Consider the following 61837-nt stretch of genomic DNA (forward strand, 5'->3'; position numbering starts at 1 on the left):
GAACCAATACAGCTGTGCAGGGTAGTAGGAGTAGGGTAGAGTATCTCATGGGGTGGGGGGCTCTGGGCTTGTGGGCCAGCCAGAGTGGGGCACAGGGTAAGTGGGGGCTACAATAGGTGGAGGCTGGGGTAGAGTGAGGGCCAGAGAGTGGGGGCTGTCAGTGTGGAAGCTACAATGCGGGCCATAGGGGTGGTGAGGGCCATGATAGTGGTGGAGGCTATAGTGTGGGCTCAAGGGAGGGGGGGGGGGGGGGGGTAGGATGGTGGGGGAAAGGATTGTGGAGGCTACGGTGGGACTTGTAGGGAAAGGGGTAGTGTGGGGGCTGTAGGGGTTGGGCTGGTTGCCGCTTTGGCCCTGGGGGTCCCTGCATCCCTGACTTCAAAATAGACTTGATTGCTAGCAGCTGGCAGCTCTAACTCACCCCGTGTCAGGTCTCTCCTCTGATGTCAACCTTGTCAGTATCAAGGCTGTTGTGCTGCATGGCCTGGACAATGGAGTGGCAAGAAGAAGCGCTGAGCTGGAGAAACGTACTGAGGGAGAGAGAGGGAGCGTGGGGGTGGGGGGGGGGGGGAGGCCTGGACAATGGAGAGGCAGGAGGCAAGGTGGAGAGAGGGAGAAAGAGAGAGAGAGATAGAGAGAAAGAGAGCGATAGGGAACAGTTGGAGAGAGAGAGGGGGGAGGGGGGCAGACTTCACATTGTGTCCATGTGCAATGTGATTTAAGTTTTTGTAAGCTTGTTGTGAGGCCTTATTGTGACTCTCCTCTCCCCCTTGTCCTCCCTTCTTCTCCTTCTCCTTCTCCCCCTTCGCCTCCCCTCCCTTCTCCACTCCTCTCCTCCCTTCCTTCTCCTCTCTTCTCCTCTCCTCTGTCAGTATTATGAGTAAATATGATGGTGGATCATTAGCATATTTTATTATCTCATTATAAACTCTACTCGCCTAATTACTTCCAATTAACAACACTGACAGGAAGATGATTGACTTCCTGCTTCTTGTTGGCCGAGAACCAATCAGAAGACAACAACAACATTTCATTAGCAGAGTATGGGAGTATAGCTATTTAAGAGTATCTTTGCAAATTAGCTAGTAGTTATCACGATAACGCTTTGCACCAAGGTATAGAGTATTTGAAATGATTTAATAAAAGTTTAGAATTAGTTTAGCAACTGTACAGTTGAAGTCGGAAGTTTTACATACCACTCCACAATTTTTTTTGTTAACAAATTATAGTTTGGTTAGGGCATCTACTTTGTGCGTGACACAAGTCATTTTTCCAACAATTGTTTACAGACAGATTATTTCAATTATAATTCACTGTATCACAATTCCAGTGGGTCAGAAGTTTACATACACTAAGTAGACTGTGCCTTTAAACAGCTTGGAAAATTCCAGAAATTATGTCATGGCTTTTCTTCTGATAGGCTAATGGACATAATTTGAGTCAATTGGAGGTGTACCTGTGGATGTATTTCAAGGCCTTACCTTCAAACTCAGTGCCTCTTTGCTTGACATCATGGGAAAATGAAAAGAAATCAGCCAATACCTCAAAATAATTTTTTTGTAGACCTCCACAAGTCTGGTTCATCCTTGGGAACAATTTCCAAACGCTTGAAGGTACCACGTTCATCTGTACAAACAATAGTACACAAGTATAAACACCATGGGACCACACAGCCGTCATACCACTCAGGAAGGAGACACGCTCGTTCTGTCTCCTAGAGATGAACGTACTTTGTTGCGAAAAGTGCAAATCAATCCCAGAACAACAGCAAAGGACCTTGTGAAGATGCTGGAGGAAACAGATACAAAAGTGTCTATATCCACAGTAATACGAGTCCTATATCGACATAACCTGAAAGGCCGCTCAGCAAGGAAGAAGCCACTGCTCCAAAAAAAAAGCCAGACTACGGTTTGCAACTGCACATGGGGACAAAGAAAGAGAAATTGAGAAATGTCCTCTGGTCTGATTTAACAAAAATTGAACTGTTTGGTCATAATGTTTGGAGGAAAATAATGTTTGGTCATTATGTTTGGAGGAAAATTATGTTTGGTCATTATGTTTGGAGGAAAAAGGGGGAGGCTTGCAAGCCAAAGAACACCATCCCAACCGTGAAGCACGGGGGTGGCAGCATCATGTTGTGGGGGTGCTTTGCTGCAGGAGGGACTGGTGCACTTCACAAAATAGATGGCATCATGAGGGAGGAAAATTATGTGGAAATAAATGAAGCAACATCTCAAGACATCAGTCAGGAAGTTAAAGCTTGGTCGCAAATGGGTCTTCCAAATGGACAATGACCCCAAGCATACTTTCAAAGTTGTGACAAAATGGCTTAAGGACAACAAAGTCAAGGTATTGGAGTGGCCATCACAAAGCCCTGACCTCAAACCTATAGAACATTTGTGGGCAAAACTGAAAAAGCGTGTGCAAGCAAGGATGCCTTCAAACCTGACTCAGTTACACCAGCTCTGTCAGGAGGAATGGGCCAAAATTCACCCAATTTATTGTGGGATGCTTGTGGAAAGCTACTCGAAACATTTGACCCAAGTTAAACCATTGACTTCAATGCTACCAAATACTAATTGAGTGTATGTAAACTTCTGACCAACTGGGAATGTGATGAAAGAAATAAAAGCTGAAAGAAATAATTATCTCCATTATTATTCTGACATTTCACATTCTTAAAATAAAGTGGTGATCCTAAATGACCTAAGACCGGGAATTTTTACTTGGATTAAATGTCAGGAATTGTGAAAAACTGAGTTTAAATCTATTTGGCTAAGGTGTATGTAAACCTCCGACTTCAACTGTATATTAACACCGTCACCGTGGCCAGATTGCAGGGACAACAGACAGTGTTTCTGGGCGTTGTCTGTTGTGCCCATCAGACCTCCACCAACACAACAGATCTCCTCTGATCCTCGAACACATCCTATTATACATCACCAGACATAGGCCTGTTGCCTCCATGGACTAATAGTAATAAGTGGATAAAGGGTAGATTAGTAAGTGATGTCTTATGCATTCTTGGTATGCTTTGGTATTCCTTGATCGGATGAAGAAAACCACATGTTAAAGCAAGGATCAACCAGGCCTATAGGCTCTATGGTACAATTAGATAAAGGGGTAGATTAGCTTGAGCTGGCTTATACATTCTTGGTATTCTTTGGTGTTTGTTAGTACTCCTTTCTGAGCTATTCACTCCAGTCTTCTACAGGAAAAGGAACAGTCGGTCGCTGCCTCGCTCTCCACCCAAGGTGCTATTGCTGCCTTGCTCGCTAACCAAGGTGCCATTGCTGCCTCGCTCTCCAACCAAGGTGCCATTGTTGCTTCACTCTCCAACCCAGGTGCCATTGCTGCCTCGCTCTCCAACCAAGGTGCTGTTGCTGCCTCGCTCTCCAACCAAGGTGGTATTGCTGCCTCGCTCTCCAACCAAGGTGACATTATATAGAAGGGAACTTCATAAAAAGGAAGAAAAAACAAATCTAAAAGATTATTTAAAAATGAAACGCCCTCATCCAAAACCTGATTCAATACAAGAGGAGGAAAATGGGAAGTATAATAAAAATGGTTTTACAAATTATTATTATTAAAACCCACATGCTCTGTGTTTTACCTTCAGCACTCTTTCTCCCACTCCCAACCTCTCACTGCCTTTCCAAGGTTATGTTTCGGTCTGTTGTTTGTAAGTGTGTTCATGATGATAATAAAAAAAGAAGGATAAAACTCATTTTCTAACAGCTGGGGAAACAATTATCCTTGATAATGGGCTGAAGGACAGCCACTAACCACAAGGATGTGGGAACAAAACAGCTATATGTCATTATTAGACTATTATTAATCACACAGTTAACACCCTCCCCACCCCCCCCCCCCCCCCCCCCCCCCCACAACACACTCACATGTGCATGCACGCACACACAACCACCACCACCATTGACCACCACCGCCGCCACACGCTACTCTACAGGGACTCACACGGACTTTATAGCTCAGTTAAGATGTTGACATTTATGCTATCCCTAACCCTAGCCCAAGCCTCAACCACAACCCTAACCCTAGCTTTAACCACAACCACAACCCTAGCCTCAACCACAACCCTAACCCTGAACCACAACCCTAAACCTAACCCTCAACCACAACTCTAACCCTCAAACACAACCCTAACCATCAACCACATCTAGTAACTGACTAATTTCAGAGTTAGTGCTTGATTCAATCAGTTCAGTGCTATAGCGCGATTGAAATTTAAAGGCAATGTTCCCAGGTTCTCACACTATAGCTCTGAACTTCAGCAAAACGGATTGAATCGAGCCCTTATACTATTATTGTTACCGATTGTTCCTCTATGGAAATTCTTACCATTCAATTTGGATTGCAGGTTCTTGAGAGATGGCTACCAGTAGCTTTAATTCACTTTTTCAGAGTTAACTGTAGTTGTCACTGACCGTCCCTATACATAATTTGTCATATATTCACATTCAGTCTGTGTTTTCTGAAAGGTGTCAAGGAAGCCCAGAAATAGCAAAGTTGAGACAGTATGGGGCACGGTGTTGTTTACATGGTATGACAGGGATGGAGGAGCTCAGTGCTCTGGTGCTGCTGCTCTGGGTCCTCTTGGGTACTGTGTAATTATTCAGCTGTCTCTGGCCTGGGTCAGCTACTGCCGCTGCTGCTGCTGGATCTTTGCACTAAAGGAGGTGAAAAATATCCAGCAGCTCTTTGGAGAACAGTGGAGGAAACTAAGGTTTATTTGAACAATAAATCATTATTTTTTAAGCAAACTTCCATTGACAGTTGCTGGATAGTTTTTTAAATGTTTATGCATCTTGGTTTGAAAGCAGTATTCTCTTTTTCCTTCTTTGCTGCCTCTGAACCCCGAGAGCACTGAGGATGACCACATTCCCAGAACACAAGCACCAACACAAAAAACAACCACCAAGACAATATACTTTATTTGAATCTACACTTGGTTCTGTGTACGTCATTCATGTGTAGGCTAATCTATTTCACCAGAGATGCCTGTGTGAGTCAGTTAAGGCTGCTGAGGGGAGGACGGCTCATAGTAATGGCTGGAACGAAGCTAATGGAATGGCATCAAACTCAGGTGTTTGATACCATTCCACCTATTCCCCTCCAGCCATTACCATAATAACGTTCTCCCCTCAGCAGCCTGTGGCGTGAATATATAGCACGGCGGCAATATAGCCTAACTATGCTGAACAAAAATATAAACTCAACATGCAACAATTTCAAAGATTTTACGGAGTTACAGTTCATACGAGGAAATCAGTCAACTGGAATAAATGAATTAAACCCTAGTCTATAGATTCGCATGACTGGGAATACAGATATGCATCTGTTGGTCACAGATACCTTAAAAAATGGGCCTCGCCATGGGCCTCAGGATTTCATCACGGTATTTCTGTGCATTCACACAGAAAAATGAAATTGTGTTTGTTGTCCATAGCTTATGCCTGCCAATACCATAACCCCAATACCACCACGGGGCACTCTGTTCACAATGCTGACATCAGCAAACTGCTCGCCCACACAACGCCATGGTCTGCGGTTGTGAGGCCGGTTGGACCTCCTGCCAAATTCTCTAAAACAGCATTGGAGGTAGCTTATGGTAGAGAAATTAACTAATTAAATTCTCTGACAACAGCTCTGGTGGACATTCCTGCAGTCAGAATGCCAATTGCATGCTCCCTCAAAACTAGAGACACTTGTGGCATTGTGTTGTGTGACAAAACTGCACATTTTAGAGTGACCTTTTATTGTCCCCAGCACAAGGTGCAGCTGTGTAATGATCATGCTGTTTAATCAGCTTCTTGATATGCCACACCTGTCAGGTAGATGGATTATCTTGGCAAAGGGTAAATGCTCACTACTAGGGATGTAAACAAATTTGCTCACAAAATTTGAACAAAATAATATTTTTGTGTGTATGGAAAATTCTGGGGATAATTTATTTCAGCTCATAAAACATGGTACCAACACTTTTATATTTTTGTTCAGTATATAAAGCCACGTTACTGCTAGCGCGACAAATCATTAGCATTTTGATTAATTAAATGATTTGCTAATCAATTGAAGTGACTTAACTGACCTTAACATTGGGGTCAGTCCAGGATATGGATGTGAGGTAAGATGAAACCATGTTGTCATTCCAGCACTCTCTGGAATTGGATTTTTTTAACAACCCAATTGGAATCCGAAATCAGAACTCCTCAACCAAAACCTTGAGCTTGATCAAAGCTGTGGTTGAGTGGCAAGACTTCTGGCACATACATCAAGCTCCCAAATGTAGACCGGGGTTCAATCGCCACATCTATTCTTCCCACCTATCTGTATCCTCTTCTCATTGTAGACCTGTCAAAATACTCACACAAAAAATCATACACTCTGATGTCATTAAAAAAAAGAATGACAGGGCCAACAGTCCAATATTGACATATTTCTGTTTAATATTGTGTAATAATCTTCTCTTAAAATACAGTCTTTTCTGAGGTAGACCATGATTACAGTTCAAGAACATTATTATCAGTTTGAAAACAGACATAAAAAAAGACATGAAATGAATACTTTCATGTACAACATGTTGCCAAATGAGGTAGAAATGGTTACAGAAGATATACAAGAAGCAAGAACAAAGTTACTGTAATATTAGATTCAAAACAGCTAACAAAAGCCTATTTTGTTGAACAAACTGTTGTATTTTTTTTTTGGTTTCCTCATTGGCTTCAAGAAGACACAACACTGGTTGAACAAAGGTGTGTTGTCGACATGATATCAAGAACATGCGTGAGTCAAACATTGTGAGGCTATTTGACTTTCCTTTAGGAAGTACTACCTCACCCAATCATCAATGCCTCTAATGATAAGAGCTATTCCCACTCATTATCTCTGGTTAATACATGAAGCAGTAACATGTGTAGAGTGAGGTAATGCATTAATGAGAAACAAAAACAACGGACAGAAGAATGAACAAAATGATTGTTTTTCTGAAATCTACATGTTTGACCAACACGGACGATTTTGTGAATCTGAGCTCTGGGAAATAGCGAAAATATTTTTAATCCATCAAATGAACTAATGATAGTATTGATATCGGCTGCCTTTCATGAACTAAACTCCCATGACTTCTGTTATAAACTACGACAATTTGCCTCAAGCCCCAGCCCCTGCCTGATATGTAACACCTCTATCTGAAAACAAATTATAACTGCCTCTAATGATCCTTATAAATTATGTATCTTAATGTTAAGGCTTATTTCTCCTGCTAAGTTTGAAGATGTATTTTCAGTTTCTTAGACCTACGATGTGTCCCAAATGGCACCCTATTCCCTTTATAGTGCACTACTTTTACAAAATGTGTATCAACCCTGGGGTCAGTGTGTTTGACCCGGCTCTATGGCATGACTGAAGCCACCAGCTGTACAGGGGAGACTGGAGAGAGGCCAGGGTTGTGATATTAGGTTCCCGGACATCAATCAGAGCAATGCCACTCCAAAAGGAGGAGGGAAAGACGGGGTAGGAGGAGGGGAGGGATGGATGGATGGAGGAGGGAGAGGGCAGAGGGGGGCCAGCCACATGGTCACTGGGGCCAGCAGCTAGGGCTAGGGCTAGGGACGACCCTACCGCTATAATAACTGCATTGGGTACAGAGAAAGAGAGATAACGAGAAGAGAGAGAGAGAGATGGGGAGAGATAAAGAGAGACAGGAGAAGAAGCAGAAGACGATTACATCATCCTCCAGTGTACCTCCGGTCTGCATACCATGGTAACGGTCCAATAATCATGACCTCACCTCGGTACCTGCAGCTCAACTGAATGACAAGATATTTCCAGGCTGTTGTTAAACAGAGTAGTAGCGATAGCACAACCCTGCACGTATGCTTTTCTCTGGATTGTCATGTTATATCTAGGATTGTATTGTATTGTACATAATGCATAATACTGATTAACAATATATGGTTATTGTTAGACATGATTAGCTGCCGACTGCATATAGCTGATTCATCTTTAGGTCCTTGCTCATTTTCTATTTTCTTTCTGCTGTATATGACAATGAAATGTATATGACACTTAAATGTATATGAGAATTAAATGTATATGACAATGGTTTTACTGCTTCTTGTCTGTGTCCAGGCTTGGGAAATAAATGTGCACCTTTTATTCATCGATTTCGATAAAGAGTTGCATCTATTACAATAAAATATGTATTTAACAGTAATGCATGAATATGACATGTTAACTCACAATGCCTTGGGTTGATTTGTAAACAGTTTGTCCAGCAAAAAAGGGATATTTTCTGTGTTCTACGTAACACTTCATAAAGACAAACATTATTCCACCAAAAACATCTACATTAAAAATAAAAGGATAAGATATTTTTTTGTATTTATATATTCATATATAATAATAAAAACATGGATTTTATGGGATCAAATATCCTTTGAAATACCTGAATTACATTCAATGTTACTCTTTGTATCATTTTCAAGTTTCTCCCTCGAGGCATATGCCCAGACAGCTGCAGTGTGTATACAACAGGACTGTGTGAGGTCTTTTCTCCTTTTGCTCGTCAGCTCTTCCTCCCCTCTTTTACTCTCTTCACTAAGACTGAAGACTACATACATTCTTTATTTCTTTTTTGAGGTAAAGAAATTCTTCCTGAGCATTTCAAACAAGACTACATACATACATACTAAGAAAACAAGCAGATAGGTGAAAGAGACAAACAGACATCAAAGATAGCGCCATCTTGCCTTGCTGTGCTTGTCTGTATTATAATGGTTGTAATTAAAGCAGCATTCTCAGGGAAAACTGCACTGAATGAGGAATGTGTGATAAACCACAGTTCAAATATATTGTATGTGTGGATGTTATACTCATGGCTTTGAATGATAGTGTTGTATATTCAATCACAACCTAGTCTCATGACCTTTATGTTCTATTTCAACGTTTTTTTAAAGTTGCATATTAACGGGGTTTTTTTTTAACGTTCATTCAGGATGTACACAATTGATGAGCTATTGTAGTGGTTTAGTCTCCAAAACAGCTGTGAATGATGTGATACTGTACTATAGGGGAAAGAGGGACTATTGATCCAAAGTGTCCACGATAAGACCAGATCAAATGATGATGATGCTTTTTGTTGAATTATTTCAGCACAATGACATGACTTTGGTGAGAAGCTAAAAGCTGTGTTTTAAGTTAATAACCCATAATGCTAAGAGACAATGAGGTATTGTTGATCATTTTTTTGTGGAAAAAAAACCCACTATAGTTGTTCAAATTGATTCTAAGCTGTTTTCACACACCAAATGACCAATGAAAACTAAAACACCACAGGAGTGGACTGGTAATAGATAGGGTCCTGAGAGTAGCAGTCAGACAACAGAGAGATCTCTCAAAAAATCCCTGGGTCGTGTTCATTAGGAAACAAATGTTTTAAAATGTTTTGCAACAAAAATTGCTTTTATTGAACGAGTCCAGGTAGTCCTGCCCCTTTTCAATCTGTTTTGCAACGGAAAGCAAAAAAAAAAAAGTGTTTCTTATTGGACAAGTCCAGGTTGTTCCTAAAGACCCTGGTGATCCATCACCTTGGACTACGTCACCTTGACAACACATCACTGACTTATGTCCTGGAGTACAAAAAAAGATAGATCTTTGGGTGGAATCCTAACTGTCTAGAGATGCACGTTGTACTCAACTCGGCTTTTGCGTGATTCATGCACTGATGTCGAGATTTGAGAGACAAGTTATGCACATGGATCTCAAGTTAGGATTTGAACCTTTGAGAAGTAATCTCCAATGATGCAGTTATCCCACCATATAGGTTCAACTACTACTGTAATACACTGCCCCGTCCACAAAGGCATCATCTATCTTTTTCTTTGGGAAAAATAAAGTATATGTATATTTAATAGAAACATCAGCATGCTAACCAGAGAAACCTATGTTAAATCTGCTTCTCATCTCTCCCAAACCTTCGATCTTAACAATCTAACACCTTTGGTTGCATAATAATAAGTAATTACAAAACAACTAAACAGTAAAACTTTCCCAAGACTTGTCATCATGTCAAAAGTGAAGACAGGGTTTACATTCACAGTCTCCTACATTATATTACATACAGTGGCTGTCTCCCTGCCTTCCTGCCTTCTCAGTGGCTGTACACCTTGCTCCACTCCATACAAGTGTCCAGTTCTTTCGGGGTGGCGTTCGACTGCGGACGCACCTTGCAGAAGGCGTTCTCAAAGTCTTTGAGGGCTGGGGGCCCCGTAGCCTGTCCTGAAAGGCTGTGTAAGGGCCCCTGAGGGCCCGAGGAGGATGCTGAGGATAGGGCCTGCTGGCAGAGCTGCAGCAGCTCCCACACAGAGAACCCCTCTGACCGCTGCAGTACAGCCCCCAGCTCCCTGTCACTGAGAGAACATCCCTGGGGCACTAGCGCCTGCAGCAGCACCTGTCTCCGCATCCCCGCATCTGGCAGACCCACGTGGTAGTGCTTGGCGAAGCTCCGATGCACCGTATCCTGGAGCAGGTCTGGCCTGCCAGTGGTACACACTACAATCACCAGCCCAGGGGCTCCCCCCGCCGACCCTAACCCCATCTGGGCCTTCTCCAGGGCGGATAGCAACACCTGCCTCAGCCCCTCCTCATCCTCCAGAGCCTCCACTTCACTGAGCAGCACAACAGAAGGCTGTCTCGCCCCCGCCACCTGCAGCGTGGCCCCCAGGATCCCCTCGGCATCCACCTTGCCTTTAGAAGCTAACATGGCCCCGCTGAGCCTATAGAAGGAGGCCCCCAGCTGGGCGGCCATGGAGCGGGCCAGAGTGGTCTTCCCGCTTCCCCGGGGGCCGAACAGCAGCACGGTGGCTGGTGGTAGGATGGCAGGGCTGGGCCTTAGACAGGGCCACAACAGCTCCTCCTCCAGGGCAGCCTTGACGTGGGTCAGCCCAGCCAGCTCCCCCCATAGCAGGGCCGGGCTGCAATCCAGCACTTCCCCGTTGACTAGATCCAGAACCATGGGGTCTGGACTTTTCAGGCTGGCTGTATCCCCTGGTCCAGACCCAGGCTGGCCCTGGCCGTGGAGGGAGGGGAGTTTCTGGTTGTGAGCCTGGGAGGAGCGGTGCTGCTGCTGTTGCTGCTGGGAGTGGGAGAAGACCTGGTTTTCTGACCCACCTCCTCCTCCGTTCTCTCCAGTCATCCCTGCTGCCGGGCTGTTCTCACCTGCTACAGCCACCATATAGGGAGGGGACACCAGGGGCTGGGAGGAGGGCTTACTGGGCTTAAATGCCAGGGGATCTGTGCTGCCTGTGGTGAATCTGATGTTTCCTTTATCCCCCATGCTGTAGGGAGAGAGAGAGTCCCCTCCTCCTCCGGACTTCATTGGGTCGTAGCCTGAATACTTCCTGTATCGAGAACCTTCCCCCTCCTCTTCCAATGACATGTCAAATGCCTTCCTCTTCACCCCACTTCCAGACTCCTGGTAGCTGTAGCTACCCCCGACTACGGTGGGACGGGAGGGGAGAGGAGTAGGGGCGGCCAGCCCGGAGTGTAAGTACCCTGCAGAGGGGTGGCTGTAAGCGGGGGCCAGGCTGGGCTGGTGGGGGTAGCTTGTTGGCGGGTAGTTGTAAACTTGGGTGGAGGGTGAGTAGCTGGGCACCAGGGTGGGCGTGGGCTGGAGGGGGTGGTGGAGGGAGGCGGGGGGAAGTGCTGAGCCAGGCAGGGGCCCGGGGCAGTACCCAGACGAGAGGTAGGTACCGTTGTAGCTGGGGGGGTTGTAGTCACCGGAGTGAGACCCAGAGCAGGAGCTGCTACCACTATATCCAGAGTCTGAGAGGTTACTGTTGACCACTGACACACTGCTGGCACCTGGGGGCCCTGCTGATGTGGCCCCAGCCTTGGGGCCTGACAGACCATCCAGAGACACGGGGTAGGGCCCCTCCGCACTGTGGCTCAGGGGCCAGGGCTCCAGCTCAGTCTTGAGGCCATTGAGGCCCACGAAGGCCCCTGGCTCTGGGTAGGCCCCTACAGCGGGCCCCGGTGGACGGTTGTAGGGCGAGTCTAGAACACCAGAGTACTTCTCTGCATAGCTCTTCAGCAGATTGGAGGCGGTTAGGGCACCAATGTCGTCATTGGCCCAGGCGTAGCCGTGGGTGGAGCCTCCTCGGCCGTGGGTGCGGCCAGCGGCGTACAGCTCGGACTTGTGGGCTGGCGAGGAGGTGGTGGAGGACACATCCAGGTGCTGCTCAGGCCACTGGCTGAGAGACTGGGCATGCTCCGGGTTCCAGTGCATCTTATACAGGCCTGGAGGAGAAGAAACAGAGAGAGAGAGAGAGACACCAGGTTGTCAGGTGCTATTTAGGACAGTGGTTCCAGTGCATTTTTTACAAGCCTGTAGGAGACAGAGGCAGACCTCAGGAAATATATACGAGACATCACAGAACAATAAATGTGTTGAAACCAGTGGCGGTCGGTGCCGTTTAAAATGAAGGGAGGACAATATAATTTTTTCATGAGCATGGCCTATTAAAGCATATGGGATGACTGTCAATCATATTCCATTCACCCATTTTAATGTAGCAGAGATAGGTTTAGGCTACTACATGATACTCAAATTTTTCCTTTACCCATCATGAGGTTGCTACAACCTCGCCTATGAAAAGTTTGTGAACAGAAGCTTCGGAATGAATATACCCCTAATCACACATGAACACAGTTCACTTTCATAGCAGCCACGATGCATTCCTTCTCGCATCTTTGCAATCTCCTCCGCTTACCTTTTCCCATCGCTTGTGGACTTCAATGCACAACACATCAGCTGTATGAGACCAGGTGAAAAAACCTTTCCAAGCCATATCATAACAGCTACACACATTCTACATCGGTGTCACCATATTAGCTAAAGTAACGTCGTAGTCAACATATTTAATAGAACTAACACGTTATTAAACCCCCTGCAATCATGCAGTAATGTTACGGTGTACAGTCAGTAAGCAGTTTAGCACTTACACCAGCGGGCCCTGGTGGCAATAAATGAGTAAAAACCCAAAGCTTACCTTGACCTGGAAGAGTTCCAGTGTTTTTAAACTTTGTTTCCATTGAACATGCCATACAAATAAAGGCATTTTAATTAATTATATGAAGAGTGCCTTCTTTTTGATGACCAATTTAACCCTTTTACCAAAGAGCACCTTCCGTCTACCAAAATCTGCTATTGTGTACCTTAGTAGTGTTTCCCTTCCTTCTTTTGTTCCAGTGTTGTGTTGAATAGTCATAGCCAGCGAGCTAACATAGCATCCCTCCGTTTGAGCAGGGTGTTTGAGTAGGCTAGACTACCTAGCTGCATTTGCTAGTTAAGTAAATATGTCTCGAACTCCCTCTTGCTACTCCTTCCTTTTGAAAAAAATGTATTTGTTCAAAACTGTTTTCTCTCTCTTTGAGTCTTACACATTTTATGCACTGCAGCGCTAGCTAGCTGTAGTTTATGCTTTCAGTACTAGATTCATTATCTGATCCTTTGATTGGGTGGACAACATGTCAGTTTATGCTGCAAGAGCTCTGATAGGTTGGAAGACATTCTCTGGAAGTTGTCATAATTACTGTGTAAGTCTATGGAAGGGGGTGAGAACCATGAGCCTCCTAGGTTTTTTATGGAAGTCAGTGTCCCCAGAGGAGGATGGAAGCTAGCTGTCCCCCGGCTACAACATGGTGCTGACCTACAGAGTGCTGGTGAGGCTACTATAGACCTTCATTGCAAACAATGTGTTTCAATCAAACATTTGGTGAGGTGAGTATATTGAGTATAGTTTTGTCTAAAAAGGCTAACTTTTTAAGTTTCACTGAGTAGGATGATCCCCCCCCCTTCCTCCTCTGAGGAGCCTCCACTGGTTGAAACACTATAAAAGCCTATTGTTTTTGTGTGCAACCTATTCTCTTCTTCTCACATATATTCATATTGGAAAACGTCTCTCAACCTCACTTGTCTTTTAACATTGTTTTAACACAGGCCTTTCAACACTCCTTTAATCAACACTCTCTTTTTCCTCAGCCTGTTTTCCTCTTTGCTACTACTGTGTCCACAGTGACACATGGCCAGAACACCTCTTATCAGAGAGGCTGTTAGTGGGAATGACTTTCTCCTGTTTCTCCTGCTGGTAGTGGATTGTGTTTTAGTGTTACCCTCATGCATGGCAACAGAAGGAGCTCATATTACCCAGAGAGAGAGGGGGGGGAGAGGGAAAGGGAGAGAGAGAGAGAGAGAGACTGGGGAGAGGAGGAGAATAAAGACAGAGGGAGGGAGAAAGAAAGTGAGAGAGAGATAAAGAGAGAACGCGAGAGAGCGGGAAGAGAGAGTGAGAGAGATGGAGAGAGAGAGGTAAGAGGCCAGGAGGAATTGGATGGAGCTGTTTCCCAGGTTGTGTTAGTAGTGTGGTGGTGATAGTATTGATAAGGTTATCCTACTTCTCCCTGCACCAGCAGCACTCCCAGATGACCTATTGTTATCTCCCTGCTGCATGCTGTCACCCCCTTCCCCTCCCCCCTCCCACCCCGAACCAACCCCTTTGCGCACACCATCGCTTCAAAAGAGACCACTGGCCGTCTCGACAGAGAAAGGGGGAGGTGAATGCTGGACAGTGGTTTGGAGAGAGGGGGAAGAGGGATGGAGGGAAGGGGAGAATGGACACTGGACAGTGTTGTGGAGAGAGGAGAAAGGAGGAGGGGGTTGGGTGGGTTTGGAATAACAGAATAGTGTGCTATTCATCTGCAGCCTCCCATGGAACATTGGGAGAGTGGAATGCCTGTTCCTGTCTGTTACTCTGTACTTTGGCTGACTAGCTGGTGCTGTTCCTCTATATGTGTGTGTGTGTGTGTGCTTTTGTTGGTGCACGTTTGTGTGTAGCACAACGCAGGGAGCCTCTGATTGATCATGCCTGTTCAATACACTGAGAAGACCAGCAGAAAGGGGAGAAGGGGAGCATATGGAAGAATGCAAAAGGTAAAAAACAACTGATGTTAGTAGAATCAGCCGTTTCATATAGACTCACACAGTCAGGCTGCTTCTTGCTGAGGCGTTAGCTTGACATTCCAGGAATAGTTTGGCATTATTGAACTGTCACGATTTGGCCTGGGGAGTGGAGGACTAGAACTATTGCCAGGCAGAACAGGCAGAGGAGAGGAGGAGTGGAGGACTTGAACTATAGCCAGGCAGAACAGGCAGAGGAGAGGAGGAGTGGAGGACTAGAACTATTGCCAGGCAGAACAGGCAGAGGAGAGGAGGAGTGGAGGACTTAAACTATAGCCAGGCAGAACAGGCAGAGGAGAGGAGGAGTGGAGGACTAGAACTATTGCCAGGCAGAACAGGCAGAGGAGAGGAGGAGTGGAGGACTTGAACTATAGCCAGGCAGACGGAGTGAAGAGGAGAGGAGGGGTAAAGTAAAGGAATAAAGAACAAGAAGCTGTCATTATTACTTGCCTGGCCTCTTCTAGTCTGCGCCCCAGATGGCACCCTCCCCATTCCCTTTCTAGTACACTACTTCTGGACCCATAGGACCCATAAGACTGGTGCACTTCGTAAGCTGCCATTTGGGATGCACACTAAGTATTTCCTTCAGCAATAGAGAGAGGCCTAGCTGCTTGATGATCCATGAGTCATTCCTCTGTCTGTATGACTGTGAGGCCGGAGCCTGGACTCTTATTGCCATTTAAATCAAACCGCTAATATCCACCGACCGGCAACTGCCAATCTCTCTCTCTCTGTCTCTCTCTCTCTCTCTCTCAAACCTCAACAACATCCACCAACCGCTGTGCCTTTCCTCACTCTTTCCTTTGCTTGTCTCACTCTGACTGTGCTGCTTTCCTCAACTACTAAACTTTGGCCTCCATCGCTTTCTCTCCGCCCAGTGGGAACCTCCAACCTCCAGCCCTCTCCATGTTTTTGTCTTCAAACGGCATCTTTTAAATCAATCATTTAAATCAAATCAACCTCAATATCCACCAACAGCGGTGGCTTTTTCTCTCTGACTGTGTTGCTTTCCTCAACCTAAACGTTGACCTTTTTCTCTCTGACTGTGTTGCTTTCCTCAACCTAAACCTTGACCTTTTTCTCTCTGACTGTGTTGCTTTCCTCAACCTAAACGTTGACCTTTTTCTCTCTGACTGTGTTGCTTTCCTCAACCTAAACCTTGACCTTTTTCTCTCTGACTGTGTTGCTTTCCTCAACCTAAACCTTGACCTTTTTCTCTCTGACTGTGTTGCTTTCCTCAACCTAAACCTTGACCTTTTTCTCTCTGACTGTGTTGCTTTCCTCAACCTAAACCTTGACCTTTTTCTCTCTCTCTTCCCCCCTGGAAACCTCCAACCTCTCTTCAGCTTCTCCGTGTGTTTTCTTCAGATTACAGCCTCCCTATTAATTCAGTCCCATCAGATCAGAGCAGCAGAGCAGATGGCTGTTGGATTATGAAGTCCTTCATATTCAAATCCGCAGACTGCCTTAAGTTCCCAACGTCCAAACCAGTTAAAGTAATCAGTCCCCTAAGCCTGCAACACACTGCGGTCCTTCCAGACACATTGACAACCTGTACTAGGACACCACAGTCTTTTTTAGGAAACATGCTTAAAGACATTTGGACATTCTCCACTCCACACCCAGCCAGCTGACCATATATTTCTGTGGTTTGACTTAGAAGTCATTGTCCGGCAGATTGGAGAGAGAAACGGAGAGAGAGAGAGCGAGAGAGAGAGCGAGAGAGCGAGCGAGAGAGAGAGAGAGAAAGAGAGAGAGAGAGAGAGAGAGAGAGAGAGAGAAAGAGAGTAGAGTAACTCCATGTCCAAGAGACAAAGAGAGAGAGAAACAGAGAGACAGAGCGAGAGAGAGAGAGAGAGAGAGAGAGTGTTGCTACAGACTTAGCTCCATGTCCTGCAGGCCAGTCCGTTCCCATCTGCGGCAGCAGGCAGTTTGTGAGCAGCGTAAAGCCCAATAACGGAGCCAGTGTGGGACAGAGACAGATGGAAGCCCAGGGGATCTCATAAAACCTGCAGCGGACAGAGGGAGGAAGGGGAAGGTGTAGAGGAGTGGGGGAGAGAGGGAGGGACTGGACAGCAGGCGTGTGGACCCAAAGAGGATGGAGGAGGGCGAACGTTAGGACATTAGGATGTTAGAGGACTCATTGAGAAATCCAGGGGGGTCTAACTGCTGGCCAATCCATCATCAGAGCAGCATGCCAAGAGCTATACAGATGGATCCTGTTCCAGGGAGACCTGGGGCATATGGTACAGGTTGGGTGAAAAAAAAATTGGTACAGGTTGGGTGATTTTTTTTCTTCTCATATTAGAAAAAACCTCACTCCCTCTTTTCTTAATTATGTGATCACTCGCGTAACGCAGTTTCTCTGGACCCCCAATAAGGTCGGAGTCCCCCAACATTTAAAAAATAAATACATTGAATGCGTCACCCAGACAGCCACTCACAAAGTATAGACTACCGATCGCTGTCCATGGTGCTGAAATTGAGACGTCTATTGGGGGTGCCTATCTAATCGATGATAGGCATTCTATGGTGCCTGTGCATGTAGCCAATATCTTTGCTTTCGCTAATGGATAAATGTTTATTGGTAGGCCTATTTTGTCGTAATTTTCTCATGTTAAGCCTAACAATTCAGAAAGCTATACACGGTGTTGCAAGGCTGCTATTAATGCAATTACTTGTTCAGTAATTAAAGTTGGAAATTCAAATTTTTGATTCAACAGCATACTAATCAGCAACCAACTGATTTTTACAAAAAGATACAACTGTCCTGTATAGTCCTATCTGAACCTGCATGACCTGAGCCGTCCTCACACTCTCTCCCAGCTGGGATAGAAAGTTGTTGTGGGCAAAACCAGTCTATTAATGTCAAATAATACAGTCAGCACCCTCAAAACATTTAGAATTCAAGACACACTTAACCAGCATGGCTACCACAGCATTCTGCAGCAATACACCATCCCATCTGGTTTGCGCTTAGTGGGGCTATTATATGTTTTTCAACAGGACAATGACCCAACACACCTCCAGGCTGTGTGAGGGCTATTTGACCAAGAAGGACAGTGATGGAGTGCTGCATCAGATGACCTGGCCTCCACAATCACCCGACCTCAACCCAATTGAGATGGTTTGGGATGAGTTAGAATGAAGGAAAAGCAGCCAACAATTTCTCAGCATATGTGGGAACTCCTTCAAGACTATTGGAAAAACATTCCAGGTGAAGCTGGTTAAGAGAATGCCAAGAGTGTGCAAAGCTGTCATCAAGGCAAAGGGTGGCCACTTTGAAGAATCTAAAATCTAAAATATATTTTGATTTGTTTAACACTTTTTTGTTTCCTATATGATTCCGTATGTGTTATTTCATAGTTTCGATATCTTCTCTGTTATTCTACAATGTCAAATAATACATTATAATACTGTATTTGTAATACATTGATACTGTATTTGTTTCTTAGAATTCAAGAATGTGACTGATCAAAGTGCCTCAAAGTACCTCAGGCTTTGAAAAATAAATGATTGAACTGATGAAAGTAAGGGGATATCGGTGAACAAATGCTGTGGTGAAGGCTACAAGGACGCCACTGTAATGAGTGGAGCTTCCTCGGGTGTTCAAAAGAGCATATGAGAACGAGAGCCTTGTGCTTCGTTCTTAGGTAGTTCTTCATTCGTTTTATTTTAGAAAATTATCTCTCCGCAGAAACGACAGTTACAGGGATGGTTAAAAACAACTTGATCGCCGTAGCAACATCAGGGAAACTGTACAGAATGGTGAGGTGCTTTAAATACAGCAGCTCTGCAACATCTTTATTTGAGCATCTCACATCCTCCTTAATTGCAACTCAATGTTAGGAAGGTGTCTTTAATGTTTTGTACACTCAGTGTGTAATGCACAATGTCTCAGGAAAGACTGTCTGGGTTGTCAATAGAAAGCAGTCAAGCCCAGAAACTGGACCTACAGGCCACGGTGAAAACATTTGTACACGAAAATGCAAGGTGACGCAGTCGCATATTGTAGCTACTATAGGCCTCTACATGAAAAAAAAGTGAGACAAGCACAGACATAGAGATAGGTTTTTCTAAGAAAAAGAAAGAATAAAAGAGACACAGAGAGAGAATCAGCAAGGAAGACATCAGGAGACAAGTTGGATATACTTGAATCTACCTTGATTGCAGCCCATTTGCGTAGGCTATTAGCCAGACAAAACCTGCTCAGTTCAGCAGAAATAGTGGCAAAATGTATCCTCATGCCGACAACTTATTTCCTCATTGTTTGGCTACTTGATGTATAATTTCTTTAAAGTGTATAAATAGCTGCTGAATAACAACTATATAGTGTGTATAGCTATACTGTAGGTCAGTGATCGCCAACCTTTTCAGTCCAAAAGCAAGCCGAGATCTATCGCTCAGATTTTTTTATTAAAAACAGTTTTGTAGCATGGATGTTTATACAGTAGGCTATAGGCTCATTACATTATCACTGCATATTGGCTATGCTTTAGTTTCCCTGCCAATGTTGTTCTTCTCAGACCATTTTGAAATTATACTTCAAAATTGTAGGTATATGAGCCCACTGGTAATAGATCATTTGTTGTATTACTTGTGATGCACAGCTGAGTGAACATAGTGCTCCGTTTTTTTTATTTTCATTGGACTAATGGCCTGCATCTGATTGTCAGTCAGTCTGTTGGGAGAGAGGGAGGGATGGAGGAAGGTAGTAGCGGTGAGGCCGGGTCTCACCAAACTCCATGAGCCATTCCTCTGCTGAGAAAAGGTGAAACAGTCTTCTCTCCAGCTTAGAGCTCTTCTACCCGACCCAAGCCCGACGGGCCCCGACGTTATACATAGGGTTAGGACCGGGTTGGGCCTGTTTTTTCATCAATAACTAGGGTACTGGTAGGGCTCGGGCATCACTAATTTGATCACAAAAATGTTGAAGCTGAGTCATATGCTTGTGGTCTGCTGATTAGTACAGTCATGTCTGATTAAGATCATAACAATGTCGGATGTGCTTCAACCTCATCAAATATAAGAGGAGAGATGATTAAAAAATATATATCATGTTCCATGAGTTTTGTTAAAGTTTAGAGTGATGAAAAGTAACTAACTACTCTCATTACTTGAGCAGAGGGAGCCAGAGATACTTTTGAGGAGAAGGGAGACTCCATCGGAGTTGTGTTAACGCCCTTTGTGTACGTTGCCAATGCTACGTCAATGGGCCGTGCGGTGCATTCTGGGCGATTCTGGGACAAGTAGAGCTCTCCTTCAAGGAGTGAATGAGAGTCAGTTGGGCTCAAAAACCCAACATTAGCACGAATTTCATCAACAAGAAGTACAACATTAGAAAACGTTCCTGAGACGTGAGATAATTAACTTGCTAACGATTAACTGTAATATTGTATAGCTTTAGAATCGTAACATTACGTACTTTGAGTGATGATTAGCTTAGCAACCGCATGACACAGCATGGCAATGTGAACGTGATTGTTCGACATTCTGCTTGGTGGGGCATTATGCGTTCCACCATTGATTTCCCAATGGGATTCCTATCTCCTCCTTTCTCGAATATATCTGTCAGCCCAACCCAACTGAAGCCATTGGTATGGATACACAGTGCCGCCATGAGCAGAGCACATGCAGAGGGAGCTGCGTGCAGGGAGAGATCAAGTGACAGAGAGGACAGAGACACCAGCAAAACACCCCCACACCATCACACCTCCTCCTCCATGGTGGGAATCACACATGCGGAGATCATCCGTATACCTACTCTGCGTCTCACAAAGAAATGGCGGTTGGAAATTTTGACTCATCCGACCAAAGGACAGATTTCCACCGGTCTAATGGCCATTGCTTGTGCTTCTTGCCCAAGCAAGTCTCTTCTTCTTATCGGTGTCCTTTAGTAGTGGTTTCTTTGCAGCAATTCGACCATGAAGGCCTGATTCATGCAGTCTCCTCTGAACAGTTGATGTTGAGCTGTGTCTGTTACTTTTTTATTTGGGCTGCAATTTCTGAGGCTGGTAACTCTAATGAACTTATCCTCTGCAGCAGAGGTAACTCTGGGTCTTCCTTTCCTGTGGCGGTCCTCATGAGAGCCAGTTTCATCATAGCACTTGATGGTTTTTGCGACTGCACTTGAAGAAACTTTCAAAGTTCTTGAAATGTTCCGCATTGACTGACCTTCATGTCTTAAAGTAATGTCGTTTCTCTTTGCTTATTTGAGCTGTTCTTGCCATAATATGGACTTGGTCGTTTACCAAATAGGGCTATCTTCTGTATACCAACCCTACCTTGTCACAACACAACTGATTGGCTCAAACGCTTTAAGAAGGAAAGAAATTACACAAATTTACTTTTTACAAGGCACACCTGTTAATTGAAGTGCATCACCTCATTAAGCTCGTTGAGAGAATGCCAAGAGTGTTCAAAGCTGTCATCAAGGCAAAAGGTGGCTAATTGGAAGAATCTCAAATATAAAATATATTTTGATTTGTTTAACACTTTTCTGGTTACTACATTATTCCATATGTCTTATTTCATAGTATTGATGTCTTCACTATTATTCTACAACGTAGAAAACAAACTTTTGACTGGTACTGTACTTAGCTTCCTAGTACACATGGACATTAAAAAGGTTTATGAATGACTTTTCGGGAAGGTCACTGTCAAAATATTTTTTTTTATCCAAATTTAATTACATAAATGACAGGTGCATGAACCCCAGAGCTTGTGCACCCCCTTGCCTTGTGGGGGCTGTGGGGGTGTCCGGAGCGCCAGTGGAGGGAATGTGTTCTCAAAAGCTTGATAACACATGATAATAATTCGCTATGTGCACCATAGAGTTCACACGTAGTGCACATAGCGGTGTTGTTCATCCACAGTTGAAAACTATGGCAACGTTGCTCTCTAGTTGCTCTTTCAGATCCTGTAATTCTATCTAGTTCTGTGGGATTATGTGGTTTATAAAGCCACATCTCTATGGGGAATTTTGTACTGTAGGCACAGAGACCTCTCAGTCAAATGTTCATGATCACACAGGATTATGGGTAAAAACCCACATTTAGAAAGGTCATTGGCAGTAATAAATATGATGAAACTCTCTTAGTTTCACTTGTTTTGGAATCTTACTGAATGAAAAGATCTGCTTTACTCTGTAAAAGGGTATTTAAAGACTTCATATTGCCAACTCCGTGCTCTGTAATGTCCAGTTCAACTCTCCAGAACTGCACATCAAATATGCATTGATTGTCGACTTGTAAAGCTAATATAACATATGCACAAAGAAATTCAGGGACTTTATTCAGTATCTCTTCCACATGCACACCCGATGAGCAACTTATTTGTATTTGCTCTTTTGCCTATGTCCACGTGTCTGAATACGCATGTGTGTCATCTCAGCCCCTGAGAAAAAGAGAGAGTGACAGATGTTCCCTACTGACCCATCTAGTCCTACTGTCTCAGAGTCTCTTCCGTCATTGTGAGAGCTACTCGTCCACCGAACATCCTCTCTGGCCCCTCAGCCAGCTTGTGTGCTTGTGTGTTATCGGACCATTCCGTTGGCTCTGAGACAAAGCCTAGAGGATCCTATTGTCAGCTGGCTGCCTGAGGCCTAATTATGGAAATCGTATTAATCTATGCAGCAGCAGCTAGCCCTCTGACAGCCTTTGTCCCTACCGGGGATTTATTGAGGGACCTGTGTGTGTGTGTGTGTGTGTGTGTGTGTGTGTGTGTGTGTGTGTGTGTGTGTGTGTGTGTTTGTGTCTTGGCTGCTGCATCCTTTTGTAGAGGGAAAAAAAAAGAGAGAGCGTGATGGTGGCAGAGCGCTCTTGAATATGACTTTGGGTAGGCCACTGAGGAGGAGAGGGTTTAGGAACAGTGCTAGGGTAGCTTTGAGCCGTTCAGTGGTATTCCTCACTTGGCTATGGCACTTGAGGAGAGAAGAGGAGAGGAGGAGGGTTTTAACTTACGAGCTGAGGAACAGTGTTTGCTAGACATTTGGTTTTGGCTTCGAATCGTTCACTCACTTGTATTCCTCAGTTTCCAATGGCACAATTGCTTTTCGGGTTGACTGAGTGAATCTGGGAGTTTAGATCCGTTATGGTGGACTGGAGCTGAACTGTCAGTCAGTGTGTTGTGGTTTTCTATGAGGCAGAGGTTGAAACTTGAGCCTGGCAGGCAGCCTAGTACTGGATGGGCCAAGGCCCCGGTGCTGTTTCACTGCTCCCCTGGGGGTCTCCCCCCTCTTCTCCCTCCTCACCAGCTCCGCCTATCATCTCCCCTGGCCGCACTCATGTTTTTCTGCCCTGAGGAACAAAACTGACATGGATGCAACAAGCCTTCTGGGATGGAGTACCTATTAAAGCAGACAGATAAATGAGAAAGGATGGAGAGAAGGGGAGGGGAGAGGAGGAGACAGATTCTCCCTCTCTCGATAAATCCAATCAGCCTGTATTCAGGGAGGGCGAGCCACACAGTCCACCTCCAACCCCACCTAACCCAGCAAAACCTGTAAACTAGCTACATACTCCACCCCCTGTACACAGGGCAGGAGAAACAAGACCCAACATAAAACGTCAGCAGCATCCATAAAAGCCATTCATTGCTGCTCCTAATCAAATGTTTGCAGACTGCATGAAGCCTCTCTCCCTACAAACTCAGTTGTGGGTTGAAGTGCTGTTTATTACATGGACAGCATCTTTCTTTGATGTACTAGCTACTTCCTCAGTATGCCAGTAGTGGAATTGATTCCTAAACGTGCTTATGTATGTTCTCACAAATGATGTACACGTGTATTCATGTTTACCTAACAATCTCAACGTATTATATTGGCTGCCTAAACATGATTACTCTCCTTGACAACCCTAAGCCTCAAAACACACAAACATGGTTGATAGATCCCTTCTCAGACGTGAATTGAAAACGCAGTGCATGTTTGCAGTAATAAAGCACATTCTAGGTTAACTAAATGCCTCCACCTTCTATCATTGACCTCAAACTGCCACTGTCTGTCTGTCTGTCTGTCTGTCTGTCTGTCTGTCTGTCTGTCTGTCTGTCTGTCTGTCTGTCTGTCTGTCTGTCTGTCAAGCAGAAGACACAGACATCCCCTGAGAGTGTTCACAGCTCAAACAGGTTTTGAGACGGTCTGAAGGATCCTAAAAGGTTTCAGTGCCATAGCCTGTCCCCCACAGCCCAACACAGACAACTGCAGAGGGAGAAGAGTCCAGAACAGTTCATTGAGATTCTAACGCACGGAGGAAGTATGTGTGGAATTCTGTTTCAGAAACAGTCACGTTAAAAAACCTTTGAAGCCCGGTGCTCTGAGCTCAAACTGAGTGCTGGAAATATAAATCACTTGGACAGAGATGAGATGAGATGAGACGAGACGAGATGAGAGCGAGAGGGTAGAGTAGCTCCACGTCCGAGAGAAACAAAGAGAGAGAGAAACAAAGAGAGAGAGAGAGAGACAGTGTGGGACAGAGGCTGTATTTGCACTGATAAATCACAAACGTGCGGCTGAGATAAAGCAGGTTAGCCATCCAGTCTGTTGCTCTACTGTTATGTATTCAGTCAACAACAGGTAATCAATGCCCAGCAGGATGCAGCTCCAGCATGCTATAGCCTCAGCTAATTGTTTATAGAGTGGTTATCTGCAGGGCTAGACTCTCTACTGGAATGTTAAACAATGTTCCTCTCATTAACACCGTTCTGGTTCACCTGTATTATAAAAGACTCGTACTAATTCACATACAAGGAACAACCAAATAAGGAAGTAAACAAGAAAATAAGAATCGAGCTCTCCGAGAGTTGAGAATCTGAGACTAGTCCTAGACAAAAAAAATGTTGTTCGATGGAGATTCAGCTTCTTAGTCCAGGAAACCACCCTGTTAACGTGTTAGTCAGACATACCCCTCAATACGCGTGGAACCTTTCATCTCCTCCCTCTCCTGTGTTTGATTTATGACGCTAATATCCAGCATGCCTATCGGGTGGAGGTGGTTCTTCTCCTGCATACTGGGGCTCTACCCTAAAAACACCAATCTACCCACAGCCATGTTTCACCGGACGACAGTGTCACGGAGAGAGTCAGTCGGACCGCATGAAATCACTGATCTACGAATAACTTTGCATCCCTATTAACCACTCTCTTGCTCCTCTGTAGTTTGTCAGACAGTAACAGAAAACCTTCAACCTATTGGTAAGAGCTACTCTCTCTCTCTCTCTTCTCTCTCTCTCTCTCTCTCCTTTATTCCCCAAACAGCCACCAGAGGAAGATATATATGTGTTACCATTCAAGACGAAGTGGATAAACATTATAAAAAGCAAAGTTGACATGATGAGATCAGATCTTAATGTAGGCTCAGTAATGGTCCATCTGATGATGTTGTGTGTGCAGCAGCAGCAAAAGCAAATCCCATTTAAGGTCTACAGTCTTTATTATACAGCCGCATGTACTGCACTCTCGAAGAAATCGGGAACCCCTCTGAAATACTCTGTATGGACAGGGAGATTGTAGGAGCAGACACACAGCGGTTTTAGATAGCCACCATGTCGATTCTCTCTCAGGCAACTGACACACCGACACACCCACCCACCCACCCTCTCTCTCTCTCTCTCTCTCTCTCTCTCTCTCTCTCTCTCTCTCTCTCTCTCTCTCTCTCTCTCTCTCTCTCTCTCTCTCTCTCTCTCTCTCTCTCTCCACCTCGCTTGTCATTTTAGAAAACAACCCTTCCCATCCCCCGTGCTTGCTACCCTGCTACCCTGCCTCACACATGTCCACAAATGGTAGAGCCCACAGCCGCTTCTCCCCAACCCCATTTAAGAAAAACAGGGTCCGTATACAGTGCCTTCAAACCTCTTGACTTTTCCCACATTTTGTTGTGTCACAGCCTGATTGTAATTTAGATTTTAATAGTCACTGGCCTACACACAATATTAAAGTGGAATTATGTTTTTCGATTTAAAAAAATGAATGAATTAATAATGAATAGCTGAAATGTTTTGAGTTAATAAGTGTTATACCCCTTTTTTATGGCAAGTTTAAATAAGTTTAGTCCAAAAAATGTGCTTAACAAGTCACGTGATAAGTTGCGTGGACTCACTCTGCGTGCAATAATAGTGTTTAACATGATTTTTGAATGACTACCTCATTTCTGTACCCCACACATACAATTATCTCAGTCAAGCAGTGAAATTCAAACACAGATTGAACCACAAAGACCAGGGAGGTTTTCCAGTGCCTTGCAAAGAAGGGCACCTATTGGTAGATGGGTAAAAAAAATGGCAGGCTTTGAATATCCTTTGTGCCTGGTGTAGTTATTAATTACACTTTGGATGTGTATCAACACACCCAGTCACTACAAAGATAGTTGCCAGAGAGGAAATTAGCAAAGAATTCACTTTTTGTCCTGAATACAAAATGTTATGTTTGAGGAAAATCCAATACAACTCATTGCTGAGTATCAGTCTCCACATTTTCAAGCACAATGGAGGCTGCATCATGTTATGGGTATGCAGACTGGGGAGTTTTTCAGGATAAAAAATGAACAGAATGGAGCTAAGCACAGGCAAAATCCTAGTGGAAAACTGCTTTCTCCCAGACACTGGGAGAGGAATTCACCTTTCAGCAGGACAATAACCTAAAACACAACGCCAAATATGAAAATGGTTGTCTAGCAATGCTCAACAACCAATTTGACAGAGCTTGAAGAATTCTGAAAAGAATAATGGGTAAACGTTCCACAATGCAGGTGTGAAAAGTTCTTAGAGACTTACCCAGAAAGACTCACAGCTGTAATCGTTGCCAAAAGGGCTTCTACAAATACTTATGTAAATGAGATATTTCTGTATTTCATTTTCAAGAAAATTGCTAAAATGTCTAAAACCATGTTTTCCATTCATCATTATGGGGTATTGTGTGTAGATGGGTGAGATATATATATATTTTTTAATCAATGTTGAATTCAGTCGGTAACACAACAAGATGTAGAATAGGTCAAGGAGTATGAATACTTTCTGAAGGCACTGTATGTGCAGGGCCGACCCTAGCCTTTTGGGACCCCTAAGCTATATTTTGTTTATAACTAATTTCATGCAATTCTACTCATTTTGCCATGGAGCGAAGAGAAAAACGTACCATTTTACAGCTAATTTCCTACAATTCTACACATTTTGACATAGGGTTGAGAGACATTTTTGCAGTTTTAAAGCTCATTTCCTGCAATTCTATGTTAGTATGATATCTGAGTGAGAGTGACTATTAAAATCAATGGGGGGCTCCTGGAGGTCAGGGCAGTAATTTGACCATGATTACATCTAGTTTAGATAGCTGGCTAGACTAATTTACAATGTAAAAATGATTTGCTGACATGGGCTTATTGAGTGACTGTCAGGCTCTGACATAGCAAGAGAAAAACTGATGTTGCACAACCAAATTTCACCTTGTTTATTCTAATTCTTAACAGACTGAGTTCCTTTTATGGGGGGGCCCTAATGGCTGGGGGCCCTAACCGACCGCTTATGTCACTTGAGGCCAGGGCCGGCCGTGTGTGTGTGTGTGTGGCTGCAGGCAGGAGGAGGCTTCAGGGTGTGTGTTCTCCACTAATAAATCAAAGAACAGCGATCCAAAGGCTCTGTGATGACCAATCACCACCTCCATCTGTCTCCCTCCTCGGCCTCCTTCCTCCTCCTCCTCCTCCTTTAAATCTCCTTTCTCCCAATATTCACTCTCTCTCCCTCCCTCCCTCCCTCCCTCTCCCTCTCTCTCCCTCTCCCTCTCTCTCCCTCTCCCTTTCTCTCTCTCTCTCTCTCTCTCTCTCCCTCTCCCTCTCTCTCCCTCTCTCTCTTTCTCTCTTTCTCTCCCTCTCTCTCCCTCTCCCTCCCTCTCCCTCTCCCTCCCTCTCCCTCTCCCTCTCCCTCTCCCTCTCTCTCCCTCTCTCTCTTTCTCTCTCCCTGCCCTCTGCTTTGACCACATGGACAACAGCTATGATATTTGTTAGCACACACACTCACAACACTAAATATATAAACGCTCACAATGAAATACTGTTATGTAAACAGATTTTTTTTATATATACAATACTACTTACACAGTTGTTGGAGCAACTCAATGATGTCGTGGTGTATTTTACGATACGTATGCTGTACATTACTAATGGATTGCTAACGATGAAGGTAGTAGGTGTTATTTCTCACGTAAGGTCATTTGCTAATTCGCCACCATGGTGTGAACTGTGAAAGACGGTGAGTGTCATTGTTCAGGTTGAATTCTGCTGCCTCAGAACCCTTGTGAAGTGTGTGTGTGTGTGTGTGTGAGTGCGTGAGTGTGTGTGTGGGTGCCTCTTAATTGGGCACTTAATGGTAGCGAAGGTCTCCATAATGAGCTGGTGAACCCAGGGAGAGATTGACGCCTGGTTGTGCTAAGCCGGGCTAGGGACCCAAACCCTCTACCTCATCTCTGGACATACACACACTTGTATGCATGCAAGAACACAATGTAAACACATATGCACGTAAGCACTCATGTAAGACTGAGCGCACACGCGCACGCGCACGTGCACGCGCACACACACACACACACACACACACACAGTGCTGGGGGCTTATTAGAGCCCATTCACACCCCTCACTAATGATCCCAGCCTCTCATTCACACAGAAACTTCAGCGGGCTCTGTGCTTATTCAAGGGTGTCCTGGGGCCCTTCACTGCACCATCCAATACACCACCCATAACACTACTCTCTATGCTGGTCCAACCTGGACTAGAACAGATATATGCTGGAGCCATGCTCCATTCTTGGTCCTCTCACTATACTGGATGCCAGTAGAAACGTGTGCTTTTCCTGTGCTTTCCATTTTCAAAACATGTGCTTTTCTTTCAAACTTATAATGTCGCTTAGACCAGTTTGACTCGCTTTAAAGAGTGACCGACCTGGAGAGCAATGAGTAAGAGGGGTGGTAGGCAGATACACGTGGGAGCCATGCTCCATACTGGTCCTTCGGGGGGGGGGGGGCTTAAGTCAGCCCGGCTTTCATGGGTCAAGTTGTTCTTAGAGAGGGAGAGAAAACAAGAGAGAGAGAGAGAGTATGCGAGGGAGAGAGAGAACGAGAGAACACAATTAGAAAACGAGAGAGTAAAGAGAGAGTGGGGTCACAGAAAGGAGAGCTATAAAATCTGCCGGATCTGAGTAGCTGCTCTAATCTACTCCGAGTCAGGCCAGGCAGGCATATGTGCGTCGGTGGGTTGAAAAGAAAAGGTATCCCTTCACCAACAGCAGTGGGGGCTCCCAGCAACAAGAGTTAGGGCACTCCTGGGTTGCCGGCCTGGGACTGATTTAGGAGCCTGTTTGAAGTGCAGATTACAGATTCTTTACACCAAATCCCTCCAGGAGTATTTATGGCCCCTGGAATCTCTCTCAGGTTTCCTTCAGGTCCGGCCCTAGCTGCCACGCCCAGCTTGGGGTCTCCTGGACAGGGGAGAGAGAGCCACGAGCCAGGGGTTAGGGACTAAGGCCAGACGGACTAACACAGAGGCGATGTGAGGGAAAAGAGAAGGTGAATAAAAGATCTATTCTCTATCTGGAAAGAGTGTGTGTGTGTGTGTGTGTGTGTGTGTGTGTGTGTGTGTGTGTGTGTGTGTGTGTGTGTGTGTGTGTGTGTGTGTGTGTGTGTGTGTGTGAGAGTGTGAGTGTGTGTGTGTGTGAGTATGTGTGTGTGTGTGTGTGTGTGTGTGTGCCATGCATGTGTGTTTATCTAGATCTAAGAATGCTCTCTATGGGCACATAGAGTGGCACAGAGTGTGTGAATGCTATGCTAAACAGACTGGGCTGAAATGCCAGTGCTAGGAGTCAGAAGTAACGTTAAAACGTAGGAATGTTCCTTCAGTCTTCTCCACCAAGAAAATTCCGACATATAGGCGAGATTGTTCGCATGTGCGCAACATACATTTAAGCCTCCTCTTCACATGATCTGTGTCCTGAAGAATCATGAAGAAACTGTCAATAAAATAATAGAGAGAGAGAGAGAGAAACCACACACAACCACAGCACGAAACAACCACAGCTTCTCTTCTAATGAATGGCCTGAAGCTCTACAGTCACACTACAAGAAAACCTGTATTATGTGTGCAGAGGCAGAGCCAGCCAAGAACATTTAAGACCAACGCCCAATATTTGGTGTGCTGAATGAGTCCAGTGAAAGAAAGCAGTGTCCCGTAGTCAAGAGGAATTCGAAGGCATTCAAAACACTCCACCAGTAGTTTGTGACATTCTTGGATCTACATGTTCTGAGGGGAGCAGAGGAGAGCGTTGATTGGTCAGTCAGTGTGGTCTGCCTGGTTACGAGGACCGGATGGAACTCAGTTAATAACAGTTCTGACATCAGTAAGAACATGATCTACCAACTGAACTATCACATGTCGTAAAATAAGATTACACATAAGATATTCTATTAAGTCAGTTAGGGGCAGCAACTGCAAAGCATTTATTAAGGTCAGACCTTTATTAGTGATCTGGCAACATTTCTGACTTCTGGTAACGTCAGGACATTACCAGAAGTCTCAGCCACTGTCTGTCACCAAGGGAGTACCCCAAGGGTCGATCCTAGACCCCACACTCTTCTCAATTTACATCAACAACATAGCTCAGGCAGTAGGAAGCTCTCTTATCCATTTATATGCAGATGATAGTCTTATACTCAGCTGGTGCCTCCCAAGATTTTGTGTTAAATGCTTTACAGCAAAGTATTCTTAGTGTCCAACAAGCTTTCTCTGCCCTTTCTCTGCCCTCTGCCCTATTCTGAATACCTTCAAAACAAAAGTCATGTGGTTCGGTAAGAAAAATGGCCCTCTCCCCACTGGTGTGATTACTATCTCTGAGGGTTTAGAGCTTGAGGTAGTCACCTCATACAAGTACCTGGGAGTATGGCTAGATGGTACACTGTCCTTCTCTCAGCACTTATCCAAGCTGCAGGCTAAGTTAAATCTAGACTTCCTCTATCTTAATCACTTTCACCCCAACTGCCAAACTAACCTTGATTCAGATGACCATCCTACCCATGCTAGATTTCAGAGACGTAATATATAGATCGGCAGGTAAGGGTGCCTCTTGAGTGGCTAGACGTTCTTTACCATTCGGCCATCAGATTTCCCACCAATGCTCCTTATAGGACACATCACTGCACTCTATACTCCTCTGTAAACTGGTCATCTCTGTATACCCAGCGCAAGACCCACTGGTTGATGCTTATTTATAAAAACATTTTATGCCTCACTCCCCCCTATCTGAGATATCTACTGCAGCCCTCATCCTCCACATACAACACCCTTTCTGCCAGTCACATCCTGTTAAATAGCTAGCAGACAATTACATTTAAAGAAAGAACAAGAAACTGAATTTCACAACAAATACTTTAATTTCTCTAATTGCAAAGTTTGTCCAGGTTAAATTCCAATCAGCACACTCCCACAAACACCACAATAAATACTACCACTCCTCAACATACTCCAGATTGCTAGAAAAAGGATTTATTCCAAGCTATTATGAAGTAATACTTTTTAAATTGGCCATTTTGTTCGATTTCGACCTCTTTTCTTGTAACTGTCATGCCAATAAAGCTCCTTTGAGTCGAGTTAAAGAGCAGGGAGAAAAGGAGCTCTTGAAATGCAGAGAGAAGCAGCAGCCCCATGCTGGCAGCCAAACAATGCTTTTGTGGAGAGACAGAGAGGCAGAGAGGCGGAAGAGTATAGAGGGAGAGAGAGAGGGAGAGCGGTAGAGAGGAGGAGAGGCAGAGAGGCAGAGAGGCGGAAGAGTAGAAAGGGAGAGAGAGAGGGAGAGCGGTAGAGAGGAGGAGAGGCAGAGAGGTAGAGAGGCGGAAGAGTAGAGAGGGAGAGAGAGAGGGAGAGCGGTAGAGAGGAGGAGAGGCAGAGAGGCAGAGAGGCGGAAGAGTAGAGAGGGAGAGAGAGAGGGAGAGCGGTAGAGAGGAGGAGAGGCAGAGAGGCAGAGAGGCGGAAGAGTAGAGAGGGAGAGAGAAAGGGAGAGCGGTAGAGAGGAGTAGAGGCAGAGAGGCAGAGAGGCGGAAGAGTAGAGAGGGAGAGCGGTAAAGAGGAGGAGAGGCAGAGAGGAAGAGAAAGAGAGAGAGACTATTTGCACATCGTTATAACACTGTACATGGCCATAATATGACATTTGAAACGCCTCTATTCCTTTGACACTTTTATGAGTGTAATGTTATCTGTTCATTTTTGATTGTTTATTTCACTATTGTTTATCTATTTCTCTTGCTTTGGCAAGGTAAACATATGTTTCCCATGCCAATGAAGCCATTTTAATTGAACTGAGAGGCAGAGATGTAAAGGGGAAGGGAAACAGAGAGTGAGAGAGCAGAGGCAGAGGGAGAGAGAGAGAGAGAGAGAGAGAGAGAGAGAGAGAGAGAGAGAGAGAGAAAAAAACAGAGAGCGAGAGAGAGAGAGAGAGAGAGAGAGAGAGAGAGAGAGAGAGAGAGAGAGAGAGAAACAGAGAGGGAGAGAGGGAGAGATTAAGGAAAGCTTTGACTATGTACATATTCAGTGAGCATAGCTTTGCTATTGAGAGAGGCCGCCGTAGGCAGACCTGGCTCTCGAGAGAAGACAGGCTATGTGCCCACTGCCCACAAAATGAGGTGGAAACTGAGCTGCACTTTCCTAACCTCCTGCCAAATGGACACGTCAGTCATCAGGTCAGCGTTAAAGGGAAAGAGAGGGAAGGGGAAGAGAGAGGGAGAGGGGGAGGCAGCAGTGACCACTGTGGTAGCCTAAACTCCGAACCAGAGGAGGACTGACTGAGGTTTGTGAAATGACACTGTCAGAACCACAGGGTTTCTGCTGCTCAAGCCATCCCCAATGTAACCTCTTCTCTCTCTTCCTCTTTCCTTTCCTTATTTTCCTCATTGTGATGGAACGTTAAGACAGGGCCAATGTTCAACCGTGGCCAGGAAAGTAACACTGAGTGCATTCAGAGTGCACTAGAAGGTACAGGCAGCTGCTGGAGCCAACAAACTCAAACCCTTTCATAACTAGCTTCCTCTTCTGTTTACAATTACTGTACAGAGTGAAAACCATACCCTTAGATTGTTTGAGAACACCTGAGAATTCAAAATCTGCTCAGGTGGCAATGTAGTGTATCACGAAAAGCGGTGTACTTACTACAATATAGGTGATAAGTGTAGGGTACTTACTATAGGGGACAATAGGACTCAGCATTCTGTGGAGCTGGTCTCAGTTAGGAGGAGAGTGGGACTGTGAGAGAATAGCAGGAGCCAGGTCGAGGTTAGCGTCTGTCCGCCTGTAGTCCATCACTGGGGTTGGCTGCTGGTACTGACACTACTACACCCAGCCCTGGAGAAGGAGAGGAGAGACAGCTACAGACCAGTTACAGCTGCACAATGTCTCTGTACGAACATGCACACACATGCACAAATGTACACGAGCAAGCACGAGACCAATTAAAAAGCTAACACACAACCAACACACAACATAAGTTGAAAAATTCCTTCACAAGCAAAAGACAAAACTAGCAGCCTACAAGTCGAAGAAAAACCCAAACACACACGTGCACACTCCCACAGGCTGTCTCCCAAATTGAGGAACACACACGCACGCACGCACACACACACACACACACACACACACACACACACACACACACACACACACACACACACACACACACACACACACACACACACACACACACACACACACACACACACACACACAAGGTATTCATTAGACAGAGACAGGCAGGAAGGGAAACAGAGCATTAAGCTGATTGTGAGGCTGTGGCCATAGCTTTAAAGAGGGATTTCTTAATCTGACTGCCTCACAGAAAGACCCAGAATACCACTCCTCTCTGCATTAGCTGAGGCCAGTTGAGGCTGAGATGCACACAACTGCTCTGTTGCTCTGTAGGTTAGCTAGGGCTGTAAAGATTGCATTTCTAATGAGCCTAAACACATTTATGGCAGTAGAATTAGTCCAAATGATGAGGAGAAACAACGGTTCCTACAACAACGTTTGACTGACAGCACATGTTTGATTTTAACTAACTTGTTTTACAGATTTTGGATATACTTTTGATACAAAATGAAAGACAACTCACAATGCTGCTATGTTCTAAGAGTACTCAAAAATACAATCCCCCAAATGTATAAAACACATAAAACATTTGAAGACAGACATTTTAATTTGTTGCTCTTTTTTTTTTTTGTAACCAGAAGAATTGTATTTTAATCCTGTAATTTCTATCTTTATTGTTCCAATATGACTTTAGCTTCTCTAACAGCCCCAGGACAATATCAGGTCACAGAGAATGAAACAGATAATACAATGCCTTCAGAAAGTATTCACACCACTTTACTTTTGACACTTTTTGCTGTGTTACAGCCTGAATTTAAAAGGGATTAAATGTAGGTTTTGTGTCACTAATCTACACACAAAACCCCATAATGTCAAAGAGGAATTTTGTTTGTAATTATTTTTGGAAATGAATAAAAAATAAAAAAGCTGAAATGTCTTTAGTCAATAAGTATTCAACCCAATAAGTATTCAACCCAGTTGCTATGGCAAGCCTAAATAAGTTCAGGGGTAAAAATGTGCTTAACAAATCACATAATAAGTTGCATGGACTCATTCTGTGTTCATTAATAGTGGTTAACATGATTTTTGGACGACTACACATCTCTGTACCCCACACACACAAAGTAAGGTCCCTCAATTGAGTTGTTAACTTCAAGCACAGATTCAACCACAAAGACCAGTGAGGTTTTTCAATGCCTCACAAAGAAGAACACTTATTGGTAGATGTGTAAGAATTAGAAAAGCAGTCGCTGAATAACCCTTTGAGGATGGTGCAGTTATTAATTTGGCTGTGGAGGATCAATCAATACACCCAGTCACTACAAAGATGCAGACATCCTTCCTAACTCAGTTGCCAGAGAGGAAGGAAACTGCTCAGAGATTTCACCATGAGGCCATTGGTGATTTTAGAACAGTTACAGTGTTGAATGGTTGTGACCTAAAACACAAGGCCAAATCTACACTGGAGCTGCTTACCAAGTGGCCTAGTTACAGTTTTGACTTAAATCGGCATGAATATCTAGGGCAAGGCTGTCTAGCAATAGAGCCCCACACTGGATGTGCCATAATACCCATAAAACCTAGTGGTCAAACAGGGAAATGGTTCCAATCGTTTTTTCACCAGTCATTATTTCCCAAAGGGAATTTTAGAAACACTTATAATAAGGTCTGTGTTTCTTGTAGTCTTACCCTGGTGTGACATTTTGATAACCATGTAAATCTCTCTCGGACAAGGTGACTTTTATCAATATATTAGGCTCTATTTACTCTCAGATTATGAAATGCTAATTGGCATCAAAGTAGACATCATGCAATACTACAAATCCCTGCAAGCCATCTCTAGCTGACACCTTTACTAACAGGTATTGTGTCAATTTAAAACTTGCACAAGGACAGTTCACAGAATTGCCAATTTATGAATTACTACATTTAGCTAACATTAGATAGCTAACCCAGAGGTTCTTACCGTTGTCTCGATTCGGCAGTCTTGTCCAGATCATCATGGCATTTGTAGTTCTTTATGACAGCCACATTAGCAACTAATTATCGTTCCATTTTGCAGGGGGGTAAATACAGGCGAACATCTTGATAAAAGTAATCTTGTCCTAGAGAGATTTACACTGTTATCAAAACGTCACGCCATGGTAAGCCTGCACGAAACACAGACCTTATTTTAAGTGTTTCTATAATCCCCTATGGGAAAAATGAATGGTGGTAAAACTACTGGAAACATTTCCTTGTTTTGACCACAAGGTTTTATGGGTATTTTGACTCATACTATGGTACTCTATGATCAACAACCAACTTGACAGAGCTTGAAGAATTTTAAAAAGAATAATGGGAAAATATTGTACAATCCAGGGTGCAAAACTCTTAGAGACCTACTCACATCTGTAATCGATTGCCAAAGGTGTTTCGAACATTTATTGTCTCCGGGGGTGAATAGCCTTCTAATCAAGATATATTAATGGTTTATTTTTCATAATTTAAAAAAATAAATGTTTCTTCCACTTTTACATTCAGAGTAATTTTGTGTGGATATCGGGAAAAAAAATGACAATTCAATCCCACTTTGTAACACAACAAAATGTGAAAAAGTCAGGGAGTGTGAATACATTCTGAAGGCCCTGTACATCACGTCAAACACCCTATGTCAGGTCTCAAACATTGCACATATTTGAAGGACTTGGATCTCAAAACCTAATGCACACATTCCACAGACTATTTCAAAGCAGCTAGAAGATACTAGGCTAAATATAGAAAAATGTCTGTTGACAGTCAGAATTAACATACGCAATTTTCTATTACAGTCATGCTAAACCAATTTTCTATTACAGTCATGCTAAACCAATTTTCTATTACAGTCATGCTAAACCAATTTTCTATTACAGTCATGCTAAACCAATTTTCTATTACAGTCATGCTAAACCAATTTTCTATTACAGTCATGCTAAACCAATTTTCTATTACAGTCATGCTAAACCAATTTTCTATTACAGTCATGCTAAACCAATTTTTTAACAACTTAAAAATACAACATTCCATGAATATCCTAAATCTGTACAAATGTGGATTTCAGCATGTTTCATGAATCCAATGAAGAGCATGAAACTCTACGCACAACAGTAAAACAATTACCATCCAATCATATGGGAAGTTAATATTATGCAATAACCACAATATGGCACAACTATCCCTAACCTACAGGCTACACAAGAGTTCTGCCTTAAGTGGGTTGAACTGATTTCACTTCTCCTGGCACACACATATCTAAATTTGCTTTTTTCCCCCACATAGACTAATTTCTAAAAGCAGACAATTGCTTTGCACGGTTCTATAAATAGTATTCAAATCTATAAACAGTGCAGGCAATGACAAAGAATTATAGATAGAGAGGTAAGAGAGAGGGCAGAGAAACACACAGGGGCTAAGCAGACGGACAGAAAGACAGAAGACCAGGAGGTGTTGAGGTTGGGGGATGTACATAGTGGCCAGTGGCCAAAGACAAGTCAACACTTCCTTCACTTCACTCATTTACAACTCTAGAGATAGGGCCAAGTCAAACACACAGACAGCAGCCGCCACCTACCACACTACAGTATAAACACAACACAGTGCAGCCACGACACTACAACACACTGAGACAGAGGAGAGAGAAGCTGTTCTTACCTATTCATGCCAGCATGTACTCTTTCTAGCAGATCTTAATCAGCAGTTAGATAATCCTGTGGAGCAGAGAGCAGAGAGCAGAGTGTGTGTTCACTGCTAGGCTTTTTTTCCACAACTCAACTCTCTCTCTCTCGCTCTCGCCCTCGCCCTCGCTCTCTCTCTCTCTCTCTCTCTCTCTCTCTCTCTCTCTCTCTCTCTGCCAGTGACAACAGAGTGCACACACAATTCCCATCCCCCATTGCTCCCATCCCCCTCTCCCCTCTCCCCTCCCTCCCTCTCTCTCTCTCTCTTTATGTTAAAAGTATTTAGGCAGGGCAAGAGAGAATGAGAGGGGGCAGAAGGGAAAGGGGAGTTGACCAATCATGCTTGAGAGAGAGGGCTTGTATTCTATAGCCTTTATCCCACATAGAGAATGAGAGTGAGAGAGGGAAGGATAGAAGAAGAGAAGAGGAGATGAATGAGGATTGGAGGGAAATGACCAGATTGAGTTTGGCCCCATGAGAATTAGTTAGGGGTACACTCTTAGAAGAAAAGGTGCCATCTAGAACCTAAAAGGGTTCTTCGGCTGTCAACATAGGAGAACCCTTTGAATAACCCTTTTTGGTTCCAGGTAGAACCCTTTTGATTCCAGGTAGAACCTTTTTGGGTTTCAGGTAGGATCTCTTCTACATGGAACAAAAAGGGTTCTCCCTGGAATCAAAAAGGGTTATCCTATGGGGATAGCCGAAGAACCCTTTTGGAACCCTTTCTTTCTAATTGTAGGGGGTAAGGGGGTATGGATAGGGGTTGAGAGGGCAAGAGGAAAAATTATTACAGATTTAGGTGGAAACACTCTCATTTGCAAATTTGTTTTACTGTAGTACCCACACTATATTCCAACTAAGCTCAACAGTTGTCGCTATATGTAGAGGACATAATGGACAGAATGTTAAATGGATGTGATGTTGATGACGTAAGCTGTTCCTGTGTTCTGGGTTCCATCCCCATGGTCACTGGTCAGGTGATGCTGTCCCAGTTTATTGCTGCTCTTACAGGCAGTGAAGTACAAGAAACACCAGCACATTGGTATTCTCTCTCTCTCTCTCTCTCTCTCTCTCTCTCTCTCTCTCTCTCTCTCTCTCTCACTCTACCCCTCTCCCTTTCTCTCCTCGCTCTCTCCTTTCCCTCTCTTCCTCCTGTCTCTGTCTCTCCCCCTCTCCCTCTCTCTCTTAGAGCACCAGCTGTGTGTCTGTTTTTAGTCACACCAAGGGCCACATGGCCAGCAGGACTCCTCCTGTTACACACAGAGACTGAACTCCTCTCCTCTCAAACACATCCATCCATCCACACCACGTTACTGCACAATGTATATCCTGCCTTAAGCCTTGCCTTACTGCATGACACACACCGACACTGACACCGGCATACTGACACAGACACCGACACACACACTGACCCCGACACACACACGCTGACACACAACGATGCACACACCATGCATACCTACACCAACAAACATATAGTGTGATAGAAGGGGATACAGTAATCTCATGCTTCATCATGCCTTTAACATGGACAGTACTTGACAGTACTGCGTTATTGTGAAATGGCATTAATCACAGGACATTGTGACATTGTGTGTTCGTCATATGACATTGTGACATTGTGTGTTCATCACATGACATTGGTCCCCCTGGCCTCATTATACAGGCCAATTTGTGTTTGACTCCCAACATGAACCTTGTAGCCGGTTAAAAGTAGGCTTCTCCTTCAAAGACGTGACCTGAGTTCTATTGAGAGCAGCTGGAGTAGTCAGTTAGCACAGCTCAAATTGGAATGTAGGCCAAGAAAGTCCCAATTCATTTTCTGTTTGAAACAAAGTAACCTCACAAAACAACCTACTTACCAAAGCTGTACCATAACATTAGGCAGACAATGCATTCAAATGTCCATAGCATACCATTTAGGTATGAAGCAATGTATGTGGTATGCCAGTGTGGATATTGAAACATAACCTTCTGTTTCTCCACTGGCTGAGCTGATTCCACCTCTATAGTGCTAAAAGTCGTGGTTTGGTGGATTGGTGAGGATGTTGAAAACAGAGCATTGCCTCTCTCCTCTCCTCCTCTATCACTATCCCCCCCCCCTCTCTCTCTCTCTCTCTCTCTCTCTCTCTCTCTCGCTCCTCTTCTATCACTCTATACTCTCCTCTATCCTTCCATTCTATTGCCTTCACAGTGCTGAGGCTGCAGTCTGGACACAGGCAGCATGCTGAGCCCAGCAATACTGGGGCACAAAGGAGGGCTATAGGCTACTTCACAGAGACAAGAGAGAGAGAGAGATGAGAGATGGAGAGAGAGAGACGCCAGTGCAGACAAGCCGGTGTGTGGTTTGAAAAAGGTAGTTTGACAGATGACAGTCCCCAAAAGTCCTCACCTCACAAGTCAGCACGTAACACAATAGTATGAGACTGCTCTGAATTCCCCAGAGTCGGAAAGCGCTGCTTAATAGTCAAGCCATTATGAAAGGGCAGGGTTAACTTACTGTTACTGTCGTGGAAAATTTGAATCAAGTGAGAGAGACATTGTAATTTCTTCAAACAATCAATCTTTATTATCAATTAAGAATTGCAATAATGGAGCTGGCCACCTGTAGGTGATTCATTGAGAGCCCAACCTTACAGAGGAATCATGGGTCTTATATAGGCTGGTTCCACCCCTCCCCGGCAGATCAGGGCATCATAAGCTACCTTGTTTTCTTCTTGAGGCTATGTGTATCGGGTCATAGTGCACAAACAAGTGATAAGGTTCCTTTCTGCTGATAGAATTGCAAACAGTGCTCAAGCCAACCTCTGTTCACCTCATATCTCCACAGCTGTGCCGTTGAAAGATTATGAAAAGAACAGGATGGACCGAAGAACTGTGGTCACTCTCAGAGGCTCTTTGTCTTATGTGCTGCGTGGCCAAGTTACTCGGAGACAGAAGATGACTTTGTAACAATACAGATCTATATTGTTCCTCAAGTTTATCTCTGTCCCATGCCGCCCCATGTGTCCTTGGCCATACATCTCAACCTGCTGCAGGGAGCTAGAATGGAAACATCCCTTTACAGAAACACAGCATTAGTAGAACAGAAATGTCTTACTATTGTTAACTTAAGCATATAATTGTTAACTATTAATATTAAACAAATCAGGTTAATACATCATTTTTCCTCACACATTCCCCTCTCAACAAACTAAGTTTCTTTCATACAAATTTAAGGGTACAAGTATTACAAAATATATTTAACTTCTTAGGGCTAGGCCCCTTTTTTCTCCACTTCCTGTCTGAATGACTTGCCCAAAGTAAACTGCCTGTAGCTTAGGCCCTGAAGCCAGGATATGCATATTATTGGTACCATTGGAAAGAAAACACTTTGAAGTTTGTAGAAATGTTAAAATAATGTAGGAGAATATAAATCAATAGATATGGTAGGAGAAAATCCAAAGAAAAACCAACCAGATTTGTTTTTGAGAGACCATCCTCTTAGAAATTCAAGAGAAGGGTCATAATGAAAATGAGCTCCCTGGATGTAATTCCTATGGCTTCCGCAGGGTGTCAGCAGTCTATGTTCAAGGCTTGTAACTTCAAACAAGAATAAGAAATATCAGTTTTAGTAGAAGGACACATTCTTGGAAATTCGTGTTTGCATGCACCATGAAGACATTACGCACCTGTTAAAATTGGTTTCCTATTGAACATACTTCTTTCCATAAGAAATATTGTAGTTTGGTTACATTTTAGGGTATCTGAGGAGCAAATCAAAACGTATTTTGACTTGTTGAAACACAGTTTTGGGGTAGATTTTCGGATTCCTTTCTCTGCATGTGTCACACCCTGACCATAGTTTACTTTGTATGTTTCTATGTTTTGGTTGGTCAGGGTGTGATCTGAGTGGGCATTCTATGTTACATGTCTAGTTTGTCCAGTTCTATGTTCGGCCTGATATGGTTCTCAATCAGAGGCAGGTGTTTGTCATTGTCTCTGATTGGGAACCATATTTAGGTAGCCTTGGTTTCACTGTGTGTTTGTGGGTGATTGTTCCTGTCTATGTGTTTTCACCAGATAGGCTGTTTAGGTTTTCGTTACGTTTATTGTTTTCGTAGTGTTTGTGTTTAGTGTGTTTTTTTTCATTAAACATGAATCGCAATCGACACGCTGCATTTTGGTCCGACTCTCCTTCACATACAGAAAACCGTTATAGAATCACCCACCACCAACGGACCAAGCAGCGTGTCAACAGGCAGCAACAGCAGCGTAAAGAGGAATGGACATGGGAGGACGTTTTGGATGGCAAGGGCTGTTACACTTGGGAGGAGATACTGGCTGGAAGAGATCGCCTCCCATGGGAACAGGTGGAGGCACTTAGGAGAGCAGAGGCAGCCGGAGAGAGGAGCCGGCGATATGAGGGAACACGGCTGGCAAGGAAGCCCGAGAGGCAGCCCCAAAAATTTCTTGGGGGGGGGGGCTAACAGGGAGTATGGCTACGCCAGGTAGGAGACCTGCGCAAACTCCCTGTGCTTACCGGGGGGCTAGAGAGACCGGACAGGCACCGTGTTATGCAGTGGTGCGCACGGTGTCTCCAGTGCGGGTGCATAGCCCGGTGCGGTATATTCCAGCTCCGGGTGTCGGCCGGGCTAGATTGAGCGTCGAGCCTAATGCCATGAAGCCGGCTCTACGCAGCTGGTCCCCAGTGCGTCTCCTTGGGCCGGCTTACATGGCACCAGCCTTGCGCTCGGTGTCTCCGGTTCGCCTGCATAGCCCAGTGCGGGCTATTCCACCTCGCCGCACTGGCAGGGCGACCGTGAGCATTCAACCAGGTAAGGTTGGGCAGGCTCGGTGCTCAAGAGCTCCAGTGCGCCTGCACGGTCCGGTTTTTCCAGTACCACCTCCACACCCCAGCCCTCCGGTAGCAGCTCCCCGCACCAGGCTTCCTGTGCGTGTCCTCGGCCCAGTACCACCAGTGCCAGCACCACGCATCAGGCCTACAGTGCGTCTCGCCTGTCCAGCGCTGCCAGAGCCTTCCTCCTTTTCAGCGCTGTTGGAGTCTCCCGCCTGTTCAGAACTGCCAGTTTGCAAGAAGGTGCCAGTTTGCAAGGAGCTGCCAGTTTGCAAGGAGCTGCCAGTTTGCAAGGAGCTGCCAGTTTGCAAGGAGCTGCCAGTTTGCAAGGAGCTGCCAGTCTGCAAGGAGCTGCCAGTCTGCAAGGAGCTGCCAGTCTGCATAGAGCTGCCAGTCTGCATAGAGCTGCCAGTCTGCATAGAGCTGCCAGTCTGCATAGAGCTGCCAGTCTGCATGGAGCTGCCAGTCTGCAGGGAGCTGCCAGTCTGCAGGGAGCTGCCAGTCTGCAAGGAGCCGTCAGAGCTGCCAGTCTGCAGGATGCCGCCAAAGCTGCCAGTTTGCAAGGAGCCGCCAGAGCTGCCAGTCTGCAAGGAGCCGCCAGAGCCGCCAGTCTGCAAGGAGCCGCCAGAGCCGCCAGTCAGCATGGAGCAGCCAGGGCCGCCAGTCAGCATGGAGCAGCCAGGGCCGCCAGTCAGCATGGAGCAGCCAGGGCCGCCAGTCAGCATGGAGCAGCCAGGGCCGCCAGTCAGCATGGAGCAGCCAGAGCAGCCAGTCAGCATGGAGCAGCCAGTCAGCATGGAGCAGCCAGAGCTGCCAGTCAGCATGGAGCAGCCAGAGCTGCCAGTCAGCATGGAGCAGCCAGAGCTGTCAGTCAGCATGGAGCAGCCAGTCAGCATGGAGCAGCCAGAGCTGCCAGTCAGCATGGGGCAGCCAATCAGCATGGAGCAGCCAGAGCTGCCAGTCAACCAGACTCTTCCAGATCTGCCAGTCGACCAGACTCTTCCAGATCTGCCAGTCGACCAGACTCTTCCAGATCTGCCAGTCGACCAGACTCTTCCAGATCTGCCAGTCGACCAGACTCTTCCAGATCTGCTAGTCGACCAGACTCTTCCAGATCTGCCAGTCGACCAGACTCTTCCAGATCTGCCAGTCGACCAGGATCTGCTAGATCCAACTACCTGCCTGGGCTTCCTCTCAGTGCTGAGCTTCCTCTCAGTGCTGAGCTTCCTCTCAGTGCTGAGCTACCCATCAGTCCCGAGCTACCTCTGTCCCGAGCTGCCCCTCTGTCCCGAGCGGTCATTATGGAGGGTAACCTATCTAGGGACGCTAAGGAGGTGGACTAAAACTATTATGGAGTGGGGTCCACGTCCAGCGCCAGAGCCGCCACCGCGGACAGATGCCCACCCAGACCCTCCCCTATAGGTTCAGGTTTTGCGGCCGGAGTCCGCACCTTGGGGGGGGGGGGGTACTGTCACACCCTGACCATAGTTTACTTTGTATGTTTCTATGTTTTGGTTGGTCAGGGTGTGATCTGAGTGGGCATTCTATGTTACATGTCTAGTTTGTCCAGTTCTATGTTCGGCCTGATATGGTTCTCAATCAGAGGCAGGTGTTTGTCATTGTCTCTGATTGGGAACCATATTTAGGTAGCCTGGGTTTCACTGTGTGTTTGTGGGTGATTGTTCCTGTCTATGTGTTTTCACCAGATAGGCTGTTTAGGTTTTCGTTACGTTTATTGTTTTTGTAGTGTTTGTGTTTAGTGTGTTTTTTTTCATTAAACATGAATCGCAATCGACACGCTGCATTTTGGTCCGACTCTCCTTCACATACAGAAAACCGTTACAGCATGTTGAACGAGTGGATTACTCAAATCGATGGCCCCAACTAAACTGACTTTTTGGGATATAAAGATCAAGTTTACCTAACATAATGACTCTACATGTTATAGCTTGGTCCCTTTGGATGACAAATCAGAGGAGTAAATTAATATTTAATCGTTATTTGTGAATGTATAAAACCTGTGCTGGTGGAAAAATATTTTGTTGAGGGGCGCCGTCCTCAAACAAAAGCATGGCATGTTTTCTCTGTAATAGCTACTGTAACTTGGACAGTGCAGTTAGATTAACAATCATTTAAGCTTTTAGCCGATATAAGACACTTATATATACATAAATATTTAAAATCCATAATATATATGATTATTTATTTGAATTGCGCGCCCTCCAGTTTCACCGGAAGTTGTCCCGCTAGCGGGACCCCTAGCCCCAGTTAAACAAACAAAATCCCTCTGGTGCCTGACATTTCATCCATGGTAAACAACCTTCCTTTGGGTTGCTGAGTTTAATACCTTCTTTATCAAAACACAGACAATCTGGATGATAATAAAACCCATAAAATGAACATCACACACAATCTTCATTACAGCAAATGGGACAATCATCCCGCTGACAATGAGCGCAGATGTAGGGGTCAGGGTGATGGAAATGTCCATCTCGTTTAGAACCCTTCCTACACCAGTGACAGAGACCCCTCTTTGGGCACTTTGTACACAGTGTGGAACATGAGCTCTACATCTGGGTCCTTATACTCAGGATTGTGGTCCTCATCATCAGAGATGTAGTCAGGAATAGGTCAGGGAAATCATTCAGTTTCCAAATCATAATTAAAACCCAATTAATTATCCAACCCAAATTTAGAATGACATTGCTCAGTGATTCACATTGGTTCTATCACTCAAAGTTAAAACTCTCAACTTAGCACACATCGGTACAAGCAGAATGTACATTAACATTAGCATACAGTATAATTATCCATAATTCTAGCATTAACTTCCTTATCAAGGTGATAATTACAGATCAGTATCTTAATGCATTCTTAGTCTAAATTACTATACATTTCAGTGTGTAGACCTCTACAATCAACTTCATACCCCAATACAGGCACAGTTGATCAACCCCCCACAACCCCTCCGGCATTCAATCTTCTGGCGTCTCTTAATTTTCTTCTTCAGATAGCTTTACAGCTCGTCTTCCCAATGGCTCACATGTTCAAAGTGGATGGCCCTTGATAATGTCTCTCACCTGAGCTGCCACTGTCCTTTACAGTCCATCGTGTCTTGTCCATTTGCCAACCAGTACACCAGCAACATGAGAGACGTTTGGAACAGACTCACTCCACGTGGACGCCTGTCACACTCCTGAGAGAGAAGGCATGAGAGAACAGGCAGTTGATAGCATCGACTGGATACTGTGTCCAGGTTGCTGGCTCGGACTCAGGTCTCATGATATAGGTGGTGAAGGACCATACTGAATGCCATTTTCGCCATTAGAGCCGGTTAGAGTTCACACTGTTCACAGTCAAATTTTCCCTTTCATGCATCTAGATACCATCTGTGGTCACATTCTGCATAACCTCGAGAGGACAGATCAGAACAACAGTTTAGTTTAGGGCATTTCTGATCCAAGAAATCCATACAAATGATTTACTGCATGACAAATTATTACTTTAAAGTGTCTAAGACACATGTCAAAGAGAATAACAACACATAGTTGAAATCGTATTTTAATTGGTTTATACTCCCCCCATCATATCGACAACCTCACTGCAGAGTTACAGGGCCAGCAGACCCAATCTAGTGAGATTTATATTAAAGCAATACAGAAACAGAACAAACAAAACAAACAGCAATACACTTCTGAATATATCCTTTGATGCACTTCTTCCTTTTACAGGCAGGCATGTGAACAAAACAATCTGCATATTTAACCAACAAGCCTCTGGGGACTGGTAATTCCCCCCGTTGACACATGACTCACATTGTGATTAATGTGTAAAAAAAAAACAAGACTGGTGGTTAAATAAAAATAATAAAAAATATGTATCCCAATAAGGTAATAGTAAAATAGACTAGAGACAGGGGACTGTTGATAAAAGAAACTCAGAAAAAAAAGAAACATCCTTTTTTCAGGACCCTGTCTTTCAAATATAATTCGTAAAAATCCAAATAACTTCACAGATCTTCATTGCAAAAGGTTTAAACACTGTTTCCCATGCTTGTTCAATGAACCATAAAATAAAATTATGAACATGCACCTGTGGAATGGTCGTTAAGACACTAACAGCTTACAGACGGTAGGCAATTAAGGTCAGAGTTATAAAAACTTAGGACACTAAAGAGGCCTTTCTACTGACTCTGAAAAACACCAAAAGAAAGATGCTCAGGGTCCTGCTTGAATGTGCCTTAGGCATGCTGCAAGGAGGCATGAGGACCGCAGATATGGTCAGGGCAATACATTGTAATGTCTGTACTGTGAGTCGCCTAAGACAGCGCTACAGGGAGACAGGACGGACAGTGGCAGACCACGTGTAACAACACCTGCACAGGATCGGTACATCCGAACATCACACCTGAGCGTTACACCGAGGCCTGTACTCTGGAGCCGGATCGATTTGGAGGTGGACGGTCCGTCATGGTCTGGGGGCGGTGTGTCCACAGCATCATCGGACTCAGCTTGTTGGCATTGCAGGCAATCTAAACACTGTTCATTACAGGGAAGGCATCCTCTTCCCTCATGTGGTACCCTTCCTGCAGGCTCATTCTGACATGACCCTCCAGCATGACAATGCTGGAGGGCCATACTGTGTGTGATTTCCTGCAAGACATGAATATGAATGTTCTGCCATGGCCAGTGAAGAGCCCGGGTCTCAATCCAATTGAGCACGTCTGGGACCTGTTGGATCGGAGGGTGAGGGCCAGGGCCATTCCCCCCAGAAATGTCTGGGAACTTGCAGGTGCCTTGGTGGAAGAGTGGGGTAACATCTCACAGCAAGAACTGGCAAATCCATAAGGAGGGGATGCACTGCAGTACTTAATGCAGCTGGTGGCCACACCAGATACTGCCTGTTCATTTTGATTTTGACTCCCCCCCTTTGTTCAGGGACACATTATTCAATTTCTGTTAGTCACGTCTGTGAAACTTGTTCAGTTTATGTCTCAATTGTTGAATCTTGTTATGTTCATATAAATATTTACACATGTTAAGTTTTCTGAAAATAAACGCAGTTGACAGTGAGTTTTGCTGAGTTTATAAACTTCTTCCTAATCATTAGTGTTTACATATTACATTTCACATCTCACCCAATTTGTCTAGGCTCTCTAGGTGAGGGTGATCAGGCTCCACTAGAAAGTCAGAACAAAGGTCAGAGGTTAGACCCCATTAAGTGAGTGTTTCTCTCCCCTTTCTCGCCCTCCGACTCAAACTCATTATTTGAAAAAATGTCTAACAATTCATGCATTTTGTATACCAGTTTTACATAGTTTTTTTCCCAGTACATCTCTTATCAAAATAAATCACGTGATCAAAACTCAGAAAATAAAAACTTCCAGATATTGAATTTGTGTTCCCCTTAAGGTACATCCTCTCTAACCTGTGAAAACCCCACTAAAACCAAATGAAAAGACCCAACACAATACATCAAACACCCTATTAACACTATTAAGAAATATTCATAACAGGTGGGTTGTGTGTGTGTGTGTGTGTGCTGGTGTGTGTGTGGTAAAACATAGCACAAAAACAAACAAATGGCCTTCACGGACAGATCTGGGTACCTTTATACTGAATAGAACTACATAATTGCACCAACTGCTCTCCCAAGGCAACAGCCTCGGGAAACATTTCAAAGGGAGAGATAAGGACACTCCATCCTCTCCCAAAGGAGAAAATACAAATTTTGTTCAATCTTTAAAAAATTATAATTTCAAAATTCAAATTCTTACTTTCCATTTTACTTTCCAATTAACTTCCCATTTCCTTTCTTTCCCACTTTCTTTGTTACTTTCACTAACTACATACAGTGGAAGTCATAAGTTTACATACACTTAGGTTGGAGTCATTAAAACAAACTTTTCAGAATTTTGGATGACTGAGGTGTCGAAAGTAAACTGCCTGTTACTCAGGGCCAGAAGCTAGGATATGAATATGCATGGTAGTATTGCATGAAAGACACTCTAAAGTTTCTGCAACTGTTAAAATTATGTCTGTGAGTATAACAGAAGTGATTTGGCAGGCAAAAACCTGAGGACCATTTTTTTTCTTCTTTCTTTTCTTCACTATTTAAAATTTGTGGGCAGAACTGAAAAGTCATGTGCGAGCAAGGAAGCCTACAAACATGACTCAGTTACACCAGCTCTGTCAGGAGGAATGGGCCAAAATTCACACAACTTATTGTGGGAAGCTTTTGGAAGGCCACCCGAAACATTTGACCCAAGTTAAACAATTTAAAGGCAATGCTACTAAATACTAATTGAGTGTATGTATTTTTGACCCACTGGGAATGTGATAAAATAAATAAAAGCTGAAACAAATCATTCTTTCTACTCTTATTCTGAGATTTCACATTTAAAAAATAAATTGGTGATGCTAACTAACCTAACACAGGGAATTTTTACTAGGATTAAATGTCAGGAATTTTGAAAAACTGAGTTTAAATGTATTTGGCTGAGGTGTATCTAAACTTCCGACTTCAACTGTATCTGTTTACTTTAACTCAGAAGCCCTCTCAGTCACCATCACCCGGTACATTTCTTTTCCACTCAAATACTTGTTAGTCTCTACAATCTCTCCGTCTAACATTACTTTACCAGGTGAATAATGCGTTTTAAATGATAGACACAACAAAACATGATAACTTCTGTTAACAGGGAGGCCTCCCTCCACTCTTTAATCATTTCTGTTTTGATCCAATCCAGCATTTACTGTATATACTATAACCAATCTCCGTTGGATATTCATTATTTGCTTCACACTCATTAAATGTCTATTATTTTACGATTAACAGGTAACGCGCCAAATTTATAAAATACATGGGCCAATTTCAGAAGAGAAAATATAAACTTTGGAGGCAGCTTACTTTCTAAAGTAGATCTTGAGACTAGGTTTCTTTCTGATTATAACTTTCACTATAATTGGCCTGTCACTGTCCCCGTACTTTTACTAAAAGTGATACGGAAATCTTTTTCTGAGACTATTTCCCAGAACCTGTAGCAGGGAAATAGCAGGAAACTCCAGTCCTCGGGGGCCTGATTGGTGTCACCCTTTTTCTCCATCCCTAGTGAACACAGCTGATTAATCAAATTGCATTCTAAACTGAAGATCATGATTAGTTGATTATTGGAGTCAGGTGTGTTAGCTGGGGCTGGGTTAAAACTGTGACACCAATCAGGCCCCCGAGGACTGGAATTGCCCACCCCTGCTGTAGACAGAGATACAGTTAAAGTGTATTTGTCACGTGCGCCGAATACAACAGGTGTAAACCTTACAGTGAAATGCTTACTTACAGGCTCTAACCAATGGTGCGGAAAAAAAGGTATGTGTGTCTGTGTGTGTGTGTAGGTAAGTAAAGAAATAAAACAACAGTAAAAAGACATTTGAAAAAAGAGTAGCAAGGCTATATACAGACACCTGATAGTCAGGCTTATTGAGGTAGTATGTACATGTAGGTATTGTTGAAGTGACTATGCATATATGGTCACGTCTACGTTTTGCTGTGCAAGTTTGTATGTTATTATTATTTCCATTATTACTTCATTATTACTTCTCCAGTAATCGATTATACCCATATACCATTTAAAAAATATATATATATCTTCACAGAATCCATATATAACGTTCTAAATCTTAGGTGCTCACGTCAACACCACTCCATGTGCATTACAACGACACTCCGCTGCTACAAAGCCGCCTTGCAACCACACTACCCCCCGGAACCCAAAGACTTTGGTTTCCCGGATGCTCCCTGCTGGTCATCAGAATAATGTGCCACACCTACCTCGTGATATTACTGTGATGGGCAGTGATGGCCGGAGTCCCTAGATAACTACAGTGCCTTGCGAAAGTATTCGGCCCCTTTGAACTTTGCGACCTTTTGCCACATTTCAGGCTTCAAACATAAAGATATAAAACTGTATTTTTTTGTGAAGAATCAACAACAAGTGGGACACAATCATGAAGTGGAACGATATTTATTGGATATTTCAAACTTTTTTAACAAATCAAAAACTGAAAAATTGGGCGTGCAAAATTATTCAGCCCCTTTACTTTCAGTGCAGCATACTCTCTCCAGAAGTTCAGTGAGGATCTCTGAATGATCCAATGTTGACCTAAATGACTAATGATGATAAATACAATCCACCTGTGTGTAATCAAGTCTCCGTATAAATGCACCTGCACTTTGATAATCTCAGAGGTCCGTCAAAAGCGCAGAGAGCATCATGAAGAACAAGGAACACACCAGGCAGGTCCGAGATACTGTTGTGAAGAAGTTTAAAGCCGGATTTGGATACAAAAAGATTTCCCAAGCTTTAAACATCCCAAGGAGCACTGTGCAAGCGATAATATTGAAATGGAAGGAGTATCAGACCACTGCAAATCTACCAAGACCTGGCCGTCCCTCTAAACTTTCAGCTCATACAAGGAGAATACTAATCAGAGATGCAGACAATAGGCCCTCTGGATGAACTGCAGAGATCTACAGCTGAGGTGGGAGACTCTGTCCATAGGACAACAACTAGTCGTATATTGCCCAAATCTGGCCTTTATGGAAGAGTGGCAAGAAGAAAGCCATTTCTTAAAGATATCCATAAAAAGTGTTGTTTAAAGTTTGCCACAAGCCACCTGGGAGACACACCAAACATGTGGAAGAAGGTGCTCTGGTCAGATGAAACCAAAATTGAACTTTTTGGCAACAATGCAAAACATTATGTTTGGCGTAAAAGCAACACAGCTCATCACCCTGACCACACCATCCCCACTGTCAAACATGGTGGTGGCAGCATCATGGTTTGGGCCTGCTTTTCTTCAGCAGGGACAGGGAAGATGGTTAAAATTGATGGGAAGATGGATGGAGCCAAATACAGGACCATTCTGGAAGAAAACCTGATGGAGTCCTGAGACTGGGACGGAGATTTGTCTTCCAACAAGACAATGATCCAAAACATAAAGCAAAATCTACAATGGAATGGTTCAAAAATAAACATATCCAGGTGTTAGAATGGCCAAGTCAAAGTCCAGACCTGAATCCAATCGAGAATCTGTGGAAAGAACTGAAAACTGCTGTTCACAAATGCTCTCCATCCAACCTCACTGAGCTCGAGCTGTTTTGCAAGGAGGAATGGGAAAAAATGTCAGTCTCTCGATGTGCAAAACTGATAGAGACATACCCCAAGCGACTTACAGCTGTAATCGCAGCAAAAGGTGGCGCTACAAAGTATTAACTTAAGGGGGCTGAATAATTTTGCACGCCCAATTTTTCAGTTTTTGATTTGTTAAAAAAGTTTGTAATATCCAATAAATGTCGTTCCACTTCATGATTGTGTCCCACTTGTTGTTGATTCTTCACAAAAAAATACAGTTTTATATCTTTATGTTTGAAGCCTGAAATGTGGCAAAAGGTCGCAAAGTTCAAGGGGGCCGAATACTTTCGCAAGGCACTGTATTATACATAGAAACATATTCTCCAAACGCGTCCTTCTTGGATCTTAGGCAGGTTCCATCTGCTCACTCTTGGAGTGTACGTCTGCCCTGAGTATCCAATGAGGGTTACTCCTGTGCACAGTTTACCCAGGTCCTTAGGAGCGGTCAGCATCCCATCCTCTTCCATGACATTCTGGGCGAAAAGTGAGAGAGACTTTGTCATTTCTTCAAACAATCAGTCTTTATTGTCGATTAAGAATTGCAATAATGGAGCTGGTCAATGAACCATTCGTTGAGAGCTCAACCTTGCAGAGGAATCATGGGTCTTATATAGCTGACACTAAAAAATGCTTGGTCATGGCTGTTTCCCCCACTTCCCCCGGCAGATCAGGGCATTATAAGCTACCTTGTTTTCTTCTTGTGGCTATGTATATCGGGTCATAATGCACAAACAAGGGATAACGTTCCTTTCTGCTGATAGAATTGTTAATAGTGCTAAACCAGCTGCAGAGCGCTCGAGTGGAACCATCCCTTTACAGAAACACAGCATTAGTAGAACAGAAATGTCTTACTATTGTTAAGCATATACTTGTTAACTATTAATATTAAAGAAATCAGGTACACACTTAATTTTTCTCTCACATTACTGTTAACGCTCAGAGGCCTGCTTCGGAGTGTTTGGCTTAATGGCCATAGAGATATGAAGCCAAACTAAAGCACTGTGTCAGGCTGAAAATGACTCCTGAATAGACTAGAAGGTACAGGTCAACATTCTTATGTTATGGTCTCTTACTGCAGTTTATGTCAACTCAACACCTCTACAGCAGGTTGGCTGAATTCTCTCTGAACTGTGTTAGCGGGCCAGTGTGTGTGTGTACTGTGTGTGTGTGTGTGTACTGTATTTACGTGTGCGTGCGTGTGTGTTTGAACTGTGTAAGCAGGTCAGCTGGCTTAATCACCCGGGATCTGATGAATAATGGTATATTTAATTTGGTTAGATGGAAACCTGCAAGACAAGCACTGCATACCATGTACTTCCATTGGCTGATTAGCCTATCTGGGCATAACAATATGTCTATGGTGTGGTTTCTCATTTGACATAACTGGACAAAGAGCTCCTAGTTGTGGATGACTGGAATTGTAGACCTAGCTGGTTTAAAGTGTGGTTTCTAATCTAAGATGGCTGTGTAATATAGGGAAAGATCTCCAACTTGTGATATTGGCCTGGTAAAATAAAAAAGTGTTGTCTTTTTGGCTACAGACAACAGCTGAGCACCAGAGGGGCTGGAATAATGTCCTGCTTTCTTCCAGGACTGTCCCAAAATAAAAGTAACCTATTATTAGAGCTGTGTGGTCGGGAACTAACAGAGAATGACCTCTGAGTCTGACCAACCCCCCCCCCCCCCCCCCACTGATTGTAACTGACCATGCTTAGAACCCTTTAATGCCTAGCAACTAAACATCCCTACTGGCCATGCCTCAAACTGGTCATGCTTCAAACTATTATAGCTAAAGACTATGCACTGTGTGATCAACTCAATTATGTTTATTCAAAACAACACGTTTTGAAAATATACTAGGTGTGAAACCATAACTTATGTATTGCATTTAACCTGAAGCAAACGGTGTGTGTGTGCATGCAAATGTGTGTCTATATGGGGGGGGGGGGTGATAATCAGTTCCAGGCTGCTAGGGTTGGGTGATATTATTTCAATAGAGCTATGCAGACGAGTGCTCGGGCTTTACCAGAGTTTAGGGTTGGGGGGGGGGGGGTTGGTGAAACCCTACCCCAACCCCGGTTGCCCTGCCCAGGGCTGGGTAGTTAAGGGGGGTGGGGGTGGAGGGTAGACACACACACCACATGCACACACACACACACCCTGTAACACACACACACGCATGCACGCACACACAGGAGGAGGAGAAGGAGGAGGATGAGGAGGAGGGGTGGGTCATTGGGATTATTGCTGGGAGGTTCAGCTGTTTATTATTCCAATTCTATCTCTAACAGCTGAAAATGGGAGAATGAGCACTGTGCCCGGAGCATGCCTGGGATCAATGCAGTGAGGTTAAACCCTGTGGTGCAGCTCAACAGAGCACAGAGAGACGACTTCAGATACTGACGCAGCACTACGCACTGTGTGTGTCTCTGTTTGTGTGTGTGTGTGTGTGTGTGTGTGTGTGTGTGTGTGTGTGTGTGTGTGTGTGTGTGTGTGTGTGTGTGTGTGTGTGTGTGTGTGTGCGTGCGTGCTACAGGCTCAGAAGAGACACACATCAGGGGTCACTAACACAACTTAACAGACACATCAGATTTACTGCTGCCTAAAGTGATAAGGGTGGTTCACAGATTGATGCCCATAGCTTAGCTTTACACTTCTAATAGATGACAAGCATATAAAGAGGTGGTTAGCTTAGTTGGTTACCATAGCTTTATTTGAGGTTTTCTTTTCTCATTGAAAACATAGGCAGTAAAGTTTATGGGCAGTGGCGAAGTTTCAGGGGATATGTTGGTAGCATTTCATGAAACGTTATAGACAAGCTATGGAGAGAAGAAAGGTTTCTATGGTTTCTTGCTTTTCTTTTTTTATCTCGCTGGCAACCGTGATGTTTAAAATGGCCGAGAGAGAATGATTATCCATGGTTACAACGTAGGTGACTATCTGTCAAGGAAATATATAATTCCATAATATTCAATTCAATTAGCAGCACAATGATGCCCATTGCCTTGCTGCACCCACACAATGACTATCTCTATATTATTTGTTAGTTTGAAGATGCCAATGGCGTTGGGATATTTTTAAGATGTCCATGCACGTTGTTAATGTGTAGAGGGACATATGGGTCATGTGACACAGAAGACAGGGAAATCTGAACGATCCATGTCATGCATGCATGCAGTTTGGGGCCTGTGTGTGTGTGTGCATGTGTGTGTGTGTCATACAGGCATGCAGCTCTGGGGCCAAAGAAACAGGCCCACACCTACAAAGGTTACCCATGTTAGATTTATATTTAATGGCCCTCTGTTTCAGGAGACAGGAGAATTCTGTCATGGGTTTGGCAATGGCAAAATGCTATTGGAGGAGTTTTCTAAAGCTGAGGCCAGTGGTATAAAGAAAATCCCTGGTCATTCATACTGCCTCTGATCTGGCGGACAAAGTAAATACAAATGCTTTGTTTGTAAATGATTGCCTAAGTGTTGGAGTGTGCCCCTGGTGGTCCGTAAATTTGAAAAACAAGAAAGTTGTGCCGTCTGCTTTGCTTAATATAAGGAATGTGAAATGATTTATACTTTTACTTTTGATACATACTGTAAGTACATGAGCAATTACATTTTCTTTTGATGCTTAAGTATATTTAAAACCAAATACCTTTAGATTTTACTCAAGTAATATTTTATTGGATGACTTTCACTTTTACTTGAGTCATTTTCTATTCAGGTAACTTGACCTTTACTCAAGTATGACAATGTGGTACTTTTCCCACCACTGGCTGTAGCTGATATCAACAATTCAGTTTGTGTGTGTGCAAAAAGTTAAAGACTAATCTAATCTAATCCACTAGCTACTGTGAAGACTTACCCTTACACTCCCTCTGAGTGCCTCCACTCAGCCTCGACGCTCAATTAATTGAGTTGTATTAAGTATTTCCCGAGTCCTACAAATAATGAAAATAAAGGATGATCAAACATTAGAACTGATGCAAAATAGGACCTTGCTTACCGAGGGGACTTGTAACTTGACACCACAAGTCACTGACTTTCATTTACAAAAACGCTTACTAAATTAATATCATTTCCTGGAATAATATCATGCATTTATTTACTGTGGTCAGCTACAAATTGCATGAATTTATTCATGATTTCTGACAGACATCTTTCTATGGATTCACTCTCATGACCCAAAGGCTGAACAATGACTTTCAGAACTTAGCTAACTCATTTTAGCCAGCTCAGCCTACTGAGAACTTTCTGCCAGCTATCGCTTACAATGCCGCATGATGTCAGGAATAATATCATGGGGAATGCATTCACAAGGTGTTTGGTAAGTCAGATAGAGATAGACAGACAGGCAGACAGAACAAAGTGTGTTCAAGCAAAACGCAACCAGCATCGGTCGGTTTTCACTACTCCACAGTATTTGTCACTATAGAACTAGCACATACTAGCTACAATGGTTGCTTGCTTATATTCTTCACACGGAATAGGGGTTGGCAATGGGATTTTGTATTCTATTATGAACAATTACAAACATCCCAGCAAAACGGGAACATTTCCAGGACATTAACTATGATTCTCATAAAGTTCTACTTAAGGTTTAAGGTGATAAAATCTGCTGATTTAAATCTATTTATTTTTCTTAACATTCACCAAAAACTGTAACAACTACCCAGTGGTGTGAAGTACTTAAGTACAAATACTTTAAAGTAGTACTTAAGTCATTTTGGGGGGTATCTGTACTTTACTTTACTATTTATATTTTTGACAAATTTTACTTCACTACATTCCTAAAGAAAATAATGTACTTTTTACTCCATACATTTCCCTGATACCTAAAAGTACTCATTGCATTCAGAATGCTCAACCAGGACAGAATTAGGGCACCTATCAATATAACACTATAACACTTTGTCAACCCTACTGCCTCTGATCTGGCGAACTCACGAAACACAAATACTGTGTTTGCAAATGATGTCTGAGTGTTGGAGTGTCTGTTCATAATTAAAAATAACAAGAAAATTGTGCCGTCTGGTTTGCTTAAAATAAGGAAGTTGATGTATAGCAGTTACTTTTACTTTGTACTTTTACAAGTATGACGATTGAGTACTTTTTCTACCACTGTACTTAAGTACATTTAAAACCATATACTTTTAGACTTTTATTTGAGTAGTATTTTACTAGGTAAGTTTCACTTTTACTTGAGACATTTTCTGTTAAGGTATCTTTACTTTTTCTACAGTATGACATTTGAGTATTTTTTCCATCACTGCAACTACCACAGAACATTCCCCAAAAGTTTGTATGTTTGTATAAAACATTTGCATGATGTTGCAAGAGCCTTCCTTTAACACATTAAATATGTTCTTTAAAGGTTCCCAGGATGTTTCATTAGGTTGTGGGAACATTCTGGTGGGAACACAATGTTCCCGCAACCTAATGAAACATTCTGTGAACATTTAAAGAACAGACTAAATGTGTTCTGGGAACATTCTAGTAACATCGGGATGAATTTTTTTTGCACCCTAAAAGAAACCTTGTAGAATCATCCAAACAAATGGACAGTTTTGTGTTTTGGGAACATACTGTATCTTTTTTGATTTCCCCACATTGTTCTCACCAGACTCTTCCCACAACCTAATAAAACATTCTGGGAACCTTTTAAAGAACTGATTCATGTATTCTAGGAACATTCTTGCAACATCAGGCAAATGTTTTATACAAACATTTTATAATAATCACCTTGACTGGACAGTTTTTGTGTTATGAGAACATTTGTTGTGACCCAACGAATGTTCTGGGAACCTTCAGAAACAGGGTTGGTTTGCTGTGATGTTGAACAGAAAAATAAGAAAAAAAAGAATTGCCTTCATACCAATCGTCCCATCTGAATGTGTTGGAGTAGACCTACATACTACAGAATATATATTTGTTTTAGGAATTGTATTTTTAAGAATAAAATCAATTTCTGATCAATTTCCCAGAAGTCTTCTCTGGCCTGGAACCATCAGTCATGGTGATGTATGCGTCCCAAATGGCACCATATTCCCTGTACAGGGCACTACTTTCAACCAGGACCTATAGGACTCTGGTAAAAAGTAGTGTACTATGTAGGGAATAGGGTGCCATTTGGAACACAGTCATCACCATGACTGATGGTTCCAGGCCAGAGAGGACTTCTGGGAAATTGATCAGAAATTGATTTTATTCTTAAAAAAACAATTCATATCTACGCAATCTAACAGATAAATAGATCCCTCTGCTCCGCATGGGAAATCAATGTGGGTCAAGAGAAGGAACGCAGGCAACCAGTGAAAAGCAATATCCAGGGATATGGTAGTATCTTACACACACGCGCACTAGTGAGAGCATCCTGAGAGAGAGAGAGAGAGAGAGAGAGAGAGAGAGAGAGAGAGAGAGAGAGAGCGAGACCACACTGAGCCAATTGAAGCCATGATGGGAGAGGCAACACAGCGTCAGGGTGGAGAGAGAGGAGAGAGAGAGGTAGAGTAAAATCAAGAGACAGACATCACTATATATGACAGATAATGGGGTGGGTGTGGGTTGCAGCATCCACAATATTGGATGGACTGGGACAGTGGGGTAGATACAGGTAACTATCAAAATAAATGAAACACTTGAGTAAATGATGGATACAAAGTATATTGAAAGCAGGTGCTGGTTCCTCAGTTAATTAAGCAATTAACATCCCATAATGCTTAGGGTCATGTATAAAAATGCCCAGTCGTCCATTATTTTGTCTACCATGGCTAGAAGAAGAGATCTCAGTGACTTTGAAAGTGGGGTCTCAAAGGAGCATAGAGTGTTTAAGGGTGTGTGTGTGTGTTTCTCAGTCACCAGATCTCAACCCATGAGAGATAGTGATGGGCATTCCGGCTCTTTTCAGTGAGCCGGCTCGTTCGGCTCAGCTCACCAAAAAGAGGCAGATCTTTTGGCTCCCAAACGGCTCTTTAAATGTTTTTTTTAATTTTTTTTCAAGTCAAACAGTTTGCGATAGTTTGACTATGATTGGTATTAAAACAATTCTAATTTAATGATTAAACGAAATCATACTCTACCTTCACCACAATTTATGAAAAATAATGCTATTAAACATTTGCATTTAAAGTATAACTTTAATGTATATAACCAAAGGGCATATAAATCTAACCATTCAAATGAATACAATCTGAACAGCATAATAGAATATTGCAACATATCAAGGAAAAATAAATAACATTTTGCAAAACTGCAGCATCCCACAAATTGAAATAAATGTAAAAAAGAAGGATGCTATTACACATGTGCATTTAAAGTATAACTTTTTTAATGTATATAAACAAAGTGCAAATATTTGTAACAATTATCAACCACTATCACTAACAGGCCCGCTAGTTTCTCGAAGCTCCGGTACAGCTAGCTTTACAGTTGGGTGCACAGTTCGCATATGCCGGTGTAGCTTGTGCGATTTGGCAAATTCTACACTGTGCTCTGACATTTCCTACATTATTAAAATGCATCCAAATGCTACTGTGCTTCCGATTCATTTTCCAGCTGTTGTTTTCACAGCTGTCCTTCCTCTCTCTCCTCGGCTGCTAAGTGTGTGACTGTGAGTGAGTTGGCTCGGCCCTCCCTCACGCATCTTGGTGTCTGATGGTGTCTGCGTGTCTGATTGACAGGAACAACAGGTGAGCTGTTAGTCTAATCAGACAATCAGAACGAATGTGTGCGCACTTGAGCATTTAGGCCTATATTATTTTATAATTTTTTAAATTCTATTCATTTAAATATTTTGATTATTCATATCTTTAAAAAAAATGGTATAAATAGATTCGGCTCTTCTGACGTTCACCTACAAGAGCTCTTAGAGCCGACTCGCTCGCGAATGACCCATCACTAATGGGAGATTCTGGGGTGGCGCTTGAGACAGAGTTTTCACCATCAACAAAACATCAAATTATATCATTTTTCATTGATGAATGGTGTCGCATCCCTCTGATAGAGTTCCAGACACTTGTAAAATCGATGCTAAGGTGCATTGAGGCTGTTCTGACCCAACGACCTACTAAGACACTTTATGTTTGTGTTTCCTTTATTTTGGTAGTTACCTGTAGCTATTAGCTAACTCCAGCCACTTTAGCCATGCAAATCATTAAGCATTCCATCGCAGTACATATCTCATTGTGCTCTAATCCCTTGTTAGAGCACTACTCGTCCACTCTGAAATGGGAATGGGAGTTCTTCATTTCCCTATAGATTGTCACAGCAGCCAACTGCTCTTATTTAGTCCCTCCACTACATCCATCAACAGAAGTGGGAGCTATGGTTGATGATTGTGTCATGGAGGTGGTTTGATGAGGCTTTAGCTCAGCAGTCTAACACAGTCAGTTGTAGAACCTAGGGCGTTTGCGGTGACCATATTACCGCCAGGCAGTCAAATTCCACATTACCGTTTAGTCATGGTAATTAGGCTTCTCCAAGCTCTGATCCTGCTGATGGACATTAGTAGCCTACCAAACTTGCTAACTGCCTGATACTCAGCACTTTATTGTCCCTCTAATCACTCTGACATCAATGCAAATGGGTTTGAAAATCTAATCAAACACTTCATGAGAGCCCATGAGCTCATGTTGCGCAACATTTCTATAGTCTATGCAATTGCATGAGAAAACAGAGTGATGGCCTCTACTAAAAAGAGGAGGATTCCATCAGATTTCTATAGGCTAGGCCTACCATATTTATTTCTCAACTTTCCTAATTTTAAGCACATTGTTTATCTTTACAACAGGAGTATAGCCTACCTGGCTGGCATGAAAATGAACCAAGGGAAAAGCGTCCTCCATTCGCTATTTAAGTAAATAGATTACATGTATTTTTTCCCGCTACCCCTGTTTCATGACAGGTGCATGATAATGGTCCATTCTAAATCAAAACAAATTTCACACATATATTATTTAGAATATGTGAAGACAAGATTAAATCAGGAATAGTCTGATGGGTGACAATATTAGCCTATCACATGTGAATTATATATTATCACTTGTGAATGATGCCCATTATAAGAAACAGCTTTTTTTTGCGACTTTTTCTAATTATACTCGCACACCTCATGTAGCCTAGCCCATAGGTCTATATATTTTGATAATCAATCAATCAATCAATCAATCAATCAATCAATCAATCAATCAATTAATCAATCAATCAAATATATTTATAAAGCCCTTCTTACATCGGCCGATGTCACAAAGTGCTGTACAGAAACCTTTGTAGAAGAACCTGCATTGTTTGGGTTTGGATAAGGTTTGTATCACAACTAAAGTGACCAAATACATTCTTAAAATTGAGCACATTAGGCTGCTTTACAAGGGGTTTTATAACGACACAGTGCGAGACCCAGATGCAGAAACAGGAGGCAGATGGTTCGAGTCTCTGATATTTATTCAAATACAAGGGGCAGGCAATAGGGGCAGGCAATATGCAGGCCGAGGACAGGCAGAAGTTCATTAACATGGTCAGAGTCGGAAAGGTACAGGGCGGTAGGCAGGCTCGAGGTCAGGGCAGGCTGTATTATCAGGCAGGCAGGCTCAGTGTCAAGGCAGGCAAAAAAGGTCAGAACCAGGAGGGCTAGAAAACAGAGACTAGGAAAAAACAGGAGCACGGAAAAACATGCAAGTGGGCTTGACGAGTCAAGACGAACTGGCAACAAACAAACAGAGAACACAGGTATAAATACACTGGGGATAATGGGGATGATTGGCGACACCTGGAGGGGGGTGGAGACAAGCACAAAGACAGGTGAAACAGATCAGGGCCAACTTTAGAGGCCAACTTTAGAGGCCAACTGGCATACATAAGCAGCGTGTGAGTTTCAAGTTTGGGGAAGATAATCACCATAAAAATGCACCTTTATAATAAAACCATCACGTGCATAATCGCATTTGTGGTCACTTTTGATGTGTTTTCCCACTAATGTAACATTTGCGCTTATAGCCTACTGCCATGTGCGCATTGCTGCGCTTATAATGTGAAGAAAGAGCCTAATAGTTTATCAACATTTTAAGCTAAATGTTCTGATCAGTTGCATCAGAACATTGCGTAAAAACAGATTAGTCGTTGTATTAATTTGGGATATATTGCATGCCACAACTGTCCCAGAGTATGTTTGGAATATTTATTTCTTGCACAGAATAGAATAGGTTGACTTTTGTACTATAGGGGATAGCACATTGGCTAGTGCTTTGGCTGTTCATTTGGCTTGCTCATCTTGTCGTCTGACGAAAAGTAAATGTGGACAGTTCTTCAATATGAACCTCGGAATTGGATAAGGACGTGTGCAGTTGCGTCCCAGATGTCTCTGTCTTCACTTGTAGCCTGTGAGAAAGACCCAATCACGTGATGGAGATCCATGTGACTTGAGAGGTGCTTAGGAGCGCCCAGCACCCCGGGCCAAGGGCACAACGGCCACTGGCCGCAAAATACATGGATT

General features: G+C 43.6%; 1 protein-coding gene across 4 annotated transcripts; it reads right to left on the bottom strand.

Annotated features, from left to right (window-relative positions):
• Positions 1 to 6449: 6449 nt before the first annotated feature.
• LOC139368383 (fidgetin-like protein 2) lies at positions 6450 to 37426 on the bottom strand. Of its 4 annotated transcripts, none has more exons than XM_071107182.1 (3): positions 37309 to 37426; positions 33240 to 33399; positions 6450 to 12318 (listed from the first exon to the last, which is right to left on the bottom strand). In XM_071107182.1, the coding sequence occupies exons 2-3, from the start codon at positions 33262 to 33264 to the stop codon at positions 10172 to 10174; spliced, it is 2172 nt and encodes a 723-aa protein (XP_070963283.1). In that variant the 5' UTR covers positions 33265 to 33399; positions 37309 to 37426; the 3' UTR covers positions 6450 to 10171. The 4 variants fall into 4 exon arrangements, 2 of the variants coding, with proteins under 2 accessions (XP_070963283.1, XP_070963284.1); XM_071107183.1 differs by having other exon boundaries at positions 6615 to 12318; positions 33240 to 33422; positions 37309 to 37395; XR_011626954.1 differs by lacking the exon at positions 6450 to 12318 and adding an exon at positions 31421 to 31730 and having other exon boundaries at positions 33240 to 33422; positions 37309 to 37395.
• Positions 37427 to 61837: the final 24411 nt, after the last annotated feature.

Source organism: Oncorhynchus clarkii, chromosome 16, assembly GCF_045791955.1.
Source record: "Oncorhynchus clarkii lewisi isolate Uvic-CL-2024 chromosome 16, UVic_Ocla_1.0, whole genome shotgun sequence".
Lineage (NCBI taxonomy): Eukaryota > Metazoa > Chordata > Actinopteri > Salmoniformes > Salmonidae > Oncorhynchus > Oncorhynchus clarkii.

Bases quoted from the DNA above. Each gene is read 5' to 3' on its own strand.
- LOC139368383 (XM_071107182.1), bottom strand. From the start codon at position 33,264: ATGCTGAGTCCTATTGTCCCCTATA. The intron at 12,319-33,239 runs GTAAGTACCCTA...CTTCTCCTCCAG, and splicing joins GAGTCCTATTGTCCCCTATA to GCCTGTATAAGATGCACTGG.